Source organism: Canis lupus, chromosome 6 (assembly GCF_011100685.1).
Source record: "Canis lupus familiaris isolate Mischka breed German Shepherd chromosome 6, alternate assembly UU_Cfam_GSD_1.0, whole genome shotgun sequence".
Taxonomy (NCBI): domain Eukaryota; kingdom Metazoa; phylum Chordata; class Mammalia; order Carnivora; family Canidae; genus Canis; species Canis lupus.
In genome coordinates this window covers 41,949,405-42,010,352 of record NC_049227.1, presented here as the reverse complement: position 1 = coordinate 42,010,352, position 60,948 = coordinate 41,949,405, and the positions used below count along the sequence as shown (strand labels likewise).

General features: G+C 54.8%; 3 protein-coding genes across 3 annotated transcripts in view; 2 read left to right on the top strand and 1 right to left on the bottom strand.

Moving 5' to 3' along the window:
- The first annotated feature begins 2,168 nt into the window (after window positions 1-2,168).
- On the top strand, window positions 2,169-6,625 carry PROK1 (prokineticin 1). The gene is made up of 3 exons (XM_038538946.1): window positions 2,169-2,240; window positions 4,690-4,815; window positions 6,506-6,625. The coding sequence occupies exons 1-3, from the start codon at window positions 2,169-2,171 to the stop codon at window positions 6,623-6,625; spliced, it is 318 nt and encodes a 105-aa protein (XP_038394874.1).
- Window positions 6,626-24,534: 17,909 nt separating this feature from the next.
- Window positions 24,535-35,743, top strand: LOC100856000 (chymosin-like). The gene is made up of 9 exons (XM_038538902.1): window positions 24,535-24,623; window positions 27,006-27,156; window positions 27,992-28,109; window positions 29,431-29,549; window positions 31,539-31,738; window positions 32,918-33,031; window positions 33,982-34,126; window positions 34,630-34,728; window positions 35,475-35,743. The coding sequence occupies exons 1-9, from the start codon at window positions 24,562-24,564 to the stop codon at window positions 35,610-35,612; spliced, it is 1,146 nt and encodes a 381-aa protein (XP_038394830.1). The 5' UTR covers window positions 24,535-24,561; the 3' UTR covers window positions 35,613-35,743.
- A 19,779-nt stretch (window positions 35,744-55,522) lies between these two features.
- Window positions 55,523-60,948, bottom strand: part of KCNA10 (potassium voltage-gated channel subfamily A member 10) — a 9,640-nt gene continuing 4,214 nt past the window's right edge. The window contains exon 3 of the mRNA XM_038538945.1: window positions 55,523-57,059. Coding sequence (XP_038394873.1) covers window positions 55,523-57,059 — 1,537 coding nt within the window. The remainder of the gene's footprint in view (window positions 57,060-60,948) is intronic.

Here is a 60,948-nt window from a genome sequence, read left to right as displayed (position 1 = left end):
ATTATTTTGGTTCTCACCTCATAGGAGAGTTTTATATTAAGGCAGATAGGTCCATCTTTTTCTGGCGATAAAAATTACTATTAGGTAGTGAACGCTGCTCTGTACCAGGCATGAAGATAAGCTTGTCACACCCATCATCTCATTTAACTCTCTCCCTGCCGCCAGAGAGATCCTTTCAAAGTGTAAATTACATCCTGTCCCTTCCCTGCCCAAACCGTCCAAGAACTCTGGCACACTTGCAGTCAGGTCCCTACCGTGTCCTGCAAGGCTGGTGGGGCATGGTCCCTGGCTCCTGCTCCAACTGTATCCACTTCATTCCCCTGCTCACCACCCTCCTTGCTGGTCCTGGAACTGGCCAAGGAGGCCCTGCCACAGGGCCTTTGCACTGGTTCTTCCTGCCCAGGCCCTGTCTGGATCACTCCTTCACTTTATTTGGTCTTCTCTAGTGTCCTCAGAGAGACACTCACCCCATCCAAAATACCACCTGTTGTTAACTTCTGCTGTCTTCTGCTCCTAATGGAACTCAGCACACCTAGCCATTTTATTATAAACCTATTTGTTTGGGTGTCTATTACCTATCTCCTTACCAGACGAAAAACCACACAAGAGCAGAAACCCTGTTTTGTTCACTGCTTTATTCCCAGCACCAAGAGCAGTGCCTTCGATGGAGTAGTCATAAATAAATATATAGTCAATGAAAAAATAAATAGATGAATATTCACAAAACTCCATGGTGTAAGTGGTACTATCACTCCCATGTTGTAGGTGAGGAAGCTGAGGTTTAGAGAGACTGACAATATTCTTGGGGTCATAAAACTAATGAACCACTTGGGATCAGAAGTCAAGATGTCAACCTCTGGGGTTAGCTCTCTCTGGACTCACAATCGCCTACCAGTGTTTCTGTGTGGAAACTCTATTTCCCTGAGACACTCCAAGAAAAAGGTTTTTGATGGATAATTCAGTTTGGGAAACACTAGGAATTGCATTTCCAGCTTGGTAGCCAAGGAAAGGCTCTGAAAAGTCCTGCAGTAAAAAACCTGATTGAACTTGCATAACGAGTTTCCCAAAGTGTTGACTATAGACATCTTTTATGTATTCACTGGTGTGTGTCACATCTATTACCATACTGCAAAGCATACATTACAAATAATAGCTTTCATCCTTGTGGAGAGAAGCCAACTGTCTGGTACAGGATTCCGGGAGCTCTGTCTGGATTGGCCGGCATGGGAATTCTGGGACTGGGGGCTTCCTCTCCCAGCAGGAGGGGCCATGCCTGAAGTCAACTTCCTACCAGACTGGTACCTGAACCCACTCTCATGCTGACCCCAAACCCAGCGGGGAGGCTCCTGGCTCTCTTTGGCTACACCCTGGCCTGAGCGTGCTCTGCAGAGCCCTGTGCACTGGTTCACCTTTTGCCCTTTGGTTCCTGTACCAAGCGGCACTTGGTATTTCCCCTGAGCCCCTTGTAGAGCAATTCCTCATGTGTGTGTCTCAGAGACATAAACCTCGTCAGCCTGGCCTTATTTTCTCACTGTCTCATACCCCCCATTGGAATTTTAACCTTTTAGAGGAGCTGCGACACTGCCTCACCCATCTGTGTCCTGTCGGCCACCAACTCGGTGCTGAACAAATGGTAAATGCTCAGATAATTCTTGTTGGTTTGACTGCCAGGGGACTGATGATCCTGTATGCTGCATGGTTTGGAGCAGAAAAAGATAAATGGTGATGTTGTAAATCCCTTAATTCATTGCCAGAGCTGCCCCCACCGCCCACCCCAAGCAGAAGAGAAGGATACCCCCCATCCCCCCCAGAGGCACAGAAGACCATGGAATGAAATGTATATAACCGACCGCATCTCTGCACTCCCTGGACACTTAGAGCCACTGTCAACGCCCCCGATGTGTTTGTTCATCTTTATTAGTTTTGATGGTGATTTGATGTCATCAGGGATTCAGGTCTCATGTTCATCCCTGAGATCATCTGAATAGCACTGGTGACGGGAACGGAAGAACAGAGACAGGCACCCACAGGCAGCCTGGATCCGACTGCATAAACCTAGGAGGCGGGAGGGGGCCGGACAGCCTGGCCTGCCCAGGGCGCACGGGGCTGAGCAGGAGCAAGCGAGAGGCAGTGGCGCCGCCAGCGTTGCGCCTTCACCCCAAGTGACCATGAGAGGTGCCATGCGAGTTTCAATCCTGTTCCTCCTAGTGACTGTGTCGGACTGTGCCGTGATCACGGGGGTAAGGCATCCACCTTCCTCTATGCCCTGGGTTTTGGGAGGATGTGGGGGTCTGCATGGGATGGGAGGCTGCAACCACGCGGGGGCAAACCGGAAAAAGCCTGGGGTGTCCGTGGTCAGCCAGCATTGAGAGGGCCGTTCCATACGACTTGCAGATTAGTTCGACCTCACCGCACTAGACGGGATCTAGTGTAAATCAAATCTTATTTCCAATTGCATTAGGAGAACATCAAACATTTTGAAGTTTAGACCTTTGGTAACACGAAGATTGCCCATTGTGTAATAAGGAATTCCTTTATAAAGTTGATTAGCACCTGGTGATTTATCTTTTGTGTAAATTTTGGTTTTCATTTATACAATCTGGTCCACATGTCAAGTGTAATTTACACAGCATGTTGACTTAATTAAAGGCAGTGATCTTAGTAGCTTTAATTGGGGACGTTTAACCTCTGCTTTTTCTACTCTTAAGAGATTGTCTTGAAATTCTTTCCTTCCTTTATTATTTACGTATTTTAATTGTGCCTGGTTCTGATAAGAGCATTTGGCTGGGTGTACCCAAAAGCAAGCATCAGGTCGCGAGTAGAAATCTCCTCTCCTGGGGGGGGCGGCTTCCCCCGCAGGGGCGCTCTGCTGCCGGTCAGATGCGCAACATTCGGGCTGTGGGCGCCCCGGGACCACCCCCAAATGTGATATGGTGGTGGGACCATTCTTACTAAAACAGAGAGTAATACCTGAGAGCTTTCCAGATAAAAGCTGCCAGAGAGAAAGAGAGGGAGAGGGAGAGGGAGAGAGAGAAATTTATTATTTTTCCAGCATCCTTCAACTTTTTACATAGAGAATGGAAATGTAGAAAAATGCCGAACGATTCCTGGAATCCCATTAGTTTTCATGTTCACAGAAAGGAAAACTTCTTTCATCTCCTTTTTAAAGGAAAAAGACTGAGTTTCAAAGATGAACAAATTATTAAAGGCAAGTCAATGCTTTTGAGACCCAGAGCATGAATAACATTGTCAGGGCAAAATTATACCTGATGAATCAGCCTCTGGATCCTCCTAGGGTGTAGTCTGATGATCGGTGAGGCAAACAAAGGAGAGAAGCCACCAAGAGGGATGGGAGCTGTGGGCTGACCTTGATGCCAGGTGACCTCACTGTGCCAGCTCCAACATCTGGCCAAAGGGTGGTGGTAAAATCTTTCTAGTAAACCCTTCAAGAGGACACTTTGAAACGCACAGTGAGAGAGAGAACTAGTGTAGGAGGAAATGCATGACAGACATGGCAAGGAGAGGGGAGACCCAGTGCTGGGGGGCAGGACCTCCCTCCACTCTTCATGCCCGGCTGCCGCCCCGAGGCCGACTCCCAGGAAGAGGCTGGGCGGCATGGGCATGCGCCCCTGCTCCCCGGACCGTGACCATCCTGGATTCAGGGGACAATGACGCCCCACTTCGGTCAGGTAGGTCTGCTTGGCCCTAGCCCTGGGCTTGCAGGGGCTGCGTGGTATGGGAGATGTGCCCTTGCTGGGCTGGAGCCCTGCATGGACGGGCGAATGTCACCCGCGTGTCCCCGAGGGGCAAGCAGGCCCGACGCCCCCACCCGCCCTCCCTGGGGCTGAGCAAGTTGGCAGCTTCCAGTTCCTGCCAGGGCCCACCTAGGGAGCCAGAGGGTGCTCTGGGGCCTTCTGTTGGACATAAAGACGGAAACCAAACCCCACTGCGAATCTCAGCTCAGGAAAGCTACCATACTTCTCTGGAGGTGCAAAGGTTGTGCTTCTCCCGCGTGGCCCCACCTGAGCCTGGAGCTGTTCAGAGGCCTATTTCCCCCAGTTCAGGCTTTTGTTTAAAGCAGGCTTGTGTGGGCTTCTCTACAAATGGCAACTTCCAGAAACCAGGCACGGCTGCTCCGCTCCTGTTCTGGAGCCCAACCCAGAGGGGCCCATCCCTATCTGGGGATGAAGGAGGCCAGCAGAGAAGCATGGGGGGGGACCCCTGTCCTCTGGGGTGCTAGTGTCTCAGGTGAGGCTGGGCTTCTGGTGAGGGCCCAGGCGGGGCCGGCATGGGGAACAGAGGCACCAACCAGGGTGTGGGATCAAGGTTGGAGAGTTTGATCAAAGGACTGACCACCCAGGGGCCTGGACCATCATTGCTCTTTGCACCTCTAGGAATTCAATTCAATGTTGCCAGCGTCCTCTGAGCATTTACCTCTAGGCTGGTCAGAAGAGGAGTGTTGCTTCCCTACTGGGTGGCTGCAGCGGGGCTTGGAGGGGTCCTCAGATGCAGATCTGATCCCCCACTGAGCCCTGAGTGGAGCAGGAGCAAGAATGTGCTGCTTGGGTGTGAGGCTGAGGTGAGGGGAGCTGCCCTCAGCCCCTCCCTGCCACGAGGGTTTTAGATGTACCTCTCCCTTCTGGTGTCCCTTGGGTGGCACTAACAGCACCCCTTTGTCTCCCCTTGCAGGCCTGTGAGCGGGATGTCCAGTGCGGCACAGGCACCTGCTGTGCTGTCAGCCTGTGGCTGCGTGGGCTTCGGATGTGCACCCCGCTGGGGCGGGAAGGAGAGGAGTGTCACCCCGGCAGCCACAAGGTACCGCACGGACTTACTCCAGGCACGGAGCCAGAGACAGCTGGGGCCCGACCCCGATTTTCTGACTCTGACTCTAGTACCATCTCAGGACTGTTGGGCATCCTTGCTTTTTGGAGGAGCCCAGGGTGGAGTTGGGGGTACTAATGACACAGCCTTTTAGACTCAGGGGTTATGCCAGCTGCTCATTCGCAGATGCTCTTGGGCAATTGGGGCGACTGCTGTGGGCCTCAGTTGCCTCAAGTATACGAGGGGCATGAGACAGAGCACCCCTGAAGTCTCTTTCAGATCTGACAAATTCAGATTCTCAAGGGGTCCTGAGTGCCCTCTGCCCCCAGGAACCTTCCCTCCAGAGCATGAAGTAAGACTCATGGAATGGCCTCCCATCCAAGGTCTGGTTAGGGTATGGCAAGCCCCGCTCCCAGGGCACAAGCTCTAAGGAGGCCCTCCTCCTCTTTGGGGCCTACGCACCTAGCTTCCCAGGGGGCGCCGAAGGGCTCTGAGGCCTTTGCTTCTGAACGGCCAGGTACAGGAGCAACTGCAGCCCTGCCGGGACCGGGCGTGCCAGCCACCTCCCCTGGGCTCCCCGTGGTTCAGGGGTCCCTTATGTCCTTGGGGGAGCATGCCTGCACCCAGGAGCCCCGGGTTCTTCTGGGCTCGAGGCATCCTCCTGTGGTCACCCTCCCAGTCCTGACTGCTTGTGGGGAGGGGACAGCACGGGGCAGTCCCTGCTGCCTCGGGGTGTGTGAGGTGGTTCGGCTGTAGATCTATATTCCCGAAGTCACACCGGTGGCAATAACAGCTGATGCTGATGCTTCCCACGGGCCACCTTCCAGGCTAAGTCCTTTGGCAATTAGTAGTTTAAACCTCTTTCCAACTATATGTGGTAGGTGCCATTATTGACTCATTTTGCGGATAATAAACTTGAGATACAGACACTAAAGACCTTGCCAGGGCAGCCTGGGGGGCTCAGCGGTTTAGCGCCACCTTCAGCCCAGGGTGGGATCCTGGAGTCCCGGGATCGAGTCCCGCATCAGGCTCCCTGTGTGGAGCCTGCTTCTCCCTCTGCCTGTGTCTCTGCCCCTCTCTCTGCGTGTCTCTCATGAGTAGATAAATAAAATCTTAAAAAAAAAAAAAAAAAAAAAGAACTTGCCAGTTGTCACACAGCTGGCAACTGTCAGACCCTGGATTTGAACCCGGGGGTCTGGCACTACCTGTGATCATGGCCATCCCTGTCACCCTCCCTGAGGAGATAGCAATGGTCTAGTCTCAGGGTGAGAGTCACAGAGCAGAGACGGCAGCGGCATCCGCATCACCCACCAGCGCTGAGCACGTCGTAGCGGAGCTATGAGGGGGATCCAGTCAACAAGTGTACGTGTGTACGTGCGTTGGGTCGGCGAGGCGCTGCGCCTGGCTGGGCAGCGTGGGGGCTTGAGGAGTTTTAAGGTTGGTGTGGATAGCACAGCGTCGTGGCTGATTACGCCCTCAAGAGCCAGATTGCCAGGGTTCCAATCCCAGCTCTGGAACAAATGTGAGCTTGGTATGTCTCTCAGCCATTCTGTGCCTCAGTTTCCCCCTCTATGATAACTGTTACTGTCGTGCTGGTTGGAGGGGCTGGGCTGGCCAGAGGCTCCTGCCCGGAGGCCCACCTGCCTTACGATGAAGGTGTCACCCTCTTCTCCTCTTTCCCCAGGTCCCCTTCTTCAGAAAGCGCCAGCACCACACCTGCCCCTGCCTGCCTAACCTGCTGTGCGCCAGGTGCCTGGACGGCAGGTACCGCTGCTCCGCAGACTTGAAGAACATCAACATTTAGGAGCCTGTCTGCAGTCGGGACACTCTGGGCCTCTGCGGGAGCCTGGCCTGGGGTGGCCTCTTAGGGATTTTCATCTCTGCCACATGGCCCGGCTCACTTTCCTCCACTGCCCTGACCCCGCTCCCCAAACTGCCTTGCTTCCTAGCATGTGCACACATGCATGGGCGCGTGCACACACACACACACACACACACACAACATGTGCATGCAGACCCAAAGCACACGGTCGGCCAGGCTGGCCTGGGGGTCCCAGCTTCGGGCTGTGGTCCCAGAGGTGCCAGGCCAGTTGTCTCCCGGGTCTGGCTGCCTGAGGAGCTGGGTAACGGGAAGGGTAGGCCTTTCCCTTAGCCCCTGCCTCACCCCCGTCGGCCCCCCTGGGGGTCTGGGTCCGCTGTCCCTGCCCCTTCCTGCATGCGCTCTGCCTGAGGCCACGCTCCCCAGCACAGCGCCTTGGCTGCGTGGCTTCGAGGGACAGGTCCTGGGTGAGCCTCAGTGAGGCCTGTGAGGTCCGATCTGGGAGTTCTTCGTCTTCCTTTGACTGACTAACTCCTCAGTTTCAGGCCTTGGGCCCAAGGTCAGCCCTTCCCGGGGGGGCGGGGGTGCAGTAGACAGTGGCCTCATGGCAGGTGCGGGGAGCCCACCCACTAGGCCGCTGGCATCACCTCCAAGGCCCCTCCGGGCCACACTTTCCCGGTTAACCAGTGAGGCCAGGTCCCACTGCTTCCCTCTCCCATGCAAGTGGGGGCAGCGTAATCTAATCAGCCATTGACATTTTAGGAGGCAGTGAGGGAGTGACCTCAAACAGCTCCTTTCAGAGGATTGTCCCCAGGAGCATGTCTGTGACCTTTAGGATGAGGGGCTTCTGCTCAGCTGGGAAAGGGCGGGAGGTGGGAGGGGAGGGCAGGCAGGGACATTGATTTTGGACTCGGGGAGGCCGCTACCACCCAGGGACCAGGCTGCACAGGCCCCACTCCAGAGGAGGCAACTTTTCTAGACAGCAAAGGCTTCCTGAAGTGCCAAGCCATCTGTCTGGGAGCTGTCACCGGCCTCCACTGTCATCTATAGCAACAGTCCCACTCAGCTCCCCCAGTTGGACCCTGCCCTAGACTCACCCAGGACAGCGCGGTGACGCCAGAAGCTGCGCATGCTGACCTGCCAGCTGCAGAATAAAAGCATGACTGAGGGGCGAGTGGCCGTGGTGTTCCTGCTATGCCAGTGTGGGGACTCAGGGGCTGGGCCGGGGCGGGCAGCACGGGGCCTTTTGGGGTGGGGGTGAGGGGAGCGATGCTGTTGGTGCAATTTTTTTTTAGAAAGTGGATTCAGGCTCCCTGAATGAAGGGTGACAGGCTCTGGGCTGGGAGGGTGCTGCTCAGGTGTGCCGCTCAGACACGCTGGTGGGTTGGAGACAGGAAGGGAGCCGTGAGCGGGCGGCTGAGTGGAGACCCCACCGGTGAGATCTAGATGAGTTGCAACTCCCATTTCTGCAATTTAACCCCTTTTGCTTAGTGTCCAGGACTTGATGCCACTAGATCACCATGTGTGGGGTGAGGAAGTCTGCATCAGGATGGCCCTGAGCCTGTGTCTGAACCCAGGAGCTGGGAGCACCCCCCCCAAGTGCCAGCTACTGTCCCCACGGCCCCTCCTCACCTCAATTCCTAGCCTAGAAAAATGCAAAACATAAGATGAAAGTACATTGTATCCTATGTTTCTCAGAAGAGTCCTAACACATTGTGGTTAATAGGCCCTGGGGCTCCTGCCCTCCCTCACCTGCCTCCATCTGCCAGAGCCTTGCTTAGGGCACTGTGGGACCCACTCAGGCCCCGCCTGGGCCTCACTCAGGGCTCCTTCTCTTTGCGGCTCCTTTGACCGACATCATTGCCTGTTCTGCTGACTCTCGCCCCTTCTTGCAGCTGGTGAACCTCCTGCCCACCCTGCAAGCTCAGGTACTGGACCTGGAGCTACCGTGCACGTCCAGGGTTCCAGGCTGCACACCCTTGTCCTTTGGGTGTCCAGGTGCCGAGCCTTCCCTCATCACGCTGTGCCCTCCTGGGTGAGACAGAGGCACAGATGGGGTGATGACTGTAGGCACAAGGGTGCTCAGGATTTGGTGCGCACTGACTGGCCACCTGCAGCCCCTCATCTCTGTTCCCATCTGGGAGGGGGCCAGTCTGCGGACCCCATTTAAATTAACTGGAACAATTCTCATTTTTTTACACCAGAACGCCAAGGAATGTATAATTGACTTCTGCTCCAGTTCCTTTTTTTCTGAAGACTAAAGAGCAGAGAGGGGAGGTTGGGTGGGGTGAGGTAGGGATGGGGGTAAGAAAAGTGTATTTGTGAGAATTCTTTATATTCAGGAATAGATTCTTCATGAATATAATTATAAGAAGAATCTACTAATAAGAATAATATATCCAAAATAAGAGCGTATTCCCAAAGAATTAAATTAAATCAGGTTTAGGGGAATGGACAGCCTTCAAGGGCCCGGCCCTTCAGGGCCCCCCCTTAGCCCCAGGCTTCCTCCCCGACGGGCGGAGTCTGGTGCCCTCTAGTGACCGCCCTGGGGATGGCCCGGGAGAGTCCGAGATGCGCTCTTCTCAAAGCAGCTGGAGACCATCCCGGATGTCCCCAGGTGGTTCACAGGGACACGCTTCCACCGGTGGAAAACAATCTGTCACCCTAAGGAACACAGGAAAATCCGAGGAATGCTGCCTCTCTGGATCCCGTCGCACCTAGAAGATCCTTTCCTAGAAGCTGCTGTGGTCCTCTGGTGAGACATCTGCCAGCGTCTAGGAGTGGGAGTGGGCGGTCGGCCCCACGAGGAGGATGGGAACCCCTTCCCCTCCCCGTGCCCAGCGCGCAGCACAGGCGCCGTCTTCTGGGCCAGTGCCCCCATCAGCCCAGGATCCGAGCCGGGTGCTCGAGAGCAGTCTAGATTTCCTCTCTCTTCGACTGTCCTTTCTCACTGCAGCCACCGCCAAGTCCAAGCAATCATCCTACCCAGCATGGCCTGTGGCAACTGCTTCCAACCGATTCGCTCTGCCTCCAGTTCTTCCCTCAAAATCCACCCTGGTGTTTCTGCCAGCATCTTTGTAGGCAGTACCCTTGCCGGGTTTGGGCTCCCCGATGGCCCTTCTCAGCTCCAAAGGAGAAAGCCTAGCCCTTGGCAGGGCGCAAAAGCCCCTGCGCACTCTTCCTCTGCCTCTGCCCCGCTCCCCAACAGGATTCTCGGCCTCAGGACTACCTACAGGCTGTGGAAGATGTCACGTGTGTCTTCGCCTGGGCTGTCCCTCTGTGGGGCGGCCACTCAAATGTGCCCCCTGCCCCATCTGCATCCATCAACACGAAAACACTGGCGACACACCTCAGGCACTGGCAACACACCTCAGGCATGCTCTTTGGGAGCATCCATGCCTGCGCCAGCGTCACCCTGGAGAGAAGGAAGGGCGGTGTCGGAGTCCTGCTTGTGTCCTGGGGCTGAAGAGTGGGGGCCAGGGCGGGAGCAGCTGCACAACCGGAGGACAGAAGCCTTACTGGGGGCAGATCCACCCCCAGCCTATCCTCTCAGTGGCCTCACTTCCCGGGACCTGGGCTCTCCTCCTGCCCAGCAGGCAGCAGACTGCATCCCGGGGGCATGACACCCAGGGACGGAGAGCACCCAGGCCTGCGGGGGAGGTGGGGGATGGAGAGGAGGACAGGAGGGGGGCTGGGCCCAGCCCACTGGCAGCTGCCTGCACCACCCTGGGGGCCACAGAGCCCTTCAGTTCCTGAGGCCAGAGGCTGCCCTCTGACGGGGCTGGCTTCAGGGCGTGGGGGCCAGGGTTCTTCTCATCACAGACAAAGCCCAGGGTCTGGTGGACCCAGCCCAAGTACCAGGTGTACTGATGCTTGACAAAGGATGTTGGTGGGTGGCCTGCCCCCCCCCCCCCCCCCCCCCGCGGCAGCCTTACTCCAGACCACAAGCTACCCAAGGCGGTGCCCTCCTGCTGTCTGCCCTGCGGTCGGTCTCTGATGGCAGAAGGGAGCTGGGGGCAGGAGGCTGGGGTGTTCCGGGCTGGCCAGCCTCGCCCACCCTGCTCCCCACAATGTTTGGGGTGGAGATCCTGGACCTGGACGGGGAGAGGGAGGGGCTGGCTTTCAGGACCCAAGCCTGGGTGCGTGGGGTGGATGGGGAAGACAGTGGGACACCCTGGCAGATCTGAAGGGAGGACCCACAGAGGACTGAGAAGTTTCTGGTCACCTGAAGTGGAATCCCAGTTAATTCATTTATTAATTAATTAGTTTATTTCTAGCTTATTAGCTAAGGGGGCCCTTTACTGCACAGTAAACAGAAGACTGTGAGTCTGGACGACTGAGACCGTGGTTTTCTCCTGTGTCTGGTGCCCGGCTCAGAGCTGTGCTCAGTAGACATTTACTGAATGAACGAAAGAGCAAATGAATGAATGAATGACTGAAACAGCAGGAGCACGTCCTAGGAGGAGACAGGCTGGCGACAGAGTCCCAGGGGCCTCTGGGATGTGGGGTCTGTAGCTGCTGCTCCCACAACCCAGGGCTCACCTCCCGGTGCCCTGGAAGTTTCTCTGTCAGCAGAGGGGCGCCCTCTGAGGTCCTGGGCATGGGGAGAGCCATACACGAGGCCACCGGAGCCCCGAGAGACCAGGGTGTGCCCCGGAGGGCAGATCAGGAGCGGGAAGGGCAGGATTGCCCTCTGTGGGCCAGAGCATCTTCAATTATTCAAATCATGTTTACTCTTGTTGGATGGACTTTGGCGTAGCAGGAACAAAGACCAAAGGGGACCGTCTCCTGTGAGAGACTGGTAGTTGAAGGTAGGGCAGAGGAAGGGGGCCGGCTGGCCCGGGGAGGAGGTCGCCCAGTGGGCCTGGCCCTGGGGGGGCGGGGGGCCTCGGGGAGCCAGCTGTGCCAGCCCGGCAGCCCTCCCCGTGGAGACTCGAGGTGCAGCCAGGGCCCCGCATCCGCCTGGAGCTGTCCTCAGGCCTCCAAATACTAGCGGATTCAGGGGGAGGACTCGGTGCTCTAAGCCCTGGACTTGAGCTGGTGGATGGGGAGCGCATGTGTGTGTGTGTGTGTGTGTGTGTGTGTGTACGTCTCCCCCAGGGACTCCTCCCTTCTGGCCAGGCTGGCCCAGCAGGAGGCCTCCCTCAGCCAAAGAGAAAGGTCAGCTCAGGGGGGCTCCAGGGCTGGGGACTCACCTCAGAGTGGAGTTTGCACAGCAAACACGCTGTTCTACTTCCACGACTGCGTATTTACCTCTAGTGACTTTGGCTGGGGGACGGGTTGCGGTAGGGCCAAGGCCTCCAGGCCCCCAAAGGCCATACTTGGCATTCTCACTCTTTCAGAGCTTTGACAATGATAAATCCTCGGGTGGAGAAATTGCTACTTGAAAATCTGCCGCGTCCCATCTTGGACCAACCCAAGAGTCAACCTGGAGAATTTGCCTGGGGTGTACCCAAAACTCAGATCCCATCAGACGACTCTTGGTTTGGGCTCAGGTCGTGATCTCAGGGTCACAGGATGGAGCCCTCAGCACAAGTTTGTTCCGGTTTTCCCTGCACCTCACATCCCCACTTTCTCTTTCTCTCTCTCAAATAAATAAATAAATAAAATAAATGTAGGAAAATAGAGAGTGACTGTTGGTGGGTACACAGTTTCTTTTTGGGGTGGCAAGAATGTTCTAAAATTAGGTTGTGGCGATGGTTGCCTAACTGTGAATATCTAAGGACTATGGAATTATGCAAGTTAAACGGATGAATTCGTATGGGATGTGAATTATGTCACAAAAAAGCTGTTTAAAGAAAATCAATATTAAAATCCATAAAGTAAAAATAAGACAAGATAGCTTTCCAGCTTCGGTTGGCGGGGTGTGGCCAGCGTGTCCAGGCCGAAGAGAATGAGGCCCGCCCCGTGTCAGCACTGCTCGCGGCTGCACGAAATGCCCTGTGTTCCGTGGAACCAGGGCTTGGCTGCTGAGGTTTGGGGTCTACAGGCAGCTCGGAGGTCCTCAGGGTCTCAGGCACAACAGGACTAGGACATCCAGGCTGGCGGATGATTTGGCGCCCCTTCCTGTTCACTGGACATTTATCTTGTGGGCTGGGGAGAAGTGCGTGGTTTTCTAGACCGGAGGGCTCCTTGAATGGGATACTAAGCTGTTTACAATTTGGATAATAGAAGGCATCCCTCGCTGGCGGTGCGGAAGCGCTGTCCTGTGCGCTGTGCAGTCTGGGCTTTCGGTTCATGTGCCTGCATCTTAAAACGGGTGGCAGCCGCCTTGCTCAGAGTCAAAGGGGCTCGCTCAGGGAGTGACACGTCCAGTAGCTGCCCTCAGGCCCTGCACAGCGCCTGCTGCAAAGATGGTCCCACCTCTGTACGTAGCGACTGAGTGAACTGGCCCTGAGTCTCCTCTTTCTTCCACGGGTGTTTTGTGCCTCCTTTATTTTTATCTTATTTTTTTAAAGATTTTATTTATTTATTCATGATAGACATAGAGAGAGAGAGAGAGAGAGAGGCAGAGACACAGGCAGAGGGAGAAGCAGGGTCCATGCAGGGAGCCCGACGTGGGACTCGATCCCGAGTCTCCAGGATCACGCCCTGGGCTGAAGGCAGGCGCTCAACCGCAGAGCCCCCCCCGGGATCCCCTTGTGCCTCCTTTAGAGCCATACCCTGGACAGCTGACCTTGGGGGCAAACGAGGCTGAAATACGACCCATTCGCTGTCCAGTCCTGGGCGGGAGCCTGAAGCCAGCAAGTCACTGAAGAACAACTTTCAGGTCGTGCCAACCTTAAAAATCAAACAACAAAGGTCATCCAGCAGCAAATGAGCGTATTTGGGAACAGCAGAGGAATTGCCATCTGGGACAAGCCGACTCTGGCGAGCCACGGGCAAGTCTGGAGAACACAGGAGGACAGCGTCCTGTCATTGAGGAAAGGGGGGAAATTGGGAGAGGTCATTCTAAACGCACTTGTTGGGGCAGCCCTGGTGGCTCAGCGGTTTAGCGCTGCCTGCAGCCCAGGGCGTGATCCTGGAGACCCTGGATAGAGTCCCATGTCAGGCTCTCTGCATGGAGCCTGCTTCTCCCTCTGCCTGTGTCTCTGCCTCTCTCTCTCTCTCTGCATCTCTATGAATAAATAAATAAAATCTTAAAAAAAAAATAAATGCACTCGTTGGAGGAAAATGAGGGTCGGAAACAGTGGCAGCTTCTCTCGGGCTGCAGGCAGAGCAGTGGGCTGTTGCCAGGCCGAGGAAGTCTTCCTCCTGTCAGACGAGGCGAGTTCGAGGGTGCTCCTGAGACCTCTGCCTTCTGGCTCTGGACCCCATTTGAATGAATTTTCTTCTGTTCATTTCCATGGCGGGGAAAGACTAGGCCTCCTGCTCAGCTCTGTTGAGGCCCCTTTGGACCACCACTGAGGCCCTCCCCGCAAGGTGCATGAAGAGAGGGCCTGCTGGGGCCTGCAGCCAGCTACGGGCCTCAGAGCACAGAGGGTGGGCCCCAGAAGACCCTCGGCCATCCCTCGGGAGGAGGGGCATGGTGAAAGGCCCTGTGTCCAGAAGATTCTCTTACCTTCGCCCCTGCCAGCTGGGAAGTCCCCGTTGCCCATGGGTCACAGGGACATCTGTCATCCAAACATTAGTGGACCTTGGAAGAAAAACCTGGGTGGTGTTCTCAAAAGGGACTGGAGCCCTCGCCCCGCCAGCACCTCCCCTGGCCTGTCGAGGACAGGGGAGCCTTTACTTTGGGGCCGGAGATTCCTGGGGAGGATGAAAAGGGTCTAAAGAGAAAGACTGATGAGTGAGAAGCCGTGGGCACATTTCTGACAGAGAGAAGGCAGCGAGGAGCCTGTGAAAATCCGTCACAAAGCTAGGCCCAGAAGACTAAGTAAACAAATATGTTGAATGGCAGCTTGACATTTTCTTGTCATCTTGCATTTTGCTCTGTTGGCATTCCTCGGGGAATTAGCAGCGACTTACCCCGTTTATGCTTCTCGAAAGGCGGAGCAGCACAGTGGTGGGTGGCGTAGTTGGCAGGTTCAGACCCTGGTCAGGCTACTTGCTAGCAGAGGGACTTTGGGCGAATTGCTAAACTTGCCTCAGTCTCCCCATCCGTAAAATGGTACTGACAGTAATAGTACCTGCCTCTAAAGGGTTGCTGTGCTACTGTGTGCAGAGCGCGTAGGACAGGCTGTGCACGCCGAAGCACACCCGGCCTGCTTTATGCTTTCTTTTTCTTAAGATTGTAGTTATTTATTCATGAGAGACACAGAGAGAGGCAGAGACACAGGCAGAGGGAGAAGCAGGCCCCGTGCAGGGAGCCTGACGTGGGACTCGATCCCGGGACCCCAGGATCATGCCCTGAGCTGAAGGCAGATGCCACCGCTGAGCCACCCGGGCGTTCCGCTTTATGCTTTTTTGTTTATTAATGAAAACATCTTGGACAGCCAGCGCTGGGATCCCTCTGCCTGGCGCCTGTGCCTCTTGGAACCAGCTCACCAAGCCGGTTTACCTGGAGGCGCCTCCTGGACGTGCTTCAGTTCTTCAGAATTGGAACGTGTCAGAAGAAATTACAGTTTGTCCAGGTCGTGTTCTGTTAATATTATGAAGGTAAGAGGCACAGGTTTATGTAGGCAAAGCTCACTAACAACTCCCTTTGGGAACACAGATACGCAAATCTTATCTGAGTGCCTCTTAATACCTTGCTTAAACATATGAGTCACTGTTTTAAAGTAATGTTTGCTCAATATGAGCCATGATCTTAATACTGCGCTATTCAGATTTTTTTTTTTTTCTAGAGAAAAGCATAAGGAGAGTGGGCTCTGAATTCTCTCCTGGCTCTTCTTAGATTGGGTTCAAATGGAACCTGCCAGAGACGCCCGGGTGGCTCAGGGCTGAGCAGCTTCGGCTAGGGCGTGACCCCGGGGTCCTGGGATCGAGTCCCGCATCGGGCTCCCTGCACGGGGCCTGCTTCTCCCTCTGCCTGGGTCTACCTCTCTCTGTGTGCCCCATGAATAAATAAATAAAATCTTAAAAAAACAAAAACAAAAACAAATGGGACCTGCCACAGCATGTGTGTCCCCAGAGACAAGTATCACTGTGGCTGGTGGCTGCCCCCTAGAGCGGGAAATGTCATTTGCCCCATAAACCTGCAGCTTCCAAGCATCAGAGTACATAGAAACACCAAAGGAAGATGTCAAAATGCTGAGTCCTGGAGACGTGGAATGAAGGGTCCATGTAACAGACCGTCGTCCAGTGAGGGGCTGCGGGCGCTCCCTGCACCTCCACCCCAAGGCAGCACTGTCCTACCTTGTCACCCTGACCTCGGAGGAAATCAGTTAGGCATATAATGAAATTCTAATTGTCTTTCCAGGGGGCAGCGAGGCTAGTTTCCATTAGGAAACGCTCCGTTCCAGCTGGAGTGTGATCTTGGTGTTAAGACAAGGACGAGCAAGACTTGGCGGGAGAGAAGTGGGCGTGCGGCGGCCGGGCCTGGGTCTGCGCGTCCAGAGCTAGGTTCCAGAGGGGGGGCCTTATTGTGTCTGAGGAACTTCCATCATCAGGCGGCAAAGCAGAAAGAGGAATACAAAGAGGGGTGACGGAGGGGCAGAGAGGCGCTTGAAAGCCAGCAGCTGGGTTCACGCCTGGGAGCTGGGAGGCCTGCAGGTGAGGCCGCCCCAGCCAGGCGGCAAACACGCGTCTTGCACGTGTGCTGCGTGTGTTCCCCGGTCGGCGGCTGAGGGCCAGCTGGGGAAGGGAGCGACAGCGGCCTGGCCTGCCAGATGGGAGGCTCAGTGTGTGGAGGGAGCGTTAGGGAGTCAGGAGCAGAGAAATGGGTCGCAGACCTTGGCTGGGGGCCCCCCACTCTGGAGCCTGCCAGGCCCACGAATGTTGGGAGGCAGCCCCGTGGGCAGGCAGCCATGCTCGCTCCCGGCGAGGGGAAGGGACCAAGCATTTGAGGACCTGCCCTGCCAGGCGTGCCTTACGGGATGGTGACCTCCGAGGAGGCACACTGAGAAGAGGCTCGGCTGAGGCCCAGCGAGCTGGGGTCGGAGGCTGAGAGGCGACTGCGTGCCGTGGTATCAGAGGTCTGCTGCTCCCCTGAGGGCCCGCGGGTTCCAGTGATCACGGGGAGCCTGCCGATGGCCCCCAAGCCCCAGGAGCCCCGGGTGACGGACCCCTGTGGAGACAGCCTCATCGCAAAGCTGGTGTGCTGGGATGGGCTTGGCCCGCATGCTCCAGGGTTGCCCTGAGCCATCGGGGAGCTGGAGACAATCAGAAATGGGGGCCCCCAGCATGTCCTGTGCTCCCCCCAGACACTGCCCTCCCCATCTCCCACCTGCCCTCTCCCCTCCTCGAGGTGGCTCTGTCCTCTCCCTGCCTTCCCATCTGGTGGTCCAATCCCTCCTGGTGACACTGGGACCAAAGCTTCAGATTTTCAGTTCAGCTGTCTGAGGGGTCAGGCAGTTCCCAGAGTCTGTTTGCACATCTAATGCATGGAGACAGTAGTCCCACCGCTTCACTGGGTGTCATGAGCAGTACCTTCCCTGGAGGTGGTGGACACCAGCTGTCAGGTGCCCGGAAGCCTGCGCCCCATCCCAGAGCCCCTGGATGTGCTGGAGAAGGGGCCTGGGAAGCTGGAGATTTTGCAGCTTCAGAAACCCTGAAAGGGACTAAGCAAGGAGACCCCAGTGGCCTACTCTTCTCGGTTTGAGTCCTGACTCTGCCCGCCCCTTGCTAGCGGGATGACCTCAGGAAAGCAGCGTCTCTAACCTCAATTTCCTCCTGGGTGAACAGCCTTCCCACTGGCACTTACTTGACCAGGTTGCTGCGGGGGCCGGATGAGATGGGGCAGGTGGGGGCTGGCACACAGTGGACGCACAGTAAGTATGGACTCTGATGAGTGCCCGAGCTTGTGGATGGAAAGTGCTCTGTTGGCTGGAATGAACCTCTTCTCTTTACATTAAGTGAGTTCTGCAATAGAAGATGGTGTCTGCATTGATCACTCCCCAAAGGGCAGGTATGGAAACTGGACCGAGAGCTTAGGGTGGAAAGAAATAGCTGAGAGATCATGAAATGGGCTGATGGGCGTGGGGGAGCGAGGCTGACCCCTGCCAGCTTCGAGGAAACAGGCCAGGGCCTCCCCACTCTTGGCCATGCCCCCGTCACCCTAACCCCCACTCCACGATTTCTGTCTTTTAAAAAAAAGTTAACAGCACCCCAGCTAGACCCACCCAGGACTCCACTGGTGCCGCAGCCCTCTTCATTCCCTAAACCACCCCGTGGAGCCAGTCTGTTGAGTTCGAGGTGAAGATTTCAACTCAGGCTATTTATAATTCCTGCGGTAGAGTGGGTGTCCGTTTCAAAGCAGTCAGGCCAGATGTCGCCTCCGAAGTTGAGAGGGAGACAAGCATTATTATAAATTAATGTTGCCAGTGATTAATATTTGATATTTTTAACACATTCACCTCAGAGGAAAAAAATCCTCTTTAATTAATGTGGCTGGATGTTGTGCAGTCTGGCCATGGACCAGGAGGGGTTGCAGGACATCTTTGCGTGTGGCTTCAGGCAAAGATCTGACAGCAGAAAATAAGTGAACCCTGCAAAGATCTCCTTGTCCACCCGCCCCTCTGGCTGAGACTGTCAGGTGTGGGCATCCTGCACTTCCCTCCTGTCCTCAGTACCTTCTAGGTCTGGGCTGGAGAAGCCACTGGTGGGTTTCATCAGAGTCTGTGCATCAGAGGCTTCTCTCTCTCTCTCTCTCTCTCTCTCTCTTTTAAGATTGTATTTATTTATTCATGAGACACACACAAAGAAGCAGAGACACAGGCAGAGGGGGAAGTAGGTTCCCTGCGGGTGGCCGGACTCGATCCCAGGACCCGGAGGTCACGCCCTTGGCCAGAGGCAGATGCTCAACAGCTGAGCCCTGCCCCCCCCCCCGAGGCGCCCCCACCTTTTGGCTGTTCGATGACTCTGCCATCAACATGGGTATACACAAAAAATCTAAAACAACAACAACAACAAAAAAAACAACAACAAACAACCCCCCCCCCAAACCAAAAAAACCCATGGGTTACCTTTCTTGAGGTTTTACGTTCAGTGCTTCTGGGTATACATCCAGAAGTAGAGTTGCTGGATCATACGGTAATTCTGTTTAATTTTTTGAGGAATTGCCCACACTGTTTTCCATCATGGCTGCACCACTTTACATTCTTAGCAGCAGTACACAACAGTTTCAGTTTCTCCACACTATTGCCAACATTTATTATTTTCTTTCTTTCTTTTTTTTGATAGCAGCCATCCTAATGAGTGTGAGCAGATATTTCATAGTGGTTTGATCTGCATTTCCCAAGTGAAGAATGACATTGAGCATCCTTTCATGTGCCTGTTGACCATCAGTACATGTTCTTTGAAGAAATGTCTGTTTAAGTCCTTTGCCCCTTTTGTAATTGGACTACTTGTTTTGCATGTGTGTTGTTCACTTGTAGGAACTCTTTGTATATTCCAGCTATGAGGCCCTTATCAGATATTTGATTTGCAAATATTTTCTCCCATCTTGTGAGTTGCATTGTCACTCTACCAGTAGACTGGTAGTGACACTCTACCTGTAGTCACTCTACCAGTGTCCTTTGATGCACAAGTTTTTAGCTTTGGCAGAGTCTAACATATCTATTTTGTTTCTTTTGTTGCCTATGCTTTTGGTGTCATATACAAGCAATCATTGCCGAATCCAATGTCATAAAGTTTTTGAAATTGAAATTTTGATCATGTCCTCCTCCCCAACTATTTAGTGATTCCTTAAAACTGTATTTATAAGGCAAAACATTCATGGTCTCATGATACGTGACACTGTGATTCTGTTTCATTGTCCTGCAGTGGCCTTGTGGTCCCCAGGTCCATGTTCAGTGTCCCATTTGAGCACCACCTTGCTCGGTCATGATGCATGAGCACCATGTGGAGGTGCAGACACCATTGGGAAAGCCCTGATTTCTACCAGAGAACCTTCCCATCCCATTCTTCCTATCTCCCATTCTACTTTCTTCATCTTTGCACCTTTCCAGTTAAAAACAGCCCGAGGTGGGATTTAGGGCTGGCTGTGCCCCCATGTCCCCGCAGCCTCAGCTGAAGGGCTTTCCCTGGAGCAGGGCCCTGGGCTGCTTGAGTAGCTGGTTCTGATGCTGTTTGGTTTCCATCCTCTTCCTTCTGGAAGTGCTGGATGACAAGTGTCAAACTGATAAATATGGACTTTCTTTGGGGAGGTTGTGTGAGTAATCGCCATTAAAAAAAACCCGTTTATTTAAAATAATTTCCGACATACAGAAACAGTACAAAGAATTCCTGCATACCTTCCCCCAGACACCACAAATGTTGACACCTCGCCACATTTGCTTTATTCTCTTCTCTCTCTCTGTATATTTTCCGATCTGTTAGAAACTCTGTTAGAACTTACAGACACAATACTCCTTTACTTCAGTATGTCCCCCAGATCAAGGACATTTTCTTATAATTATTAAAATAAGAATCAGTACAAATATCAAAGCCAAGGAATTGACATCAATACAATACTATTACTTAAAATTTTGATCATGTCCTCCTCCCTAAATACCTAGTGATTCCTTAAAACTGTATTTATAAAGCAAAATATGGTTTCAAGATGCGGGACACAGTGATCTAGAGATGGGATTTGGCCGAGTGCCCAGTCCTTCACCAGCGCTGTGGGGACCACCTTGACTCGTTCCTTTTCCTTCCAGCCCCTTTCGGGAGGCTAGATGGGCTTGCCTGTTGCGGTTTCCCATAACTAATAATGTGCTCTCCTGTGTGCAGGGCAGGATCCCCTCCCTACCCTTCTCCCATGAGGACCTGGCAATTCCATGATGCATTGGACACAGGTTTCCATGGCTTAGGGTGTCTACTGTGAACTAGTAGAGTGAATTTTGGAAGCTGGGAGCGATTCTTCCCCAAAAGTTCTGCTGACCAGGGTGGTGGACAGGCTAGTATATCATTCATAGAGATCACTTGGGGGCAGGAAGGGATAAGGGTGGGGAGATTTTACAAATGGGCAGGGCAGCCTTCTGATGCATTTTCCAGGTCTCTACCCTCTCAAGGTCGCTCCCAGTTGAGCCTTTGCTGTCCCTGAGTCCTGCATTAAAGACCCCAAGACCCCTTCATCTTCAGCCTGAGACTTGTCAAGTGTGGACACAGTGTGATCCTCTTTGCTGATGTGCAGAGCTTTGGTGCTGTGAGAGTCATGTGTTCAACTGAGAGCCTGTGCAGTCAAGAATCAAGACCCAAGTTTGCATCTCAGATCCATTTGTTATCAGCTGAGTGACTTGGAAGGTCAGTGAGCTTTCCTAAGCTCCTGCCCACTCATCTGTGGAGGCATTTTTAAGGGCTGACACATAGTGTCGGGCACTAGGTAATCACATGATACCTGTTATAGTAGTATGGCTGAATGATACTTGGTTGGAGATACTGATTAATGATTTTTTAAAAATTCTCTCACTGAGGTACCCGGGTGGCTCAGCGGTTGAGCATCTCCCTTCAGCCCAGGGCGTGATCCCGGGGTCCTGGGATCAAGTCCCAATTGGGTTCCCTGCAGGGAGTCTGCTTCTCCCTCTGCCTGTGTCTCTGCCTTTCTCTCTGTGTCTCTCATGAATAAATAAATAAAATCTTAAAAAAAATCCTCTCATTTTCTCCTTTCTCTTTTCCTCAGAAGAGGAAAAGCCAACACTGCTCCTTTTTTCTTTTCTTTTTTTTTTTTTTTTGCCTCTGTGAAGATGTACTGAGAGCAGAAAGCAGAGGCGGAAAAAAAAAAAAAAAAAGAAAGCAGAGGCGACCTGTAGGACTTCCAGGTCAGGATGTCGTTGCCTGAAGCCTAGGGCTTTAGGGGAACTTAGGGCTCCTCGGAGGGTGTAGAAGGAAGAGGTGGGGGAGACAGGCGGGTCCTAAGTGGCGAGGACCTGGGACCTGCTTCCGGGTGGTGGCCCAGAGGGGTGGCAAGACCAGAGAGGAGTGACTGTGTGGCCTGTCTCAGGGAGTATGAGGCCGCCTCCAGAAGGCTAGACTGGCCCAGGTTGGGCATGGAGGCAGCAGGGGCCCAGGCAGGGGTGAGGAAAGACCACCGGGCACGTCCTGGAAACTCGGCATGCTGGGGAGTCATGTGTGCAGAGGCACCTCTGCAGCACTATGCAAAAATGACTGATTAATTTGCCCCCTCCGCCTGGAGGGACAACGCAGAAATTCAGTTGATTTCTCTAACAGGAAAAGAACTGATGCTTTGTACATACCTGAGATTCAGACCTGCTCCATGAGCTTGTGACCTGCACATTCGAGGCTGGGAGTGACTTGGCCAAGGTCAGGTAACAGCAGTCATTTATGACTCACAGAAATCCCAACACATGGACTGTCTGTCTTTGATCCTAACATGAACATCTCAGTATCAGAAAAGAAAACTGAGGCGCCCAGAAATTAAGGGACTTGCTCAAGGCCACACCACCACATGGCAGGCCCAGGATTGAGGCCCAGGATAGTCACATCTGTACTTTCCAGAAACCACGCTCCCCTGTCAACTGGCTGCTTGCAGGGGGAGATGTATGTCCCTTTGGATTTCTCCCTCTACTGCTTATCACAGCAGGGTCACATATGGGATCAAATCTTTCCCCACCTGACTGTGGGCTCCCCAGGCATGGAGATGACACCAGCTCCATACCTCTGTGGCCATTGTGAGCACGTAGAAGATGCTCAAGATACTGAGTTGAACCGACTTTGTTGCTGCTTATGTCTGAGTGGAGATCACAGGGGGTTGGTTACCCAGGATAGCTTGTCCCCAGGCCCTGATTTTGTTTTGCCATTTTTGTGAGTCCGTCCCCAGGCACAAAGAATCTAGACCAAGGGAAGTTGTCCTCGCCTGGTACTGGGTAGCCAGTGATGAAATCTTATCATAGTTTTTTCTAAAAGCTTTTTGTGATTCTTGGCCTGCCCCCGTGGATAAGCAGTTCCAATGCTCTGTGCAATCTGGGGCAGCGCTCCCGATAGCATGCGCGTGAATGCTGTTAGAATGATGTCAATCTCGTGAGTAAACACAGAGCAACCAGGGCTAAGGGATCTTTAGTTTTTGGCTTTGAGGGTCACCTTCCAGTGAGACGGATGGCTGAGCCTGATTCTCCCGGCCCTGAGCTGCTGGGTGGGGCTGGGCCCCGGGTGGCGTGGAGCAGGGTACCACAATGCTGGTGTTGTTGACCCCGGAGGGTCCGGCCCCAGATATCGTGCACAGGCACGGCTGTCCCCAGGGGTCTGCAGGGGTCGGCAGGAGTGAGCCAGAAGCAGACCTGCTCCAGACTTGCTATTGCAAACTCGTGAAATTCCCATAGCATGCCGGGCCCTGTGGGGCCGTGTGGAGTGTGACAGACCAGGGGTCTTGTGGCCATTTAAACTTCTTCAGGGGCAAGTCCATCCACCTCTCCAAGTCTCCATCTCGTCATCTGCAGCTCATAAGAAAGGCATGGCCCTGCTGTGCCCCGAGAGGGGTGGGAAGACCGTTCACGAGCTCGTTTGCTTAACCAAGCATTTAGTGATCATCTCCTAGGCGTCCTGCTCTCCTGCTCCGTGCTGGTGTGGGGGAGGGAAGACCACCCAGATGCGGGGCCGCTGGGCAGGACACACAGGCCTTTGAGGAGGGATGTGGGTGGCTGGGCAGGGCCTTGCCAAGGGAAGGCTCACAGCTGGCTGTCTTCCTCACTCCCGCCATCAAGCTCTCAGTTCCCCTGCTGCTGGGCCTCCCGAAGCCCTCCAGTCAAACACGGGACATTCTGGGGCTGTCCCTCTCAGCGTGCCCTGTGTCCCGGGCCCACTGCATGCCTGCCTCGTTGGCTACCAAGCCTGCCCTCTCTGGGCCACTCCCTTGCCTCCCTGACGACTGTCCTGCAGGGTGTCGGCACCACAGGCTCCTGCACACCTGTGGCCCCAGAGCCCCTGCATGTTCCTGCTTTGATCCTTACTTTCCAGCTCACAGCCTTCCCTCTCCACCCATTCTGTGGCTGAGTCTTTGTGTCCCTTTTTGCCCTAATTCTCTCTAGGGTGGTGGCGGGGTGCTATGCTCATCACAAAGCCCTGCATGTGCGCTCTGAGAAGCTCATCTTAGACATCTGTGTGGGACTAGGGTGCCCGCTCTTGGCCTCATCTGCTGCCTAAATCTGATCACCACAGCATCTCTTCCTCCCTCCGTGTGTGTGGCACACATCTGCCTTCCCTCTTCACCCTCGCCAGCACCCCCATGCAGCAGCTCCTGGGATCCAGCATCTACCCCTCACCTTCCCAACACCCTTCTCACAGGAACCAGGGGACACAGCCTGCACAGTGCAGAGGTCTTGGGCTTGCTAAGGTCTCTTAGCCTGGGGTGACAGATTGAAGGAGCACTCTCTGCCTTGGGAGTAGACTGACTGCTCCCTGGCATGTGGGGCTGGGCGGACTGAGCTGGAGATCCCTGGACAGGGCAGGCTGCTGGCTCCCTGGGAGTTCAGGCCCAGGGAGGAGAGGCAGCTAAGGTAGGAGGGGGGTCTGCTGCGAAGAGACCTCGTTACAGACCCTAAGATGGAACATGAGACAGGTTTCTGGCGGTGATCCCACTGCGTTAGCTCAAGTAGACATGTCTGGAGGGGAAATCAGGTCAGGGAGGCCTATGTGACATTTCTCAGCCTAAAGATCAAGCACGTGTACGCTTCAGCTTTGAAGTCCTTGCAGTGGTGGACTTTGTGGCCCTTATCACAGTGGGTATTGGGTACTCTGGCTGCTATCTTAATGTGTTTGCAGAGCAGCCCCAAGTCAGGGGGTCATCTCTGTAGCCCGGGCTTCCAGCCAGAGAGAACCCTGTACCCTCTATAAAAGCTGTGGGGATGAGTACTGGCTCCAGCAGTGGCCAGCCCGCGGTGTCCAGGATGAGGTGTCTCGTGGTGCTACTTGCAGTCCTCGCCCTCTCCCAGGGCAGTGGGGTCACCAGGTGGGTGTCAGGCCCCAGGGAAGGGAAAGGGCATCACTCGCACCTGCTCTGGGTGGGTCTCTCTCCTGGCGTCCCACAGTCGCCCCCCCGGAATCTTCAGAGGCCATGCTGCAGGTCCCCAGGAAACGCACTCGGTCAATCCTGCCTTTGCATTTGGGACCTTTCCCTCTAAGTGTGCTCCTGCCACTGCAGGGGGGCGGGGGCGGTGAACAAGAACACAGGGTAAGATGGGCAGCCTGGGATATTAAGGGCATGGCTTCTAGAGTCAGACTGCCTGTGGTTTGATACCCACCTGCATCACTAACCTGACTATCTGTGCCCTGTTTCCTCTTCCACTGTGAAATTAGGATAACAGAAAGCATCCATCTTACAGGCTAGTCATGAGGAGTGCACGAGTGGGTGTTTGTAAAATGCTTTGCACAGTGCTTGGCACACGATAAGAGCTATGTATGCGTTTCTCAACCAAAATAAAGTCCTCTGGGTGAGATTCCCAATTTCTGCTCCAAAATTAATAACTGATATTTCCTTTTTTGATAATTTTTTAAATGATTTTTTAAAAAAGTAATCTCTATACCCATCATGGGGCTCGAACTCACGACCCAGAGATCAAGAGTCACATCCTCTGCCGACTGACTCAGCCAGGCACCCTGTAACTGATATTTCTGGAGCTGCTTGCTACTAGGTGCCACTAATCCTCCTGGATTAGGTAGACATTATTGTTTGCATTTTACAGATGAGGAAGCTGTTGTTTAGGGAGGGTCCCTGAGCTGCCCAAGGCCCATGGTTCATGCTGGAGGAGTTGGGTCTTGGTCCCAAGGGGACCTATGCTCTTGCCACAAAATCATGCTATTTCCGGTTCCCAGGCTCGAGCCCAAGTGGCTCCTCAAGCCCTGAGCCTGGGGAGACCTGAATCCATTCCCTGGGAAGCTGGATCCCTCAAAAGGGACCAGGGTGTCTTTGACCAGTCAGAGCTCCTTATGGTCTTGAAACTGAAGTTCTGTTGAGTGCCAGGCATTGGGTGGTCTCAGTGCAGGGACTGAGGGCAGCACCAGCGGAGCATGGTTTCCATGGTGATGGGACTTCCTAGCTCTTGGCTGGGAAGTGGGCCAGCATCCCTCTGAGGGAGGCTCCCTGGGGCCCTGTGCTGGACACAGCAGCGCAGCAGAGAGGCGGCTACCTCTGTGGGAGTCCCAGGCATCCCACGAGTGGATCCTGAGCTGAGCAGGAGCAGGAGCCAAGCAAGCAGAACACAGAGGGGCCTGGACATGGGGACACAGGAAAGGGTGGCTGTAGGATTGGTTCTGGGAGTCTCCTTCCTTTCGGGCTGTGTCTTCTTCTATCATCGGACACAAAGGCTGGGAAATGTCTCAAGGACCTTTTATTTCTGTTGGGTCCTGGCTGAAGTCACACTTGAGGGCTGGAGAAGAAAGGCACCGGAGGAGAGCCCATAAATCACATGCAGGGCTGCTCCATAGGGGACCCGTCTGGGGTGTGAACCCCACGAGAACACCCATTTTCTTTGAGGGTTTTACAGCTGCTGCCATTTGATCGCTCTCCAAGCACGTTCATAGCTGCGGTCTCCACTTGTCCTTCAGTCAGCCCCATGGAGGAGGAGGACCGCATGGCCCTTGGAACTGGGGGGACATGCGGGATCGGCAGCCTACATTCCTTCAACCTACAGGAGGGGGCGCTAGGCACCAAAGAGGTGAAGCTACAAGCTTGGTCAAAAGCAGGGCTGGAGAGGGGCTGGAAAGGAAGGAGGTTGCCCATTTTGCAGAGGTGAAGCTGGAGCTCAGAGGGCTTTGAGGGGCTACCCAGGGTGCCACAGCCTACAGAGCTGGATCCAGAAAGCCTCCGCTGGTTTCCCTCTCGATTCTCTTCCGTTGATTTGCTTCCACTGTCCAACATCTAAACTCTGTTAGAAGCTCCCGAGGACCACACTCTGTCCTGAGACCCTTTGAAGAATTTTCACGCTACCCAGAGAGCCGGTCACAGGGGCCACAAGGAGGGAGCGTTTCCACAGCATGGAGCAGCGTCGGGGGGACGCCACCCCTCTCCAGGCCGAGTGCTCCCAGACGGCAGATACCGTACCCCTGTGCCCACACGGTGTCCGGCCTGCAGGAGGCAGGCTGCAAGGATTCAGAGACCTGAAGGAATGCTATTGTATCTCTCAGACCTCGGAGTTGCAAAACTCATTAGTAGGCTATCAATTAAATTAAATCTCCACCAACTTAATGAAAAGAGAAAGGACTAGGGACTGTCAGAGTGCATTGTGGTTAGTAAGGGGGAGCACCGAATTGCGGCACTTCTGGGCACCTCTCGGAGGCCGGCAGCCCTGAGGAGAAGCCCACCAGCATCATGAACTCTTCCCCGTCTCCTCAGGGTCCCTCTGCACAAAGGCAAGTCGCTGAGAAAGGCCCTGAAGGAGCATGGGCTCCTAGAGGACTTCCTGAAGAAACACCCGTATGCCATCAGCAGGAAGTACTCAAATTTAGAGAAGGTGGCCAGCGAGCCCTTGGCCAACTACCTGGACGTAAGTGGCTCTGCTCTCTCTGTGTGAGGGGGACCCCCCGGCCCCTGCCTCTTTCCTCTTCTAGGATTCATGGAGCCCCGTGGGCTGTGGAGGCCGCCCCCATGCCCCTCAGGCAGCTCTGCACTGGGCCAGCAGACCCAGCAAAGGCAAGGCTCTGAATGTCACCGCCAGCAGGGTCTGAGCTCAGGCGACCTGCAGACGACATCCCTGGGGGCACATAATCTGCTCCCCTGTGCACCACATGCCTGGCTTTTCCAGCCCGGGGGACCCATGTCTTAGTCTGGGCCCAGCAGGGATGGGGCACCAGTGCCCATCTGCGGCCACCCAGGACCCGACAGGGATGTGGCCTCTTCCTCTCTGGAGCCTGTCGCCCCCTCATCTGTCACTCCGGCAGTAGACAGGCAGCCTTGTCTCTCCTGTGCTCCTTCCCTCACTAGGTCATGCTCACCCCCGCTCCAACCCTAGTTCTGACATGGGGAGGTGGGCAAGGAGGCATGGCAGGGACAGCTTGGGTCGGGACTTGGGGTCTGTACCTCACTGGTGCCCCATCTCTGAGTCCCTGCCAGGGGCTGGGGGGGTCCCAGTCTTTCTACCAGGAAGGGCTTATGTTTTGATCTAATGTCTGCCTCTGAGGCTGAGGGAGCCGTGGTTGTAGTGCTTGTGGGAGGGGCAGGCAAGCGAAGCGGGTCAGAAGCCCTGGGTGGTGGGGTGGGGGGGGTTGGGAGGACCCTCCCCAGCGATCCTCATTCCCCCCCTTCTCCTTTGCTCTGTGCCAAGCATTGATCCTTATCCCTTTGCTGTCCTTCCCGCCTGCCACACTGCTATCTGTCCCCAGTGTCAGTACTTCGGGAGGATCTCCATTGGGACCCCACCCCAGGAATTCACCGTGGTGTTTGACACCGGCTCCTCCGACCTCTGGGTGCCCTCTGTCTACTGCAAGAGTACTGCCTGCCGTGAGTGAGCTCCCTGGCAGCCCCCAGGCCCAGAGCCCAGGACTCTGCTGCCCGTGTGGTGAGGGGGGAGGTTGAACTCCCTCGGAGCCTAAGAGTCCGTGAATCTCAGTGACGTCCACAATGACTGAGGAGGCCCGGCCTCTTTGGAGAAAGGATGGTAAACGCCCCACGCAGAGATGGGGTCAGGCTTCACGCTTCAAGTGCCAGAAGCCAAAGTCAGATGTGGGTCGCTGGATTCTGGCTGCAGCAGGGGCTCCGCTGGGGGCTTTGGACAAGGCGTTGGGTCTGCTGGAAACAGGGAGAGGCTTTGCTTGCATTCTGGCCACCACTCGAGCTGTGGGGTGCTGGGGAGAACGTGGGTACAGGAGAGCTTGCTTTGACATTTCCAGCCTCCTGAATGTGTCCCATCTCCTCGCTCACCCCTTCCAACTGCCCACAGATGGAGAAGGGGTGCAAATCAGGGGCTTAATGCATAAAGCGCCAGCTAGAAATTAGGGGCACTTAGGCTATTTATTTATTTATTTTATTCATTTGAGAAAGAGAGAGAGTACAAGAGAAAGAACAGAGCACAAGCGAGCAGGGGAGAGGGGACAGAGGGAGAGGGAGAAGCAGACTCCCCACTGAGCAGAGAGCCCGCTGCCTGCCGTGGGGCTGGAGCCCAGGGACTCCAGGTCATGACCTGAGCCAAAGCAGACGCTCAACTGACTGAGCCACCCAGGCGCCCTGGTATTTACTTATTTAGTCTTTATGAGGAGCCCAGGCAAGCCGCTGACCCTCCTGAGTCTTTGGGTTTCCTTCCTATAAAATGGGACTACGTATGGTATGCCAGCGGGTGCTGGGGGAATAGAGGGCCAGGATCCGTTACTAATGATGAGTCGATGTTCAATACATGTAAATGATTTTATTTGATGCTTATTAATAATTGATTTCTTCAATAATCCTGGGAGATTGGTGCTCTTTTTATCTCCCTTTACCAGAGAAGGAAGCAAAGTTGAGAGAAGAAAAGGCTCTTGCCTAAGGTTACAGAGCTGGTAAGAGTAAAATGTCTATGGAAACCACAGGGACAGCTTGTTTTCTTTCTTGTTTTGTTTGGCAGCTACACAGGTAGCACTGGGTTCAGAGAGGTGGGCTGAGCAGCAAAGAATAATTTTCTTTACTAAACGTGGGGGATCAAGAGAGAATGCGTTGCTTATTTTCAGCAGGAAGGGTTGGTATTTAGACCATATTCTTACAAGGCCTAGTGAGGTCTCAGCCCTGGCCGGCGCCGTCAGGGGCAAGGAGACTATCTATGGGCCTCGCTAACCCTGGGTCTGTGTTTCAGAAAGCCATCACCGCTTCGACCCAGCCAAGTCCTCCACCTTCCAGAACCTGAATGAGCCCCTGTCCATCCAGTACGGCACGGGCAGCATGCAGGGCTTTCTGGGCCTTGATACTGTCACTGTGAGTGGGGCTTTGGGCCAGCCGGCGCTCACCCTTCCTTCCCCACTAGCTGCTTTGCCACCCAGACACACAGGCTCTGGCCGGCTGCTCCCCAGCTGGGGCTGAGAGGCCCTTTGGGGCCCTGCCCCTCCCCGACTGGGGTGCCTGGTGGGTAGGGATGCTGGGAGGGATCTCATCCACCCTCTTCTCCTCCCTTCTCTCCTTCCCATGCCAGCCCTCACAGTCCCCCCGAGAGGCTTCTCCATGCCCAGTTTCCTTCTTCCCCATCCTTTGTCATCTGTCCTTGCCACAGTCCGTTCAGAATCCCGAGCCCGCGCCAGCACCGAACGCTTTGGTGTCATATGTGTGACCTCATTGTAAATTAGTTCTCAGGGAGGTAGTTTTCCCCATTGTGCAGATGAGGAAATTGAAGGTCCCATGAGTTGGTAACTTCCCCAAAGTCCCCAAGTCACACAGCCCGTGCTGGGCGCTCCGTGTCAGACCTATGCTTCCGACTCTCTGAGCAATGCCCTTGGCTTGACCTCACTCCTTTGCCCCAGAAGGGCCATCGAGTGGCATCTTTCATGTCAGGGAGCATCTGTGGCCCCTGAGCAAGGCTTCCTCTCCCTTCTGCAGCTCTGTGGCTTCTAAAGTAGTCAACACAGGGACGGGCACATAGTCAGTGCTCAGTACACATGAGCTTTCTGCTTTCCTTCTTCAGCCATTATCTTAAGAGCCAAGCAGCATCCCCTGGTGCTTATCACTTCCATCTTCCTTGAGTTCTTCCTGGGTCTGGCTGAAGGCTCTTTTGCTTTGAACCCAAAGGGACACACACAGCTCTTCTCAGCTGACGGCCCTCTCCTCAGCCTCTTCTGTTGGCAAAGCAGGTGCCCACCCAGCTCAGGCCTCCCCAGGGGTCAGCACCAGACCGTGGAGGTCCCAGACCACTGGCTGAGGTGGCCCAGCAGACAGGGCCCAGGAAGGCGACTCCCCTGCCTGAGCCATGGTGCACCGGGTGGCCCTCATGTGCCCACCTTGGGCAAGGGATGGGGGAGAGAGCCATGGGGGTCTGGCCCCCCTCAGCGGGCCCACACGGCAATGAGGCCAAGTCAGGGCATGGGAGGAGGGGAAAGGTTGATGGGGGTTAGGGAGCGTGAGCAAGGGGTCAGAAGCCTGAGATGAGGGGTGAGAAGTAGGATCAGAAGGTGACGGTGCTCTAGGACACTGGTGGGGGGTGGGGTGGGAGGCTGTGGAGGGTCGTAGCAAGGGGTGACGTGACTGGACGCCCATTTTCAAAGATCACTTTGGCTGCCTGAGTGGGGGACGGTTTGGTTATAAGGGGCTGGGTGGAAGCAGGCTCAGAATGGCCTGGTGGGCACATCGGCCTTCCCAGGCCGAGGGCAGATTAACAAGAGATGTGGAGGCAGCACTTCCTTAGCATCATGCCATTAACGTCCAACGGCCAAACATTTAGTAAGTGCTCGATACAGGTTCAGCATTAGTGAAACAGAGGCCAACACTGCTGTCAGATGCAGGTGTTATTATTTCATTTAACAGGTGAGGAGATTGAGGCTCAGAGAGGTGCTCGTTCAGGGTCACACAGGCAGCACAGGACAGAGCAAGGACACATAGCCAGGGCTCTTAGATGCAAAGTGTGTATATGTTCTTTCTGTCCGCAGTGCTGCCCACAGCTCTTCACTGGCCAAGGGCCCCTGTGCCACTGCCAAGGGGGCCGCAGGCTGGCAGGGGGCCTCGGAGCATCCCTCACCCCACCCCGTTCTTTGGGCTCACCCATCAACTTCTGTACCTTGAACACTGCTGTCTTCACTCTTCCCTGGGTCCTCTCAAAACTGGACTCAAAACCACAGAGCAGGGCTGGGAAACAAGGGTGTTCTCTCTCGAGCTCCCCAGGGGCTGGGCCCCAGGGGCTGACCCGGATACTGGCCTGCCCCAGGATCTTCCTGCCTCTGGCCCAAGGAGGTCACTCTGCTTCTCTCGCATCCCTTGCAGGTCTCCAGCATTGTGGACCCCCAGCAGACTGTGGGCCTGAGCACTCAGGAGCCTGGCAGCATCTTTACCTACTCTGAGTTCGATGGCATCCTGGGGCTGGCCTACCCCTCTCTCGCCTCCCCGTACTCAGTGCCTGTGTTTGACAACATGATGCAGAATCACCTGGTGGCCCAAGACCTGTTCTCTGTGTATTTGTCCAGGTAGGAGCTATCCCCAGCCAGGGTGGACTTACACGGCCTGGCAAGGTCTGAGGGATATCAGCCCCTTTGGGACACTGCAACTCAAGCCTGCTGGCCAGAACCCAAGCAAACCTCTCCTTGTTTCCAGGCAGACCCAACTTATTTTTTTTTTTAAGATTTTATTTATTTATTTGAGAGAGAGAGAAAAAGAGAGAGATCATAAACAGAGGAGAAGGATAGAGGGAGAAGCAGCCTCCCCGCTGAGCAGAGAGCCTGATATGGGGCTCCATCCCAGCACCCTGAGATCATGACCTGAGCTGAAGGCAGACGCTTAACCGACTGAGCCTCCCAGGCTTCCAGACCCAACACCTTGTCCAAAGCCCCCAGCGGAGCCCCTGCTGCAGCCAGAATCCAGCGACCCACATCTGACTTTGACTTCTGGCACTTGAAGCATGAAGCCTGACCCCATCTCTGCGTGGGGACGTTTACCGTCTTTTCTCCAAAGGGGCCGGGCCTCCTTAGTCATTGTGGACGTCACTGAGATTCACAGACTCTTAGGGTCCGAAGGAGTCCGACCTCCCCGCTCACCACATGGGAAACAGGCCTGGGGGAGACATCACCCTGAACTGGTGCCTAAGTCACACCTGGAGCCCAGAGCTCCCTCTCCTTTCCTCTTTTTTTTCCCTCCCCTCTCTTCCTGCCCCGTGATGGTGCTGCTCAGCTGAACAGAGGGGCAGGTGGCAGGATAGAGAGAAGGGCGCTGCCCTCAGGGGAAGGAGGGTGCTGGGGAACCGAGGTCAGGGGAACCCAGGCAAGGGGGCACCTGGTACACTCATGCGTTCATTCCAGAAGTGTTGGTGGGTGTGACTGTGCAGGTGCTGCGCCAGGAGACGGGGCTTCGTCAGCAAACAAGGCAGACTGGGAGTCCGCTCTCTAGCAGGCGAGGCAGACGACACGCAATTACACAATTATGCTTAGGGCTGCAGGCAGGTCGGGGCGCAGGGAAGGCTTGGCGGTGACGGGGTAGCCCAGTCTAACGGGGGTGGGTGTGCTGGGTGGCGGGGGAAGCTTCGCTGAGGCTCGGGGTGGTGATCCAGGTGAGGCAGGGAGGACAGCGTGTGCTAGGCCCGCGGGTGCGACAGGGCAGCCTCGCCAAGCCGGGGGGTCAGAATGCCGCAACACGCCTTTCCTTGGTTTCAGGAATGGCCAGGGGAGCATGCTGACGCTGGGAGCCATAGACCCGACCTACTACACAGGCGCCCTGCACTGGGTGCCCGTGACCGTGGAGGAGTACTGGCAGTTCACCGTGGACAGGTGAGTGCGCCACAGCCGCCTCCGGGTGGGGGGCTGCGAGGGCCCGGGATCAGCCCGTGAGCGCTGGGAGCTCATGAGCCTCTCACATCAGACTCAGAGTTAGACACTTCCAAGGCCGGTGACCTTTGTCAGTGAGGACACTGACGTTTCCTGCTGCTCTGCTAATAGGAGCCCGGCACTGACCAGGCCCTACTGCCTGAAGGCATTGCAATGACTGATATTGGGGCTGTTCTCGTTCATTCCTCACTGAAACCCTAGGGGGTGGGTTCCACACTAGTGTCCTCACTTTATAATTTACTAACATCAAGTCTGAACCTTGTGACCATCCCTCGAGGAAGTCAAGGAAAGAGTTGCTAGCATACCCGTCTTGTGTCTGAGAAGCCCGAGTCCGGGCAGGTTGGTGACTCGCCCAAGACCTGCAGCAAGTGAACGTCAGGGAGAGGACTTGAAGCCAGATCTTTAGGCAACTAGGGCAGTACTCATTTCACCCCTTAGTGCACACAACTTTGCTGGGTTTTAAAAAAAGATTTATTTATTTATTTGAGGGGTGAGCTGGGGGAGGGGCAGAGTCTCTTAAACAGACTCCTTGCCCAGCACGGAGCCCAATTCAGGGCTTGATCCCAAGATCACAACCCGAGCTGAAACCAAGAGTCAGATGTTTAAACGGCCTGTGCCACCACCCATGTACCCATGACTTTGCTGTTCTATTGAAGTTTCTGTCCCATGGAAGGTGGGACAGCCTTGATTTAGCCACTGACTTGGAAGTAAATGTTTTTAGGTCTTTTCTCTGAGCTCAGCAAGTTTTGGGGACTCTAGGAAGGAGCCCAAGGGAAAGGTCCAGCCTTTCCTCCCTGCCTGAGGATCCTGGCGGGGGAGGATGGGGGGGAGGGCCAGGGAGGGCGGGCTGCATGCTGGACGCACTGCGAGGCTGTCCTGTTTCCACTCTGCAGCGTTACTGTCAATGGTGTGGTGGTGGCCTGTGATGGTGGCTGTCAGGCCATCCTGGACACAGGCACCTCTATGCTGGTTGGGCCCAACAGCGACATCCTCAACATCCAGTCAGCCATTGGAGCCACACAGGACCAATATGGGATGGTGAGGCCTGGCCCATTTCCCTGGAGGGGCTGGGATTTCTCAGGAGGCCTTCACAGTGGTCTTTTAGCTTGGCGCATCATTGCTGTCAGAGCTCTCGTGTCTCATGCAGAGGCCGAGGTCTGGCCTCCCGTCCCCCAGGAGGATCGTGCATCCCTGACTCTGCTATACCCCCTTGCTCCTCCTCCACCCACGGGTCTCTTTGCCTCCTCCCTGACAGCTAAGTGCTCCGGGGTCCTGGGGAGGTCTGGCTGAGCCTGGAGAAAACTCGGAGGCCCATCCTCCTTTATCTCAAGCTGGGGTGTGTTCCTGCACTGGCTGACAGCAGGTCCCTCTCAGTGTAACTCTTCTGAGGCCTGGGGGTCTCCCTAGAGTCCTCTGAGTGGGCAGGCCCTCCTACCTCTTGGCTCCAGTGCAGAGGAAGGGGTCCTGGGTTGGCCCTTCTCTGGCCTCACCCAGCCCCATCAGATCTACCGTCCATCTAAGATGACCTCCTTCTGGTCTAGTTTGACATCAACTGCGGGAACCTGGGCAGCATGCCTTCGGTGGTCTTTGAGATCCACGGCAGAAAGTACCCACTGCCCCCGTCTGCCTACACCAGCCAGGTAGGAGTTCTCAGGAGAAGAAGCCTGGGTCCACCTAGCACTCCTCCACTCTCCTGGCAAGTCAGCCAGTTGTAAAGTGGCGGGGCCCCAAGGGAAAATGCAGGAAGTGCATGTAAACGAACTGGCCCTTCTGAGTGGGCCTCCCTCATGGCCGATACAGCTCCATCCTGGGAGAAGCGGGGCAGAATGAAAGTAGAGAGCCCCGCAGCCCAAGGGAGGGTTGGGTTGGCAGGACCACAGCCCGCTCCCTGTGGGAACTGCATCCACCGCTCCAGCTTCTAAGCCCAGAGGCCTGCAGCATGCAGCATCGTCCAGGATTTTTGTAGGTAGCCTGGGCTTCGGGACCCGGCCCTTAGCCCTCCTCACCCACTGGCCTCAGCTTTGACCCAGCCCTGAGTACACACAACGGGCAAGGCCTCAGGCCCCTGGGCCTGGTCTGGCTGGTCATCAGGGCAGTAGGTGCTGAGTGGAAGGGGGGTGCTAGAGAGGACAGGTGAGGAGGAGTGGAGTGAGGGGACCCCAGTGAGTAACCTTGCATGAAGTCACTTGATTTTCTGAATTATCAATTTCTTCATCTTTTGAGTGGGATGAATCTGATACTTGTCTGCTTCCCTCGGAAGGTGATTTCAAGGATGAAAGAAAATACGAGCTGAGAGAGGGACTGTGGGGTGTGGTAGGGGGAGGCCCACCGTCAGACACGGTGACCTGCCTCGGGCCTAGCTGTATCTCTGCCTCGCCTTTCCCAGGATATGGGCTTCTGCTCCAGTGGCTTCCAGGGTGAAGGCGATTCCCAGCTGTGGATCCTGGGGGATGTCTTCATCCGGGAGTATTACAGCGTCTTTGACAGAGTTAACAACCGCCTGGGACTGGCCAAGGCCATCTGATGGCACTGCTGACCATGGACCACGCATGCATATCCCAAACATGCATGCGTGCGTGCACAAACACACACACGTGTGCACTTATAGATCAGGTTTTCAGGCACATGGTTCAATAAATACCATATCTCTGCAAAGTGTGGCTTCTGTGGGGCCAAAGCCCTGCGCCGTTATGATGGTGGGGACTGACTGTCCCGCGGCTCTGACCACAGTGGGGCTACGTGGCTGGGAAACGTTGGTGGGTGGAGACTTTCGCAAGGGAATTGGTCACTTCAAGCTTAGGTCAGGTAAAAGCGAGACTTGCCTTTCTGGTCTCCCACTCGAGATCTTTCTGGGGGAAAGGGTGCAGTAGGAGAGACCTTGGCAGGTTGAGGCTTGTACCTGGGGAGCAAGGCATTGGGGTGTGGGGCTGGGAAGAGAATGTTGGCCCAGGGAGAGGAAAACTCTAGGTCTATTAAAGAAAGAGCTTCGGGGCATTTTGGAGAACACAGTGGAATAGGCAGGAGGCATCTGGGAAGGCCTAAGGGTCCTGAGGCTGCCATTAACCTTGTGGAAGAACCACACTTGAGAGCTCCGTCCTCAATCCTAGATGCTCCGAACCTGACTCCCGGCACATGGAGAGGGGCTCTGCCGCTGGGTAGATCCGCCTTCAAGGGCTCTCAGAGGCTGTGACTCAGAGCAGCGGCCAGGGCTCAGTGAGGACTCCTAGCTCTCAGGGGGAATCCTTAGTGCTGGGCTGGGTGGGGGGGACCCCTTAGAGCTCAACGGGGACCCCTAGCGCTCAGGGGGGACCCCTAGCTCTCACTGAGGGCCTCTATTGCCCAGCCACGTCTCTCTAGTGCTCAATGAGGGAAGGACCCCCTAGGGCTCAATGAAGACCCCTAGGGCTCAGCGAGGACCCTAGTGCTCAGGGTGGACCCTATAGCTCTCAGTGAAGACCCCTAGTGCTCAGGGGGACCCCTAGTCCTCAGTAGAGACCCCTAGGGCTCAGGGGGACCCCTAGCGCTCAAGGGGACTCCTAGGGCTCAGGGGGGACTCCTAAGTCCACAGCTGTCAGTGGACAGACCATTCCTGCTCCCAGGTCCCTGCAGTTCTTTCCGAAGGGGAGAGGCCACATGGGGAATGCAGACCAGAGAGTTAGAACAGAGGGGGCCAGGTGGATTTCAGAGGTTGTCCCAGGTATGCTACCTTGAGGCCCCATGGGGGTCAAGCAAACAAGCTTCTTGGGGGTGGGGATTTCAGTGCTTGGAACCCCTTTGGCGGGCTCCCTGGACAGTGCTCAGCTGAGCTGCACACATTTGCTTCCTTGACACTCCTTCCTTTTCCTTTGTGCCCCGGCCCTTGGCACTCTCCCAGCATAATTGATCAGGCTTCTGTTTTCCAAACAACAGCCAGTCTGGCCCCTAATTTTGTGATTGGGCTTCAAGTTACACCTTTATAGTGGCTGAACTCTCAGAAGGCTTGGAAAGGTGGCTGGGGCCAGGTTCACACCTAGCCCCCACCCCCCCTTCCTGACCATGCTTGCCCTGCAAACAGCTGGGGAGCAGGTGAGTCATGCAAGCAGCAGTCCCAGAGAAGGAGCGTGAAGCTACAGATCTGGCCATGACATTTGACCAAGGAGACTGTCCTTTAGGAAGAGAAGAGGGGGAGGAGCTTCCAGCAGAAGCTGCTGAGGGGTCCTGGGGAACCCTGCCCGGGGGCTCCTCTTGGGGTCCTTCTCGGCTGTATGCAAAGACAAACAAGGTGAGGGGCACAGGGCAGTGGAGGTGCTGTCCCCAGGGCCTTCCTGGGTCTGTGGCTGAGCCCCCAGTGGCCTTGGGTAGGCAAGGAGCAGGGCTGAGCTGCGGGGGTGGGGTGGGGTTGGGGGGTGGGAGTGCCTGCAGGAAGAAGAACTCAGGCTGCAGGTTCAGGTGAGCTGAGGAGCCTGGGGTGAGCTGGGCAGCGGCTCCAGGAGGGGGTTCAGAGCGAGGGCCTTGATGCTTGGGTCTTACAGGGTCAGGGAGGACAGCATGGTGCCAGGGGACAAGTTCTGGCTTTGGGTGACTGCTCTAAGCCTCACTTTTCTTATCCAAGACCAATACTGCCTGTTTGCCAAGAAGGAGACAGAACTGGGCCACTTGCATTATTTTTAGGCTTCTTGTAGATTTAAAAAAAATGCCAAACAAGCTCACAAAAATTGTGTCATATTTCAGTGGTTTACACTTAGCAAATTGCATTTTAAACATCCAAATTTCCGGAAAGTCTATACTTGATGACTTTGATAAATGGGAAACTTGGACCGAGGGGCATCCCCCCGCAGCCCCCGGCCCACTTGACCAGTGGCACTCCCCGACCCGAGAGCCCCCAGAGCGTGGAGGCCACGCGGTGAGGCAGCCCCTCCCGGGATTTCTCGTGGCTGCAGAGGCCGCCTGCCCGCAGAGCTCTCCACACCCCAACCCCTTTGTCCAGTTTTTACTTGTCCTTCAAACCTCAGCTGCATGCAAATCTCAGTGACGCTTACTGGTCTCACATGGGGTTCCTGTCTACCTTCCTCACTGGCTGGGCTCCCCGAGGACGACTCTGCGTCTTGCCATCTTGGGCGCTGAATTCGTGGCCTGTGCTCATCCAGTGTTACCGAGCCAGCGACTGAATGAACCGGTGATGGGTGGGCGATGGGCCTCAAGAGACGCTGCCTGCGGCCGGCCTTCCTCCTCCCCTTGGGTCTAACGCCCCTGCTCTCGGCATTCAGGCATTCAGGCATTCAGGCATTCAGGCATTCAGGCATTCAGGCATTCAGGCATTCAGGCCTGCGCTGCACCTTCTCCCTCCTGTTGCTAAGCCTAGAACACTCCTCATTCTTTGCTGTCCCAGGGGAAGGACAATGAGGGAGAGAGAAGGTGGCCCAGCGGGCTCTGGGGTTTTAAGGTTCTGCAGGGGTGGGGGTGGGGGTGGGGTGGGCAGGGGCCCGGGGTGGGTTCTGTACCAGGCTCAGCTCTCTGAGGGGTCGGCCAGGTGTTGCAGGGGCCTGGGAAGGGCTGTCAGCCCGCGGATGTGCCTGTGAGGAGGGGCAAGGCGAGGCCCGTGGGGGGCTGTGACGCTGGCTCAGGTTCCCGTGAGGCTGGGCTGCCCCCTGCCCGCTGTCCCACCTGCACTGTGTGCCCGGGAGAACCGGGTCAGGGAGGCCGCTGTCTGCCCAGCTGTCTGCTGCCCTGGCCACTGCCACCCTCTGGGCGCAGGCCTCTGGGCCCTTGTGCCTGCTGCTCCCTTCCCCAGCTACGCCTTCCCCTCTCCCTGACCTGTGAGTTGCTCCATGCTTCAAGATCAGCTCAAGTGTCCCCTGAGGTGACACTGCACCCCACCAGGCTTCTCTTCGGGCTTCCGACTTGCTCGGCAGGCACCTTCACAACGGCTTCTCCTGTTGGAGTTACTCACTTGCACATGGGTCTCTGCCGAGCGTCTGCTGGAAAGCACGGGCCTTGGACCTCTCTGAGTCCTCAGCTCCCCGGGGAGTTCCTGGCACACCTGGAGACTGAGGGAGCGCCCAAGGGTGGCTTGTGCTTTGTGACATGAGCGGGCAAATCTATGACCAGGTAGCATGAATCATAAGTTTTGAGAAACTTGAGTTCACAAAGACACGAGCATGCACACATGTGGTGAGCACACACACACACACACGTGCACATGCACACTCAGGCACACGTGCGGCCAGCCCAGCGTCCCTCCTGGCCCCGTGCACACGGTGCACACGCAGGCAGAGGCCTCAGCCCAGAGTCCTGTTTCCTGTCCCTGTCCCTCCCCTATCACTCAACTGCCTGCCAGTTCTTCTCATGCTAATGAGAGGAAGCTTTGGCCAGAGAGATGCTTGGAAAGGAAGCCTTTGAAATGGAAATGTTATGACAAAATGATGGATTGTTTTCTGAGCTGTGCAGTTGGTTTCTTGCTGGCAGCAGCACAAGGGAGGATATAACCGCATGGGAGTGGTAGAGGTTGCCCCTTGTCAGGAAGCCCGAGGAGCAAGACAGGCAAGGGAGACACACACTCCAAGAGCAGGAAGCGGGCCCTGGGAATGTGGGCTGGGGGATGGCCTGGGCAGGGACAGGGGCTGGCCTGGCCACCGCCCCACGGCCCCGGTGGTGGCTGCTCCCCTTCTCCCGTGCTCCCACCCCACCCCTGGCCAGGGAATGCAGCAGCTTCCTGCTGAGAACAGGTGGGTCTGACCTGCCAGGCGTACCTAGCACCCTGCAGACCTGGCCTCTGGGCCTTTGCTCAGGTCATTCCCTTTGCCTGAAGCCCTGTGCACTTTCTCCCACTTGTGAACTGCTCTTCATTCTTCAAGGCCAGCTTAAAAGTCACCTCCTCTGAGAAGACCCCTACTGCACACGATGCCCACCTCAACCAAGCCCTCCAAACCTCAGCAATACATGACCCCTGGCTGCTCGGTTGACGTGGGGCTGATTAGAATGGTCACCTTTTATTAAAAAGTAGTTTTTGAGTATGTACTGTGTATGAAACTTTGTCCTACGCACCATGTCCCTCAATAAGCACGACAGAGGCAGCCTCCGCTCTCATGGAGCTCTGCGGGGTCATGGATGATGGAGATAGTACATGTGGTAACTGTGTAGGGTGTGGGAAGGCTTTGGGTACCGTGGGAGATAGGGGAGAGTGGTCACGAATGCCACGAGAACAGCATAGGCTTTAAAATGAGGGGGGCAAGAAGGCTCCCCGAGACCGAGGCATTTGAGCGAAGGCATGCAAGACGGGGTAAGGCCTGAGGATATGGAAGAGGGACAAGCGTTGTGGGTAGAGGAACTGTGGGTGAAGGTTAATCAGTACTTCACAAACAGAAGCTACCAGTAGAGAAATATGATACATGATTGTTTGCTTACCTCTTACCTTTCTGAGATGACCCTTTGAGGGCAGGGGTCACATCTCAATCCTTTTGAATCCTTCACAGCGCTCAGTGTTCAGCGGATGCATGTTGAATGAATGAATGAACTCCCAAGCTGTCCTTTTTAAACCCCTGCCCCCGACTCAGCTCTTGTCCCCGAGCGCCCTCTACGGGCCTAAGTTAAACGCCAGCTCCGCACATCTTTATCCTGCGCGTCTTCTCTCCACCCCAGGCCACCTTGGGTGGGGGTGGGGGACACAATGGCCAACCAAATCATAGAATTTACCAAGTGCCTACTAAGTCCAGGGCACAGTGCCGACTTCCGCAGGAGGCACAGACACAGGGCCAGGGTCCCTGCCCTCAACCCCCTCCCTGGACCTCTTGGTGGCTAGCTTTTCCCTTCTCTGTTTGTTGGTATCCTCCCTCTCTGATCTGGCTGGCGAGGATGTGCCTGCTGTGTGTGTGTGGGGGGGGTGGGGGTGGGGGTGGGGGGGGTGGCTTGGGGATAGCATTGGCCCTTCCAGATCGTCAGGACAGGACTTCCCCTCCAGAGGAGTTGCAGCCTGGGTCTGATGCACAAGGCACTCACTCCCTGGAGCCTGGGGGCTGGGGCCAGGGCCAGATGAGATGCAGGCCAACCACCGTGGTCTCCCCAGCTCTGGCTGCAGAATTGTGCCTCCTCCCGGAGGACTGCTCATGGCCCTGCCGCCTCCTCTGGGCTGTCGGTCTTGGTGTCTTCCACTCAACTCTGAAGGTCCATCTATAGGTGCTGAGCTCCCCACCTTTTGTCCAATGGCCCCAGCCATGAAACCCAAGAGCCCCTTTCTTTCCCAGGGCTTTGTTTAGCACTGAGATCAGAATAACTGTGTCCTTAGAGCTTTATTTTTAGGACCTCTGAGAGGGAACAAGGAGCCTCCAGAGAGGCCGCTTCTGCATTGGAGAGTATCCCAGGCAAGGACCAGCCTCACCTTCTGCAGCTTTGAACTGTAGCCTGGGAAGTTCTGTGAGCCAGGCCCTCCCATGGGAGTGCCAGATCTCAGACACAGGGCCCGCATCAGCTCCCTCGGGGGCATTTCTCATCTGATAGCATCATTCATAGACAGGGAGTTCCCCTGGGACTCCCTGAGTCGCCTTGGAGGCCAGTCTCTGGGCCTTGGCTTCCGAGACAGTGAAGCGGCGCCCCAAGCTGAAGCGATGCTTGAGCCAGAGCCCCATTATCTGGACGTAAGGCCCTGCTGGGTTTGCCTAATATGCAAAGAGCTGAGAATCCTCATCCGCTTTCCTGAGTCTGCACATTCCTGAGGCATGGCCACAGCCACTTGGGGGAGACACAGGCCAGTCAGGGGGACAGTGAGTCAGAACTTGAGAAACCAGGAACCATGGCCTTTGAGCTGAGAGTCACTCAGATGGACCTATGAGCAGGCTGGTGTGGGCTGCATGGATATTGTGGTCACTGGGTGGCCACGGGGCCGGGGATCTGGCCTGGGTCCCAAGGACTGGCTTAGACCTGTGCTGCCCACGGGGTGCTCCCTGGCAAAGGCCACTGGGCACTTGTGCCTGTGTCTCCCCCATGACCCCTTGCTCTCTCTGACCCCCTCGTCCGTCACCTGGTGTGGTGTCCCAGCCCCACTCAGGCTGCCGTACACATCACCACAGACCCGGCGGCTCAGACTCAGACCCGGCGGCTCAGATACAGGCATTTGTTTCTCATGGTCTTGGAGGCTGGAAGCCCAAGATCAAGGTGTTGGTGGGGCTGGTTTCTCCTGAGGCCTTGCTTCATGGCTTGCAGAGGGCGGCCTTCTGTGCACACACCCACCCCTCATGTCTCTTCCTCTTTTTATAAGGACACCAGTCATATCCAATCAGGTCTCCATCCGTATGACCTCACTTAAACTTAACTGCCTCTTTGTTTTTTAAGGGTTTTATTTATTAGAGAGAGAGAGAGAGAGAACACAAGTAGGGGAGTGGCAGGCAGAGAGAGAGGGAGAAGCAGACTCCCCCTGAGCAGGGAGTGGGACTCAGGGCTGTTCCAGGACCTTGGGATCATGACCTGAGCCGAGGGGCAGATGCTTAACCCACTGAGCCAGCCAGGCGCCCCTTAACTGCCTCTTTACAGGCCCATCTCTAAATGCAGTCACGATGGGGATTACGACTTCAGCAGATCCATTTATTTGGAGGGACAATTCAGTGGCTCACAAGTGGCATTCTGGGGGGGTGTCCCCCCCTCCCCACAGTGTCTGTCCATCGGGCTCCCCAAAGCAGCCTCTCCCCTGAGGCTGCCGCTGCCCTGGCTGCTCGGGAACCTCCAGCTCATTCTGGGATTGGCCGGCCGAGGGGTGCGGGTTCCAGGTGGGATCCGCCTGTCTCCCCAGGTGAGGGCAGAGGAACACTGGAAGCACCAGAACCAGAGGAAGCAGGGGGCTCACGTGGGGCACCTTCTGCATGGCCGGCCGGGCCTGGTTGTTTTCTCCCGTGGCGGATTTACCCGATTTACCGATTTACCACATTTACCGAATGCCTAGCTCGAAGGGGTTTGAGGCCCAGCGAGGAGCGAAACACGAGGTCTGTGCCCCTAGAGTTTTGCCGGCTTGAGAGCTGTGGGCAGCTTTATCACGGCGATTTAGGCAGCGGGACCACGCTTGACATCTCAAATATTCTGTCCTATTGTCCTTTCAGCTGGTTGTGGCATCCTCAAAAAGGCTGGTCATCCCGAAATCACACTCCATTTGGCAGACCGTATCTTTCACCAGTGAGTGTCCCACTTTTTGGTCTAGAAGGTCTGGCCCCGTTCAGCCGGTGCTTCTTTTTTTTTTTTTTTATTTTTTATTTTTTTTTATTTTTTAACATTTTTTTTTTTATTTATTTATGATAGTCATACAGAGAGAGAGAGAGAGAGGCAGAGACACAACAGGCAGAGGGAGAAGCAGGCTCCATGCACCGGGAGCCTGATGTGGGATTCGATCCCGGGTCTCCAGGATCGCGCCCTGGGCCAAAGGCAGGCGCCAAACCGCTGCGCCACCCAGGGATTCCCCCAGCCGGTGCTTCTGAGCCCAGGACGTGGGGCGGGTCCGAGGGAGCAAAGGGAGGCCCAGACTCTGCCGACCCAGCCAGAGGCTCTGGTGGGGCGCCCTGTCGCTCACCGACCTGTCCCTTTCTCGGAGGCGGGGCTCTCGGAGCACCCCCCCTGCTGCTCCAGAGGGGCCACCTGGAGTTGGACAGCTTCTGGGCAACCTCAAAGGGCCCCCAGATGAGATGTGACCTTTATAATCCCAGCAGGGGTTGTTGGAGGGTCTGAGAGCCGAAGCCAGAGGGCAGCCGACAGCTGGGACAACTCGGGACAGTGGGGAGGGGGCCCCCGCCCCCCTCAGGCCGCAGGGAGACTCCGCCCTGCTGCAGGGCCCACCGGCCTGGCCCCCTGGAGAGGCAGCGTCCTTACCACTTGCCCTTGAGGCTTTTGGCGACTTGGACAATCCCCTAGGTCTGCTGGTGGGCAGCCCCCTGTGTGGGGCCTCGGAGCCAAGGACTCTCGCAGCAGGCTCCCAGGTGCTACAGGGGATGTCGGGGTGGGGGGACACCCCCACAGCCTTTCCTGATGAAATAAGAGCCAATCCTCCAGGCTGGGTGTTTCCAGAGGCTCTCGTTGGACAGCAGAGGCTGGACCTCTCAGGTGAGTCCCTTCCTCCTCCGGCAGGGGTGGGGGGTTGGGGGTGGGTGTCTGGTAATCACCAATGCCATCTCCACCTGACTTCCTGAGGGGCTGCTCCCTTTAACTCTCTGGCCCACTGTGGGTACGCTACTGTAGTGCACAGGCTCTGGGGGACTCCGAGGGGGCTAAGCAAGAGCACATGTTCGCAGACAGCTGAGTTTGAGAGCTATGCTGTTGATCTACTCTGTGTCTTGGACAATTTCTTTTTTTCTTTTTTCTTTTTTAAAGATTTTTATTTATTTATGTATTTATGAGAGAGAGAGAGAGAGAATGAGAGAGAGAATGCATAAGTAGGGGGCAGGGGCAGAGGGAGAGGGAGAAGCAGACTCCTCGCTGAGCAGGGAGCCCAAAGAAGGGTTCAATCTCAGGACCCTGAGATCATGACCCGAACCAAAGGCAGATGCTCTGCAGACTGGGCCACCCAGGTGCCTCCAGCTGATTTCTTTATAACAGATACGATCAGTTCTCCCTTGCCATGGCATCGAATTAGTGCAAATTTAGTGACTGGAAACAATGCAAAAGTATGATCTCATAGTTCTGGAGGTTGGAAGTCAGTGGACTAAATTAAGGTGTCAACAGGACTGCCTTCTTTGGGGGAGTTCTAGGGGACAATTTATGTTTTTGCTTTTTCCAGTGTCCACAGGCCGCTGGCATTCCTTGGCTGGGGGCCTCATCACTCCGATCTCTGCTTCCATTGGCATATCTGACTGTGGCCTCTTCTGCCCTCGTGTAAGGGCCCTTGTGATTCCATTGGGCCCATCCACATAATCCAGGATCATCTCACCACCTTGAGATCCTTAACTTAGCCACATCTGCAAAACCCTTTTTGCCACGTTAAGGCAATATATTCAAAAGTTTCAGGGATTAGGACATCTTTGAGGGGGCATTATTCTGTGTCTCACATCATCCTATTGCCCTTACTCTTAAGTGCATATCGAGCTCCCTTCCATGAGGTCCAGATCCAAGGGAAGGAGGTTCTAGTAGATGTGGGGGCTCTCCCTCCACCCACCTAAGACTGTCCTCCTTGGACAACTGATCAAGAGTCCACTTCCCCTTATCCTCCAGGGGTGACTTTTCCCTATAGTTTTTGTAGGACAAGCTCATTAGAATACTATCAGTACCCCTGACATTGGCACCCCAATCCACAGCAGGATGATCTCCTTATAAAAACTCAGCTGAGCACTAAGATGTCACAGCCAGATACTTGTCCTCTCAAATCCCATGCCCAGCCTACCAAACTTCATTGTCTTCTTCACTGAGAATTGTTTCTGTGAAGAGAGGGAGAATGTTTAGCTTATCAATGCCTAACTTGGGGAGAGGGTACCATTGTGGAGGAAAGGAAAGAAGGAGTGCCCTCCAAAACTTGGAACTGCCAATGCCTGGAGGCCCCTCTGAGGTCCCAGAGCTGGTCTTTGGGCCCCTCTGGGGATTAGACTTGATTTCAAGTGGTCCAGGAGCATGTGGTCATTGAAGCCAAGAGTCTGGGGAAGACAGTGCTAACTTGACACTGGGTTTGGGGAAAATAAATAGAAGGTCCTTGTTCTCACTGTAGGCTAGAACTGTGTGGAACTCCTTTCACTGAGAGGTGGGACTGTCTTGATATAGAAGCAAGTTTTTAAAAGTTGAGATAAATTTGAGGTTGTCAGATGGGGTTCATCTCTAACCCTGACATTCATTAGGCTCTGTGATCTTGACATTTGTGGGCCTCAGTTTTCTTAGCTGTCAAATGAGAATATAAGAACTACTCACTGAGGACAGTAATAAGGAAAGTGAAGAAATAGATGTGAAAGCGTTTTGTATGAAGGGATATGCTACATGGGAATGTTATTGTTATTAAGGGAGTGTGAGCAAACTGGGAAATAGTCGACTGCAAGAGTCAAGGGACCAGGGGCAACTTCACCTTGGGACATCCATACCCTGTGGTCACAGTGGTCCCGGAATTGAGCTGATGTGGGAAACCTTATATTTTCCTGTGGTGAAAAAACCCACAGCCCTCTCCCCATGTGCTCCTCTCATTCTTCTCCTTTTTTTTTTTTTTTAAAGATTTTATTTATTTATTCATGAGACACACACACACACACACACACACACACACACACACACAGAGGCAGAGACACAGGCAGAAGGAGAAGCAGGCTCCATGCAGGGAGCCCGATGTGGGACTCGATCCCAGGTCTCCAGGATCACGCCCTGGGCCAAAGGCAGGTGCCAAACCGCTGAACCACCCAGGGATCCCTGCTCCTCTCATTCTGACCATCCCTTCCTCTGGACCAGCTCCACTTTGGTGAATAATGTGCTATGAAATGCTTTACCCCATGTTGGTTGACAGCCTTCCAAAAAGGCTTCCAGGAATCCCTGCCTCCATGGATTTATTCACCTGTGTAATGCTTCCCCTTGAGTGTGGGCTGGATTTAGTGCTACAAAAAGAATACCCAACGTGATGGAGTACCACTTCCAAGGCTGTTTTGCAAAGACAAGCAACCCTCTCACTTGCTCACTCTGAGGAAGCAAGTCGCCCTGCTGTGGCCTACTCTTTGAAGATGTCAAGGAACTGGTGGTAGCCTCTAGCCAACAGCCAGAGGGCACCTGTCCCCCTCACTCCAACAGCCTTGGAGAAACCGAATCCTGCCCACAGTCATGTGAGGGAGCTGGAAGCTCCTGCGAAGGGGTTGGAAAGTCATGTGTGGGGCTGGAAGGTCACGTGTGGAGGCTAGCCGGTCCTCGAGGGGGCAGGAAGGTCATGCGAGGGGGCTGGCAGATCCTGCGAGATGGCTTGGAGGTCCCGCGAGGGGACTGGGAGGTCATGTGTGGGGGCTGGAAGGGCTGGAAGGGCTGGAAGGTCATGTGTGGGACTGGAAGGTCCTGCGAGGGGGCTGGAAGCGGATCCACCAGCTTGGAGCCTTAAGATCACTGCAGTACCAAATGACACGTTGTTCAGCTGCATAACAGCCCTGGAGCCAGTAGACCCAACCGAGCTGAGCCTGCTGACCCACAGAAACCATGAGACAATAAATGTATTTTTTAAACTGTTAGATTTTGGGGTAGTTTGTTACACAGCGATAGATAGCTCCTGCACACTATTCAGCAAGAAGGCCTCACAGTATTATTACACTTTTAATTTAGTGCATACACCTGAACACTTCCTCTGTGCCAGGCACATGGTATCAGGGTTCTGATGCTAGGAGATGAACCAGACGTACCCCACTCTCCAGGAGCTCCCAGTGGATGGAGACAGACACACATGGGGTGGGCAAGGTGAGATCAGAACAAGCTTCATGGAAGAAAGAGTGTTTGGAATGTCTTGGGGGATGGGAAGGATTTCAAAAGGCAGAAATAAGGTGAAGGGGGGTCGCACCTAGCCTGGGTGGCTCAGTCGATTAGGCATCTGACTCCTGGTTTCCCTCGGGTCACAACCTCAAGATGGTGAGAGGGAGGCCCACCTCGGGCTCCTCGCTCTCCAGGGAGTCTGCTTGGGATTCTCTCCCCCACCCCGCACCCCCGCTCTCACTCTTTCTTGCTTTCTCTCTGTGTCTTTAAAATAAATGAAAAAAATCTTAAAAAAAAAAAAAAAAGAAGAAAGAAGGTAAAAGATATCGCACGGGGGAAGGAACAGGGGTGGTTAAAAGTGTTCTCCAGCACATGACACGGAGCTGCCCAGGGAGGAGAAACAGCCGGGCAGATCAGGCTCCCCTATTCTGCGTGGGGTTAGCACCAGGCAAAATTAGAGGGAGGATGCCTCTTCCCATAGCCTCCTAGAGACGGGGTGACGGGGTGACGGGCGGTCAGGCTGGTGGGGGCGGTGGGGAGGGGAAAGGGGGGGATGCGCGGCTCTCCCTGCCTCCTGGGCTTGCCATCCTGAGCCCTGAGCCCTGAGCCCCACGGCGCCACGTGCAGCCCACATCAGCTACTGTTCTTTTTCAAGGGACATGATCTGCTTTCTGCAATGTCCCTCCTTCTTTTACTCTCCTTCTCTCGCTTGTGGAGCATCCGCTGTGCGCCAGACGCGGTGGGGGAAGGTGGCACTAAGGGGCACAGCCGTGGCTCTGGAAGGGTGTGCAACCTACTGATGATGAGTTTTCAGTCTAGATTTTACCCGCCTTTCACGTGGGTCAGATGCACATGAACTGCGCCCCCCTTTGGGTAGCACCTCTTACCGTTTGCTAAGCAATTTCATGTGTTATCCAGTGAATTCTTAGGCTAAGAGGGCTCGGGATGGCGGCCCGTGGGCCCGCAGCCAGCACAGAGCATGGGTGTCCCCACTCTCTGGGGCCAACGGAGCACAACCCCAACAAAGGAATAAAGTGACTGCTGGAAGGGACGCATCTGCTCTTGCCGAGTGTGTGCTCGGGGAGGTTTGTTTCCTGGGTGCGTGGGGCAGAGATGGAGGGTGCGGCCAGCAGAGCTCGAGCGCCCAGGCCCAGCGAAGCAGCGCATCAGGTGTGTACGTCCTCTCGCTGGAAAACACCTTTGTGCCTGCGGCCTGCTTTGCCGCCCTGCTCTGTCCCTGAACCTCCTTACGGCTCCCACAGCCCTCTTGCCTCCCTCCTCCTTCCCCACCCCCAGCCCCAGATGCTCCTCCGGCCCTGGGAAAGGACTTCAGGGACAGTGTGTGCGAGCCAGGCCAGTGGGGTGTGCGGGGTTAGTCGACCTTGACCTCAGGGATCCTTCACTGGGACTGTAAGGCCATTAAGAAACTCCACAACATGACTCAAGCATCTGAATAAAAACAACTTCACTGTACTGGTCACGAGTGGGAGCTGTTTCCAGAAGCTGCTCAGGCTCTGCTGAGATGGTGGCACTCCAGGCTTGGGAGGAGGGTGGGGGCCCACCCTCTGGGGACTTGCCTAGTACCCCCAGCACCCGTAGTGCTGGCTGCCTCCTCTCCTCTCCCTCCCACCCACCCACACCTTGCCTGTCACGCCTTTCCCTCTCTTGGTCGCTCCCCCTGGCCTGAGGAGGCAGCAGGGGGAGGGAGGACAGCCCTTCTAACCCCTAGCCCACTCTACTCCTTGACATAGTCGTGAGGGGTAACCCTGCCACCCAGCACCCTCCACGGAGGCCTAGCCCCTGAGCCAGGGGCAGTGTTGTGGGGACCACACAGCCTCTGGTGTCAGTGCTAGTGGCTGTCTCTTCTCCTAGCTGTGTGACTTAGCTGCTCTGAACTGGTTTCTCCATTTGCAAAATGGGAGATGATGATTTTTTTTAAAGGTTTTATTTATTTAATTGAGAGAGTGAGAACCAGAGAGATCACAGAGCGAGAGGGAGAGGGAGAAGCAGACTCACGGTTGAGCAGGTGAGGTCATGTGCTGAGATCATGACCTGAGCTGGAGGCAGACGGACACTTAACCAACTGAGCCACCCAGGTGCACGGAGATGATAATTTTCATGGATTGAATTGTCTCTCCCACCCCCCCAAATGGTATGTCCAGGTCCTAAGTCTTAGTGTCTCAGAATGTGACCTTATTCAGAGTTAGGGTCCTCACAGAGGTAACCAAATTAAAATGAAATCATTAGGGGGCGCCTGGGTGGCCCAGTTGGTGAAGCATCTGCCTTTGGCTCAGGTCATAATCCCAGGGTTTTGGGATCAAGCCCCAGGTTGGGCTCCCTGCTCAGCAGGGAGTCTCTTTCTCCCTCAACCCTCCCCCTGCTCATGCTCTCTTGCGCGCGTGCTTGCTCTCTCTCACTCTCTGTCTCTCTCAAATAAATAAATAAATAAATAAATAAATAAATAAATAAATAAATAAAATTTTTAAAAATAAAATAAAATGAAGTCATTAGGGTGAGCCCTAATTCAATATGACTGGTATCCTTATACCAGGGGGAAATGTGGACACAGAAACAGACCCAAGGGGAGATGATGTGAAGAAATTAGAGAGGAAAGCCGTCTGCACACAAGGAACCACCTGGCGGCACTGTGATCTTAGACTTCGAGTCTCTGGAACCATGGGACAATCCATTTCTGTTGTTGGAGGCACACGCCCCGAAGTAGTCCGTGGTGGCAGCCTGCGTGTAATGCACCTGTCAGAAGATGCACATGAACATCGGCCCCCGGGGAAGGCCAGCTCCCCATGGCGTCCAGGGGAGACGCCCTGTGGTAAGCTGCGTTGGCCAGACCCGCTCTGCTCCACCGACGCCTAGATGCTGAGATCTGGGGAAGTCACTGAACTTGTCAGGACCTCCGTTTTATCACCTCCAAAGAAGAGCAAATCCCAAAGCCCTCCTGAATACCTTCCAGGCTCCTTGTGAAGTTCAAATGAGATAAAAACACACACAGGGTGATTTTATCCACCCACCACCCCGCATTAATTACTGCTGCAGTTAATCCTGGGACTGGAGGGGGACGCCTGGGAGGCTCAGCGGTTTAGCGCCGCCTTCAGCCCAGGGCTTGATCCCAGAGTCCGCGGGATGGAGTCCCACATCGGGCTCCCTGCATGGGGCCTGCTTCTTCCTCTGCCTGTGTCTCTGCCTCTCTCTCTCTCTCTCTCTCTCTCTCTCTCTCTCTCTCTCTCTCTGTGTGTGTCTCTCATGAATAAATAAATACAATCTTTAAATAAATCCTAGGATAGGAGGGGATTCTAAGAACACAGAGAGGTGTCCAGGGAAGCTTGGAGGTGGGCATTCCTACTCTGTGGGAGAATGAGAGTATCTTAGGGGCCCGCAGTGGCTGCTGGTACCTACTGCCCCATCTTGAACTCAGGTATGCTGCAACCAAGAGGCAAGGGCCCTACTTACATTTTGAACAGTTTTTGGAGATCCCTCACGAAGGGGGAAATTTCCTTATTTAGTGCCTATTCTACGAAAGGGGGTTATAGATGACGTCTCATTTGATTCTCTTGACGTCCCTAGTAGGCACAATGAGCCCCAATTTACAGTTGAAAAGGGTTGGGTCTCAGAGAGTTTGAGTAAGCTGGTCACAGTCACACAGCAAAACTGCGATCCGAACCTCGCGCTATAAAACCAGGGCTCCTTCCACACGCCGACGCTCCAGGCAGCTTCCCTACCAAGTAGAGTGATCCATGTCTGATTTCCAGGAAAAAAGCTCCCACCTACTATTAAAACAGTCGAACTGAGCATTTCACTTACATAGGATGCTTCAGAGGAAATCATAACCAGCCTCGGGTCATCCCAACGCCTCTTTGCTGTCCAAGTAACTATTTTTAACCTTTAGTCTTTTCTGTCTTTTGCCTTCTTCATCCAGCTTCCAGGAAGGCTCCAGCCCATTGCTCTTCCTACTCACTTACTGAAGCTTTTAAAGAAAAGCCCTTCGGTTTCCAACACGCTGGACTCGGGCACCCCGCCCCCAGCTCCCAGGCCTAACTTCCTCTGTGGCCACCTGTGGTCCCAAAGAAGAGAAAGAGAGCCACAGCGCCCTGGTCCTCCAGCCCTGCGGCGGTCCCCACCGACACTGTGTCGGGAAAGGGAAGCCATGTCCTCCCTTTCTCCACCCAGGGAAGCATCCGGTACTTTAGTCCTCGGACCACGAGACCGTCCCCATCCCTCTCCTCTCTCCAGCCAGGCTCCCTCCGGCCAGGGTTTGTGGACCCTGCCCGGCCCCCACCCCCAGCTTCAGAGTCTTCCCAGGGGGATATGGTAACGGGCTGCCTCCCAGTGGGGCTGACTGTTGCTTAGCCTCACTCCGAGGCTTTGTCCCAGGCCACTCGGCCTCCGGGATGAATGAGTCAGGGAGCAGACCAGTGGCTTGCTCCTATTCACAGGGACAGCTCTAATTCGTAGAGAGGCCGTTTCGCCTCCTCAGGGGCAGACAGAGCTGCAACCTGGAGACTGTCTGAGGGAAGAATAGGCCCGCTGTCTGTACCCCCCAGAAAGTGCAGTGTGTGATATGGTGGCTACTGCTGACCTGCTGCTGCTTGGGAATCTTGGAGAAAATTGAGAATTCAGGCCCCATGGAAAACTCTGTGCCAGGAAGTTACTTTAGCCCAAAGTCTCCAGGTAACTGGGTCACAAGTATTGTCATTTGGGGGAGCCGGGGGCCTGCACCTCAGCTCTCCTATGGCCTTGGCTCTGCCTTGGATTGTTTCCTTGCTTCTCTTCCTCCTCCCCTCCCTTCATCTGTTGAGCATCTATTATGTACCTGACGCTGTGCCGGGCTTATAACCTTAGGAAAGGCACAGCTGTGGCCTCGCAGGGTTTACAAGCTGTGAGGGGGTTTTTATGCTCAGCTCCATCTACTTCCATCTGACCTTTGGCATGTTTTACCTTTGCTGAGGGATTTAATGTATTAGCTCACGTGACAATCTTATGGGAGCCTGGTGTCACTTATTATTTCTGTTATTTTTTTCCCTGCTGTATTTGTATTTATTATCTGTTAACAGTAGAGCCCTAGGGTGGTGGTGGGAAGGAGGGGGCTCAGCCCCGGCCCGCAGCAGGTTCAGAAGAGCAGAGGATCCACCCCAAACTCCCAATGAGGGTTGCTGCCCCGTTCTCTGCGTGCATCTGCCTGGCACCTCCGCCACGGGAGTAAAATAGCATTCATCATCCGCTGACATTTCGCAGGCAGCTTTTTCCCTCTGCTTCTCCTGAGAGGCAATGACAAAAGTTGGTGTGATCTTCCTTTTACCCATCACCCCAGGTCCCTGCCACCCCCGGTGCCTTTTCATCCCCGCGTTTGAGGGCAGCCGTTCTCCTGTCTCAGGGATGTGGCTGGGCAGACACTGTGGTCTCTGGGGACACTGGGTGGCTTTACTCCTCTCACTTCAAAGGGCCTTTGGAGGCTCCACTCCATGGGGGAATGCGTTTTATTTTTTAGAAGCCTGGAATCAGCTGTGGAGGAGGGCAGGGGCTCCTTGGGTGTCCCCTTTCCTCCTGTCCTCCCCGCCAGGACCTAACAGAAAGGGAGGGGGCCTTGTCACCAGTGGGCAGACCCCACTGGTTCCTCTGCAGCTGCTGGGAGGTGATCTGGGCAGGACTTCCAGGGAGAGAGGACTGCCTTGGGCCTGGGCAGAGGGCAGTGTGAGGGGAGCAGTTCAAACTGCCCCCGGAGGCCAAACTGCCAGGGTGCTTGAGGAAGGTGGCCTTCTGGAAGCTCAGGTGTTGCCCTGGGAAGCTGCAAAAGGGTCTGAGACATGGTCCTGTGAGTGACCTTCAGAGCTAGGCCTTTAGAGAGAGAAGGGGTCCTAGGTCCCCTTGGGCTCCTCTGATCCTGTCCACCAGGCAAAGCAGCCCCAGGGGGAAGGAGGCAGGGGGCATGCTCCAGGCCAGGCTTCCCTGTGCCTCTTCTCGGCTGCACCTGTACAGGCTGTGATCCTGTAAAAGCGATGCTGCACCAGCCAGGGGGAGCAATCCGCTCACCAGGCCACCAGCCTGGAGCCAGAGCCCAGCATAGGGCTTCAGCATGATTCCACATGTGTGAATCCAGGAGTGCCTTGTGACATCTGGCCAACTCCACACACTTGGGAATGAGGGATGGGTAGGGAATTGGAGAGTGGTCTGAAAGAGAGCAATTAGAAAGGGACTTAGAAGATTGTGAGGAAGATACCCCAAAGCCCAGAACCCTGAAGCTCAGGCCTAGGACAGGAATCCTGCTTGTCCAGGTCTTAGCGCAGTGATGTCTTATCCGGGTTTTACATGACTCAGTACTAAGTGAGAGCTCGAGGCTAAAGTATGGGAAAGAGATTGGGGTTTTTAGAGCACGAAATGCCATACAGATGACTAAGTCCAGCTTCTTAGGGCATGGACTAAGGACAACAAGAAAGAAGAGAAGCAGTGCATTTGTTAGGCTGTCATGGAATGGGAGATGGTGGTGGTATATCTGGCTGCAGCACTGTGTCTGGCAGGGTGTGTGGAGCTGGGTGTATTCCAGATTGTGTGCTGTGTGTGGATTGTGTGGTTTGGACTGTGTGAAGTGGAACTGGGCAGTGACCTGCAGCCCAGATGCCCAGAATTCTGATGCTGATGCACTTTTGAGATACGTCCAGACTTAGGCATTGGGCCTGAGGAAGGTGCAGGCCTCCTTACTTGAGGAGATGAATGGTGGTGGTGGTGGTGGGAGCATAGAGTAAAAACTTCCTTCTCTGTCTTTTGGGGAATTCCAACTCCATTTCCTAATCCTGGGAGTGTAGTGTGCTGAGCAGGATCCACTCCCAAGAGGGCAGTTCCTCGGGTGAGCCTGCTATAACCACCCTCCTTAGGTGGGCCTGGAATCTGGGCACATGTGTTAGGGCCTTGTTGCTCTCACTCCAGCTGCCCCACGGGCTTGTAGTCAATTGCTCATAACTCAGTGGGAACTGAACCCCAAGGCAGGTGGACAGGTCTATTTTCCTGGAGCAGAGCTCCGAGGCTCTGGTTGCACACATTTCCCACACTCAGGATTGCCAGCCTGTGCATGGACTCACAGAGATGGGCCAGGTGAGAAGCAGCTGGGAGTGCTTCTTCTTGTCCACTGCCCAAGGAGGGGACTGAGGAGCAAAGGGCCAGGCAGGTTGTGACTCCCCAGGCTTCGTGGAGATGCTGGAGTCCCCAGGGAAGAGTGTTCCTGCCCAGAGGTCTGCTGCCTGGATCCTCTGAAAGACAGAGCCCTCACATCCCTCTCTTTCCAATTCCAAAGCATCCACAAACAGAAAGAGCTCTAGACTAGTAGGTAGGTGTGGGTTCTGGCATTGATTGTGTCACCGTTTCTGAGTAAGTCGCTGTCCTTGGGTTTGCTCATCTACAATGTGAGAATAATAACCAAATCTGTTCTACTGGTTATTTTGAGATGCAGTGAGATACTGTTGGTGAAAGAGCTTTGGAAAATTTATGCAACGTGACACAAGTGTAAGATATTATTATTAAACAACCCGGAGCTCTTACTCATTGCTCACAGCATTCCCCGGCCTTTTAATATGCCTCCTTTTGGGAAGACCAAAGCCAGTGCTTCTTCATCTTTAAGGTGGAAATGAATCACTTGGGATCTTGTTGAAATGAGAATTTTGATTCAGTAGGTCTGAGGTGGGCTCAGATTCTGCATTTTCTTGCTCCCAGGGATGCCAATACTGCTGGTTCTGGGGAACAAAGACGAGCAGCAAGGACCCAGAAGTACCCCTCACAGAAAACAAGGATGAAATCTTCCAATTGTTGGTTGAGAGAAAACAGCTTAGAAAATGCAGCAGAAGTATGGATTTATTCAAACAGCTTGCAGTCCAAGATGGCCTGCTATTCACAAGGGATAAACTTCGGTCTTTGGAAAAACAGAGAGGAAGAGGCAGGGAGGGGGGAGAGAAGCTGTGGGTGTGGGGACAGAGACAGAGAGATAGAGAAGGGGAGAGACATATAGAGAAAAACACAGAGAGAAAGACAAAGAGACATAGACAGGGAGACTCAGGGAGCCACGGAGCCCTGGACAGGTCACTTCTTGGACCCCTCAGAGGAGCAGCCACCGTTGGTCTTGCTAAGAGAGTCCGTGCTGCCCAGTCTTGAGCCCATGCTGTTGAGGATTTTATCGATTTCACCGGGGATGCTTTGCTTCTCCTCATTCTCAGTCTCCCGATGGTAGAAGTAGTTAAAGTTGGAGACAATGACAGGTACAGGGAGGGCAATGGTGAGGACCCCCGCGATGGCGCACAGAGTGCCCACAATCTTCCCCCCAGGGGTGACTGGGCACATGTCACCATAGCCCACGGTTGTCATGGTGACTACTGCCCACCAGAAGCCATCAGGAATGCTAGAGAAATGGGACTCTGGCTCATCCACCTCGGCAAAGTAGATGGCGCTGGAGAAGAGGATGACCCCAATGAAGAGGAAGAAGATGAGCAGCCCCAGCTCCCGCATGGACGCCTTGAGTGTCTGGCCCAGGATCTGCAGCCCCTTGGAGTGCCGGGAGAGCTTGAAGATGCGGAAGACCCGCACCAGCCGGATGATCCTCAGGATGGCCAGGGACATGTTCTGCTGGGTGCTGGGCTCTGTCTCCTGGACCAGCTCTGTGATGAGGGTTGCAAAGTAGGGGATGATGGAGATGATATCAATGATGTTCATGATGTTCCTGAAGAAGTCAGCCTTGCTGGGGCAGACCACAAACCGGAGCACCAGTTCGAAAGTGAACCACATGATGCAGGTGGACTCCACCATGAAGAAGGGGTCAGTGAACATGGTGTGGGAGAGGACTGTCTTACTCATGTTGAGGCTGGGGTCTCTCATCACCTTCAGCTCCCTCTCCTCCCGGAACTCCGGTAGTGTTTCCAGGCAGAAGATGGTGATGGAGATGACCACAACCAACACAGAGACCACAGCCACACCGCGGGCAGCGCTGGAGCTCTCCGGGTACTCGAAGAGGAGCCAGAACTGCCGGTGGAAGTCATTGGTGGGGAGCGGTGTTTCAGGGTCCTTGATGAAGCCTTCATCCTCCCGGAACTGGTCCATGGCCTCGCTACCCAGTTCATAGAAGGAGATTTCATCAGCAAAGACGTCGATGGGGACATTGGCAGGGCGCCGGATTTTCCCACCTGATTGGTAATAATACAGGATTCCATCAAAACTGGGCCGGTTCCTGTCAAAGAAATACTCATTTCTCATGGAGTCGAAGAACTGCATCCTTTTCTCCCGGTCTCCCAGGAGGGTCTCAGGGAACTGACTGAGGGTTCTGAGCTGGGTCTCAAACCTCAGCCCAGCAATGTTGATGATCACCCGTTGGTTCCCTTCATTCAAGACCACTGCCTCCGGCCCTGGGGAATCGACATAGTCTCCTGGGAGCCTGCAGAAGGCCGTCTCAGGACTGGTGCTGTCGCCGATGAGGATCCTCCAGTTGGAGAAGGGGCTGCTCCCAGGCCGGCCTTTTGGGCTGGTTGTGTCAAAGTCTGCGGCATAGCCTGGCCCTTCCTGGATTTCATCTGAGTTCTCGAAGTTGACCAGAGCAACCTCCATTTCCTTCCAGCCACACACATGGGGCCTACGGGAGTCTGGAAAGCAGCATGAGGACCCTCAGGCTTCCCGGCCTGCCTCGAGCTGTGGAGAGGAAGAAGGTCATCATGCAGGGGCCGGGGTCAGCTACGTGGGCTCTGGACCATTGAGGTAGGACACACCAAGGGATTAAAAATGACTTCTTTTTAGCTTGGGAAGGAACCTCGTGGCTGCTAGGACACCGGTCTTCCCTTGAAAGCCACTTGCACCCGCTGAGCTTGCTACTAATCACGAGAGCGGACGGCGGAGAAGCAGCCTGGCTAAGAGAGGAGCCCTTCGTCCAGCAAGAGGATCTCCGCACACGACGGCCGGAAGAGGGCATAATGAAATAGCAAGTTAACTGATGAAACAGCAAGTTAACGTTTCTCAATAACAAAAGAGGTAATTTTGTATTTGGATGAAGTGCTCCAATTCTCCTAACACTGTTCCCTGCCACCTCAGCCGGCTGCTTTCTCTCACGCTGCAAACATTTCTCATGACCGCCACCATCCCTCTTGGGCCAAGTGGTGGGGCAGGGTGGATGCAAGAACCCAGCTGATTCTGTCCGGAGGGCAAACAAGAGGACAGAGGTGGGGGGCAACCGGCAGACCCCTGTGGCAGCGCACGCCGGCCATCTGGTCCTGGGCCCCTCCTCCGTAAGTGACGCCCAGGGTTGTTTGGAGGCGACGTTAAATGAGATAGCATATGTCAAATGCTATATCTGGTGGAAAGATCATTAAGTCATAGCTATCGTTTTTGCCGAATTCTTCACATAATAGGGACTTCAGAAGCTCCAGCCATTGGCATTCTTTTGGCATATGTCTAAGATGTTTCTGGGGAGTGATTATTTGTTTATCTATCTGTTTTATAGAGTTGGGGAGCGAGATCACGTGCAACGCAGGGGAGGGCAGAGGGCGGGAGATAAGCAGACTCCTGAGATCATGACCTGAGCTGAAATCCACTTGGGCACTTAACCAACTGAGCCACCCAGGGGCCCCAAGAATGATTTCATTTTATATATATATATATATATTTTAAATTACAACCCCACAGGCGCCCAGGGGGTTCCCACCTGCCCCGCCCCACGCCACACCGGGGACGCGGGGAGGGGGGGCCCCGCAGGCGCACACGGGCGTGGCACAACGGCCACCGGGCAGGGGGCGAGCCCCCTCCCGGCGGCCGCGTGGACCGAGCACATGGCGCGGTGACACCCCCCCCCCCCGATTTCATTTTAAAAAATCATTTTAGGTAGGTAGGAAGTAGGGGTGTGTGTGTGTGTGTGTGTGTGCGCGCGCGTAAGGAGAGCATGCCCAGCGGGCTCACATGCCCACAAACACAGACGAAGATTCCTTCCTCGGGGCCACTCAACTTCAGTTTCGCCCCAAGGACACTGAAGCCAAGAAGGCTGGGGTGCAGGTGGGAGAGAGATAAAATCTGTGGTGGTCATGACCTTGGAGTTTCAGATACAAGGATTCCTTGCAGGATGCAGTGTTGTAGTCTTTTTGAAGTGGTTTCACATTTCCGTGTCTCACTGAATGACCATAATTGTGTGAGGCTGAAACATGTGATTTCTGTTTTACAGGTGGGAAAACCGAATCACAGGGGCTAAGTGGCCTCCGAAGATCACACTAGTGGTACAGAGTGTGAGCTGAGCCTGCTTTCTGGCCTGGGGCCTTTCCTGCTAGACCGTGGGAACCCTGGGGTGGAAGCTGAGGCCTTGTCGGGGGCTGTGGGCCAGGGTCACAGAAGTGGGGGCGCTTGGAGGCCCATCAGTCCCATGCGCTCTTTTCTCAGTTTGGGTGTGGACTTCAGGTCTGGGTGGCTAGGCCTGGCTGAGCCCCTGCACTCCCTCTTAGGAGTGCATGGCCTTCGCAAGCTACCTGATGTCACTGAGCTGTTGCTTCCTTGGCTGTGGAGCGGGCGAGGATGTACTCATCACCCAGCACGTCAGATTCGAGTCCTCAGTGGCAAGGGCTGGCCCCTGGTGAGCAGAGGGTGGTTGGAGGCAGGATAGAGCAGTGGTTAGGATCTCTGCCTGGGAACCAGTAGATGTAAGCTGGAGTCCTGGCTCTGAGCTCAGTAAGCCCTAGAGAAATATTAGTTTCTCCTTCATAAGTGACCTATGTGATGAGTTAGGGGCTGGTCCTGGGGGTGCACCTGCTTATCTGCTTCTTGGTGTGAATTCCATTCCACTTTCTCCAGGCTGACAGGAAGGGGTACCATCCGGGTGCCTCTGGGGCAAGGGCTTGGGAACCATTCTGAAAGGCTAGAGGCGACCCTTATTAGGAGCCTTCTCTGGAGGCCAGAGGCAGAAGGCATGTGGGGACTAGGAAGGGCTTCCTTGGCCAAAAGACTAACTTCCTCTCCTGGAAGCCAGGACACTTCCTTCCTCCCTCCTCCTGATCTCTTCTTTGTCACATCCGTCCCCAGCTCATAGTGGGGTGGCGAGTGGGTCAGGTGGTACAAGAAGTGGTGGGACGATGCCAAGTTCGAACAATGTATTCTGTGGTCTATAGAAGCATGCTCATGGGCCCCATTTAGATTAGTAAATTTTGATAATTATAGACAAAGGGAAAAGAGAGGACTGGTCTTGGGGACAAGAATCCTGGCTTGAAGCTTTGCCCCATCACTTAGGAGTTGTTTATTTTTGAGCAAATTACTGGATTTATATGAGCCTCAGTTTTCTTATCTGTAAAACAGGGAAAATAATGGTAATACTCACCTCAAAGAGTATACTGAGTAAATAAGATAATAACACAAGAGCACTTTGTCAATCGTAAATGACTACAAAACTGTAAGTGTTATCCTCCCTGCACCCCCCCTGCCCTCCATTCTGCACAGAAATGCAATGCAACATCCTCTTGGGCAGAGTGCATGTTTTCGTGGCCTCCTACTTAGCCAGAGAGAATTCTCAGCTCACTGTCTTCCTGCTGGGCTCTCCCTGGCCCTGCCTCTGTGTCTTTGTCTCCGTTTTGCTCCCACCTGGTGCACCATTCCCCTTCCCTCTGTGTCTCCTACTCCTCTCTGCTCACCCAGGGACCGCTCATGGCCCACCCTGTCTGCAGAGCCTGCTCTGGCCAGTGGAGCTTGGGGAGGCCCCCACCTCCCCTGAGCTCCTGGCCTCCCTGCCTGGATCACTCACGTTTGCACTCAGTTTGGAGTGATACCTTCGGCAAGGTCAGCCTTAGCTCTTTAGCAATCTCATGGGCTTTCCCAGTGGAGTATAGTATCTTAGAGTTTTTCCTTCTGCTTTGGATGGCCCTAGAGGACAGAGCTCACCTCTGATGATCCCCACCTGCATCACCCCACTGTCCAGCTCGAAAAGGCAGACAGGAGGATGGTAAATGAGCATCAAAGTGGCCTAGGAGGTGGTGGGGCAGTGCCAAGTTCAGTTTTCTGTGGCTGTGCACTGAGTATTTGTTAAGCAGGTGAGTGAGTGAACGAATGAATGAACAAGCAAATGAATGACGTGCAGTCTCAGGGAGGGTAGGGATTATGTCTGTGTTGTGTGCCATTATGATTCTAATACCTAGTTCCAGGGCTAAGCCCACCCAAGTGCCCAATTACTCTCTGGTGAATGAATGAGTGAGCGATGAGTGAAGTGGTGCAGACAGCATATTAGGCTCAGAGCCAGGACACCTGCAATGCCTCTGCTGCTCTATGATTGCTGACTATTTGCATTTCCTCATCAAGGCTCCATTTTTTCCATCAGTAATAGGAAAAAATGCTGAGTCAAAGAAACCAGATAAAAAAGGGTACATATAGCATAATTCCATTTAGACAAAATTCTAGAAACTGCTAACTAACCTAGAGTGTCAGAAAGCAGATCAGTAGTTGCCTGGGGCTGGGGGAGGAAAGGGAAAAGGAGCCATGGCCCAGAAGCCAAGGAAACTCTTTTA

What these genes read in the sequence shown, in the direction of transcription:
- PROK1 (XM_038538946.1), top strand. Translation starts at nt 2,169, where the DNA reads ATGAGAGGTGCCATGCGAGTTTCAATCCTGTTCCTCCTAGTGACTGTG. An exon ending in ACTGTGCCGTGATCACGGGG is followed by an intron (nt 2,241 to 4,689) that starts GTAAGGCATCCA and finishes CTCCCCTTGCAG; the next exon opens with GCCTGTGAGCGGGATGTCCA. An exon ending in GTCACCCCGGCAGCCACAAG is followed by an intron (nt 4,816 to 6,505) that starts GTACCGCACGGA and finishes CTCTTTCCCCAG; the next exon opens with GTCCCCTTCTTCAGAAAGCG.
- LOC100856000 (XM_038538902.1), top strand. Translation starts at nt 24,562, where the DNA reads ATGAGGTGTCTCGTGGTGCTACTTGCAGTCCTCGCCCTCTCCCAGGGC. An exon ending in TGGGCCTTGATACTGTCACT is followed by an intron (nt 29,550 to 31,538) that starts GTGAGTGGGGCT and finishes CATCCCTTGCAG; the next exon opens with GTCTCCAGCATTGTGGACCC. An exon ending in CACAGGACCAATATGGGATG is followed by an intron (nt 34,127 to 34,629) that starts GTGAGGCCTGGC and finishes CTTCTGGTCTAG; the next exon opens with TTTGACATCAACTGCGGGAA.